The sequence below is a fragment of the Drosophila subpulchrella genome, unplaced genomic scaffold (assembly GCF_014743375.2).
Source record: "Drosophila subpulchrella strain 33 F10 #4 breed RU33 unplaced genomic scaffold, RU_Dsub_v1.1 Primary Assembly Seq39, whole genome shotgun sequence".
Classification (NCBI taxonomy): Eukaryota; Metazoa; Arthropoda; class Insecta; order Diptera; family Drosophilidae; genus Drosophila; species Drosophila subpulchrella.
In genome coordinates, this window is record NW_023665611.1 from 1205094 (window position 1) to 1277182 (window position 72089).

At 44.4% G+C, this 72089-nt stretch overlaps 1 protein-coding gene and 1 long non-coding RNA gene across 3 annotated transcripts; both read left to right on the forward strand.

Moving 5' to 3' along the window:
- Positions 1-14678: 14678 nt before the first annotated feature.
- On the forward strand, positions 14679-53058 carry LOC119561994 (troponin C). Of its 2 annotated transcripts, none has more exons than XM_037875385.1 (4): positions 14679-14705; positions 52343-52370; positions 52428-52823; positions 52886-53058. In XM_037875385.1, the coding sequence occupies exons 1-4, from the start codon at positions 14694-14696 to the stop codon at positions 52918-52920; spliced, it is 471 nt and encodes a 156-aa protein (XP_037731313.1). In that variant the 5' UTR covers positions 14679-14693; the 3' UTR covers positions 52921-53058. The 2 variants fall into 2 exon arrangements, with proteins under 2 accessions (XP_037731313.1, XP_037731314.1); XM_037875386.1 differs by lacking the exon at positions 14679-14705 and adding an exon at positions 15922-16198.
- Positions 24388-43659, forward strand: LOC119561995. The gene is made up of 3 exons (XR_005221591.1): positions 24388-41043; positions 41100-41250; positions 41302-43659. It is a non-coding gene; the product is annotated as an uncharacterized LOC119561995 (long non-coding RNA).
- Positions 53059-72089: the final 19031 nt, after the last annotated feature.

Consider the following 72089-nt stretch of genomic DNA (forward strand, 5'->3'; position numbering starts at 1 on the left):
TTAAAAGGAAGGTAAGTTCGTCGGAACGAGGCTTCCACTTTTTTTATGAATGTGTACAAGGGTGGTCAAAAGTATTTTCACAAAACAAAAGTTAAATATACTCATATTTTTTATGATTTTTTGGAGGTGACAATGTCGGAAAAAATTTGTATGAAAACGAGAAAAATATGGCTCAAATGCATGTTACTAAGCATTTTCAAAAAATCATAAAAGAAACTTTTTTGAAGAAACTTTTTGCATCAAAAAATTTAAGTTTTTAAGCCGAGGGAAAAAGTTTAAAAAGTAGATTTTCACAAATTCGTCCTTTTCAATAAGTACTCAATAGGTTAAGAAAAGTATTGTGTCATTCAAACGGCATTTAAATTACCTTTCCATTGATGCCAAAGTTAACAAGAAGTATTTTTAAATTATAAGTATATTTAACTTTTGTTTTGTGAAAATACTTTTGACCACCATATATATATCCGTGCAACATGATCAATACACAAGCATTAGCAAAAACGATAGAATATGATCCACAGTTCAACTTAAGAATTCAATATTTGTTATTAAAACCAATCCTATCAATAACTGTAAATGAATAAGAGAATTTATATATATTGACCCCTTCCGTCTAGATTTCTCACCACTTGTACACTGTAACAAGACCGAAAAGGCAATAATCATCTCTACCGTTCCAACAGTCATTGTTTTCTCTCGTTTAGATAAAAATGTACTTTTGGGCAATGTTAATACCTTCCTAGTTAAGATCAAGAATTAATAAATAATAACATAAATTTTAAATTTTTATATATAATAATTAAATGTTATTTTTTCAGCGGCGAGTATCAGCCTTGTAGTTGTATGTACAATTCCAAGTGCCCTCTGAGCGACGTTTGTAGTCGTGAATAGTCAGCGTTTTGCTGATTTGTGCACCTTGTGAGGAGTTGAAAAACTCCCCACAAATATCAGCAGCAGCAGCAACTGATGGCCGGCCGCTTTCCAGATAAGCGGCGAATACGCGTAGTAACGACACTGCGGGAAGAGAGAGTTTGGAGAATTCCGTTCAAGAGGGCTTGGAGAATTTAGTACGAGAGAGCTTGGAGAGTTCGGCTCAAGAGAGTTTGGAGATTACGAGGAGAGAGAGCTTGGAGAGAGAGAGCGGAGGGTTAACGGTAGATCGCCGCGCTTGGCGCCCTAGTGTGGAGCCGTGTGCAGAGGGCGAAAGGTCGAACGGTAAAACCGCGGACTTTGGACCCTGATGTGGTGCCGTGCGCAGATGCCAAGAATTAACGGTACCAGGAACCTTATATAAGTGGGTCCAGCGCTGGAAGCAGGATCAGTCGATCACGAGGAGTCAAACCATCAAGATCAGTCCAAATACCAAAGTGAACAATAAGTCAACCAAGTAATCTTCGAGGGAGCCACAACAAGGCGAGTCGTTGGAAGCAGTGCCGTAGGAAGCATACAAGGAGCAAGATCGCCACGTCGAGACGTTCGGGATTGGGAGATCAAGAATCTTCGAATTGAGACACAGGTGGCTGATGTCCGGAAGGCATCACACGGCTAAGCCAAGGCGTTTGGTTTCCAACTGTGTCACGACCACAACCTGGCGAATCGCCCGGCGGGTCTGTCAGAGTCAAGCGAAAGAGGCCTGCGACGAGGAACCGTTAGCTCGGGTAAGAAAGATGTTTAAGACCCTTTCCCGAACCTTGCCCGACCAAGAAGGACCTGGCGTGAAGGACGAGCGGTGGATCGATTTGTGGTTTCAAGAGGCGTTGGCCTGGAGAGCCCTGCGATTACCGTCGAAGTTCCCGAACAGCAACTGCCCAAAACCCCGAGTGCCAGAAACGCCAGGCTACTAGTCAGGAAAGGCGAGCGAATGACCCGTTGAGGCATTCAAGAGGCATTGTCTTGGAGAAGCTCAGCGGCAAGACAGTAAACAGCGCAGAGGCATCCGCAGCGATGCCAGCAGACATCACCGGCAGCCACGTTACCATCGCCGCGCGGAGCTCATTGGGGAGCGCAGGAGCGTAGCGGTCGTCAAGCATTAGGGTGAAGCTGGGTAGAATGATCGTCTGCGCTAGGCTTAAAGCAAAGTGAACTGCTAGGCAGCTTCCTGGCGTTAGCCTTGACTGTCAGCGCGCTCTGAGCAAGAACCTAGCGGGACCGTCCGGGACAGAGCAAGGGACAGGTATTGCCTCGAAAGGCGTTGGCCTGGAGAGCAAGGCTTGTTCACCCTAGTCTGAGAACGGTGACGCTTCCCTAAGCCCACAAGGCCGAACTCTCTGCGAGTCCAAGCCGCGACAAGCGACCCCGAGGCATCGCGTCGGCAAGCGAGCAGAGGCGGCCACTACGAGCATCCCGAGAATCCAGCGGTCGTCAACGCGTCGACAGGCCAGGATAAGGAACATCAGCAGCCTGTGGAACCAGAGCTAGGAGATACTGGAGTCAGCCCAGCCACTCCCCACTGTATTAATAACACGAGAATAAAACCCACTGTCATTACTCAAACCCTGTGCTTTCTCACTGATCTACGGGGCAGTCACGTCATATAAATTTGGTGGGCAAGCAGACAAAACAAAATTAGTTCGTTATATCTGGCGCCCAACGTGATTGTCCCAACAGTGAGACCAACACAATAAAAATGGGAAAGAAGTGTATTTACCGCCTTAGGAAGGAGGACTTCGCTCAAGTCGCGCAGGGGCTTAATGTCGCCGTGGAGGGTGGCTAGACGACATGAGGAAACCACTGTCGGAATACTACTCAGAAACGGAGAACGACCCACAACTCGTCGACATCTGGGCCGAGCTGGAAGCAACATACCACGACAAAGCCGGCCCAAGCATCACGTTAACGAATGCTGAAGGGGAGAACCTAGTGGCAAGCCTGAGCATTGACAACATGCAAAAAGAGGTCCACAGGAGAGAGTGAAGCCAAGATAGAAAAACAGCAGCTCTGACCCCGAGACCAAGCCAGTCGGACTATGCAAAGGTCGCTAAACAGGTCGCGAGTGGTCGTTCAGGTTCGAAGGGGCGGAAAAACCATTTGAACTCCTGGAGCAGTTTGAATGGTCCGCCAATACGTACGGTTTAGACTTAGATAGGATTCCCCGAGCAATGCCGGAATCGCTTAAGGGAAGGGCTTTGATATGGATCATCGCCAACAACAAGCAGGCTGGCGGACCAGGTCCGGCAATGGAAGCAGGGCCTCAGCGAGTCATTCAAGGATTACATGATCGACATGCAGACGATAGTGAGGCCACTTAGCTATTCGACAAAAGAGACATTAAGTATCATTAAAGAGAACTGCACCCCAAGTCTACGGATCTTCCTAATAGCGTACAAAGTCGGTCCTGGATACGCTAATGATCTTAGCCGATGAGTACAAACAACTCAAAAAAGAACGGGAAGCTTTCGCACAGGAGAACAAGTTCTCGAAGACCAAGTCGGCATCACCAACACAGGTCACATGCAGAAGATGCGAGGTGACAGACAACCATGAGACACGGGGAAATGACCAATGGTCACCACCACACCAAGCCAGACGACAGCAGGCAACAGACGCACCACGCGGAGGCCATTAGACACCACCCCACAGCAACAGAGACAGCCAAACAATACCTTGTGGAGGCCGCCAAGCAACACACACAGGCCACAAGATGCCACCCATATCACAGACCTGCCGGAGGCCTGTCGGAAATGCGGTGGGAACGGACACTGCGCTAGAGGATGTTGAAACCAGCGGCTGTTATTTTGCTGGATATGCGGCAAGGTGGGTGTCAGGAGTGTCGACTGCTGCCAACGATCGGGAAATGGCCAGCGATTTTAGCCGCAGAGAGGCGAGCGGGAATCGCACAATGCCACCTCTCCAAACTAACGGGCAAGCTAATCGAGGAGGAGCAGCAGTTGTCCGCAGCTGTGACGATTGGTGGGAACAGCTACAAAGCCACAATCGACACCGTAGCAACGACAAGCTTCATAAGCGAAGAATTGGCGGACAATATTGCTGCTCTAGGAAGGATTCAAGGACGAGACGGCAAGTTAGGTTGGCAGATGGAAGGTGCTTCGGAATTGATGCGCAGCTCGAGGTGGAGGTCAAATTCGGCAACAAACAAGTGACCATGAGTCTTTTGATTTTACCCGGAGTAGTGGATCCATTAGTGTTGGGATGAAACTTCCTGAAACAAGTCGGAACCGAGATAAAGTGTGCTGGACACAAGATAATAATACCAGCCAGGAACCGACACAACCTATGGCTCGAGGAGAAGCTATCGGTAGTAGTCGTTCAAGAAGTAAACGAGTTTGACGACGTTCCTGGAAGCAGAGCTGGCAGACTTCAGCACAAGGACGGGAACATCGAATATGGCAGAACACCAGATCAAAATGATAAGCCAATCAAGCAGAGATACTACCCCAAAAATCCAAGGGGAAATCAACGCTAGGGTGGACGAGCTTCTCCAAATGGGGTTCATAGAGCATTCAAAGAGCCCATACAGCTCCCCCATCGTGATGGTGAAAAAGAAGATAAGCAAGTGGAGACTGCGTGTCGACTTCAGACAGATCAACGCAAAGTCAGTGAAGGATGCCTACCCAATGCCCCGCATAAACTACACCCTGGATTAACTAAGGGAAGCGCGGAACATCAACAGTTTGGACCTGAAGGATGGATACTGACAGATCCCACTGGAAGAGAATAGCAGGCAATACACGGCGTTCACGGTACCAGGAAAAGGTCTATTTCAGTGGAGGGTAATGCCGTTCGCACTTCACTTGGCGTCGGCAACGTTTCAGCGGGTTTTTGACCAAGTAATTGGCCCCAGATGTCCCCTCACGCATTCGCTTACCAGGATGACATAATAGTGATCGGTCGCACGCTAGAAGAACAAAAGAGAAAGGAAAGCGAACCTGAGGCTGAATCCAGAAAAATGTCAATTCTTTAAAAAGAAATAGGAATAGATCCGGAAAAAGTAGCTGCCATCGCTAACCTGGAACCGCCATCGACCTTCAAAGAGCTCCGCAATACCTAGGAGTAGCGTCGTGGTACCGCCGGTTTGACGAAGACTTTTCCAGAATCGTCAAACCCCTGAATGACCTGCTGCGCAAAGGCAGCAAGTGGGAGTGGACACCAGAGCACCAGAGGGCGTTTAAGGAAGTAAAGGCAAGACTCGTGGCACACCCGGTGCTAGCATGCCCGGACTTAAGTAAGACTTTCACCCTGCGAACAGACGCCAGCGACTACGGCATCGGAGCAATACTGACCCAGGACACCGAAAAGGGCGAAAGAGTAATCTCCTATTCGAGCCGAACACTGAACGGCGCGGAAAAAAACTATTCAACAACGGAGAAGGAGTGCTTGGCGATCGTCTGGGCGATCCAGGGTACCACTTTAAGCTACTAACCGACCACATGGCCCTGAAGTGGCTCAACAGCATCGAAAGCCCTTCAGGAAGGATCGCCAGATGGGCCCTGAAGTTACAACAGTACGACTTTGAGATAGCGTACAAAAAGGGTCAGCTAAACGTGGTGGCCGACGCTTTATCAAGACAACCACTACCAGAGACGCTGCGAGGATTAAAAGAGTCATCGGCGAAAATACCTCCAGGAGGGTGCAGCTGGATCAAGGGCATGGACGAAAAGATAAGGATGGTGAGACACTGCACGGAAACATACCACACCGAGCAGGCAGTGAAGGCGTCGCATCATGGAAGATGTGCGTCCCAAAGTCGCTACGGGAAACAGTTTTGAGGGAAAACCACGACGCACCGTCTGCGGGACACGTAGGAAGCCGGAGGCCAATTGCACGGTTGGCCGCCCGATACTACTGGCCAGGCATGCTTAGAGACGCCCGAGCCCACGTAAGAAAATGCGAGACTTGTATGCGGTTTAAGCCCAATCAAATGCAGGCGGCCGGGAAGATGTTGACCCAAGTGCCGGAGGAACCATGGGCCACTGTATGTGCAGACTAAGTTGGACCCCTACCAAGATCTAAGCACGGCAACCAAATGCTGCTAGTCATGATAGACAGATTTTCGAAATGGACGGAGCTGGTGCCCCTGCGCAGTGCGACAGCAGAGTCGCTCAAGAAGGCGTTTAGAGAGCGCATAATCGCAAGGTACGGGGTCCCGAAGGTGGTGATAACGGACAACGGAGTACAGTTTTCAAGCCGTATCTTTATAAGTTCCCTGGCTGAGATGGGTATCAGTCAACAATTCACCGCACCATACACACCACAAGAGAATCCGACGGAACGAGCAAACAGAACAGTCAAGACCATGATTGCGCAATTCGCAGGGCTGGACCAGAGAAACTGGGATGAGAAGTGGCCGAAGATTATGCTAGCAGTGAACACGAGCACATCGGAATCCACCGGCCATACACCGGCGTTTCTTACCCAGGGCAGGGAACCACGTCTACCCAGCAGCCTATATGATAAGGAACCCCTAAACACTGGACGACCTACGGAGACCCCTGAGGAAAACGCCAACAAACTGAGGAAGGTATTAGAGATCGTACGGCGAAATATGGAAAAGGCATCCCAGGACCGAGCCAAACACTAAAATCTGAGAAGGAGGCAATGGTCACCAGCGGTGGGCGACATAGTGTGTGCCAAAGAACATCTCCTTTCCAAAGCGGCTGAAGGATTCGCTGCGAAACTAGCCCCGAGGTACGATGGCCCTTACCAGGTTGTAGATTTCGTTTCTCTTCTACACACCGTAGCATCCGGAGATTCTTTACGGAATTCGCCGGACGAGCTCGTCTAGTTGTTACCCGAGGAAAGGGGGAGGACGGTGCAAAATCAGATCTACACCGTAGCTAGCTGGTCACAAAAGACAGAGACTTGCATCGCACCAACAGTTAACTGAAAAAAATAATCAGTTAGTTATCAACGAGGCTCGGCAAAACCATGGTCTTTTAATACTGGTAGTAATTACAGCTTCAAGCGGCATTTGCTTACCCATAACCGTGAGACGAATTCGATGAAATGTTCCTACTGCAGTGAAGAATTCTGATCTGAATATATTCTTAAGGGGTATGAGCGTGGTCACTCCGGAGATTTTGTCCGCTGCGAATTTTGTTTTTTGGCATTGTTAGACATGGAGTGCGTGCGACGGCACAAGAGGGGGCATTCATGGTAACCGACAAGCATCGATCGAAGAGAAGTAAATGCCGGTTCAACCAAAAGTGCAAATCACCACGGGCAGAAAAGGAGCTGAGAAAATAAAATGGAAAAGAAAACTCACCCAGAAGCTGTGCGGACAGATCGAAAGTTGCAAAATCACCATGAGCCAGGGAAGGGGGCGATTCGATAGGCGATCGATTGGCACTGGACGATAGTGCGATCGATGGGTACGGGGAAGAAAGTTGTTTAAGACCCTTGCCCGTACCTTGCCCGATCAAGAAGGACCTGGCGTGAAGAGCGAGCGGTGGATCGATTTGTGGTTTCAAGAGGCGTTGGCCTGGAGAGCCCTGCGATTACCGGCGAAGTTCTCGAACAGCTACTGCCCACAACCCCGAGTGCCAGAAACGCCAGTCAGGAAAGGCGAGCGAACGACCCGTTGAGGCATTCAAGAGGCGTTGTCCTGGAGAAGCCCAGCGGCAGGATAGGAAACCGCGCAGAGGACATCGAAAGCAACGCCAGCAGACATCACCGGCAACCACGTTACCATCGCCGCGCGGAACTCATTGGGGGGTGCAGGAGCGTCGCGGATGTCAAGCATTAGGGTAAAGCCGGGTGGAACGTTCGTCTGCGCTAGGCGTAAAGCAAAGTAAACTGCTAGGCAGCTTCCTGGCGTTAGCCTTGACTGTCAGCGCGATCTGAGCAAGAACCTAGCGGGACCGTCCGGGACAGAGCAAGGGACAGGCATTGCCTCGAAAGGCGTTGGCCTGGAGAGCAAGGCTTGTTCACCCTAGTCTGAGAACGGTGACGCTTCCCTAAGCCCACAAGGCCGAACTCTCTGCGAGTCCAAGGCGCGACAAGCGACCCCGATGCAGCGCGTCGGCAAGCGAATCCAGCGGTCCAGCCACACACCCGCTGTATAAATAACTCGAGAATAAAACCCACTGTCATTACTCAAACCCAGTGCTTTCTCTCTTATCTATGGGCCAATCACGGCATATAAATTTGGTGGGACGAACACACAATTTTCTGAGCTAGCCGTTCGAATCTCGTAGCGAGCAGACAAAACAAAATCAGTTCGTTACAACCTTCCCAGGTGATGAATTCGATACTCTCCGCTAACCAAATAATTGTCAATTAATTAATTTCTAAATAAATTAGCCAACATTATGTTACTCAATCACGGCGCACGCCGATATATATGTTATTCAATAAATTTATAATGTAAAAATATATCAAAGCCATTAAGTGCTAGAACTTTATTAAGGGGGGTGTGCTGACGCGAGAAGTTGTGTAGGTCAAGTACAGTTCTTCGCAGCGAAAATCGAGAAACTTGATTATATCCCAAATCGGTCTCCATGCTGCGCTCAATCCACCTACGCCGTTTATCAGCGTCCAGTTTCTATAGGGTTAGATAGATAATCCAACAATTGCGTCCCGTCTGAAACCTTACGTGGAACTGTTGCACCGTTCATTGTAGCGGTTGGCAGGCTCATAAGCTGCTCCAAAACGAGATCATAATGTGACAAATAAAACTTATTATCTGAGCTATATTTACCGCTTGAAAAATAACAGTTATTCCCTGAGATTTATATAAAAATCGAATAATAAAACTGATTCTCCGAGTTTTATTATTTCGATCAAATATATAACTTTGAATCATATTGAGGTGGTTCTCTAGTTCATAGAAATGAAATTAAGAAGTTAGAACTAAAAAAACTGTTCGGTTAGCTATTTTTTAAGATTTTTCCAGTTACTGTTGACCACGGTAAGTATGAATATGTTATTAATTTATTTCGCACAAAGGGGGAATCAATGTGTGAATATTAGGTAGAAACACATTCCTAAATATAATATGATTACCATATTATTGGAATTAATTAGTATTTAAGTCATGTTAATTTATAAAGCATTAGTCTTTCGTCTGAGCCAAGCCGAAAATACACATCCTTTGTCACAATATCAGTTTTTAAAGGTACTTTTCGGACTTTCAAACTCTCCTGGCATGTTAACGCAATAACGATGACTTCATTACACCGCCTATGGATGAAGAAAGCGCATTGCTTAACCTGAGGGAGGCTATTGACACCTGTTATGAATATGGTCTCGCGTTGAATCTTAAAAAATTCTTCTTTTTTTTTAAACGCTCGTACAATTCCTCGGTCATATTATAGAAAAGCACTAAATTTATTCAACCCCTGTGAGGACTGATGCTGTGTCCAAATTCAAATCACCACAAAATTTTAAGCAACTGGAAAGTTTTTTTTTGGTTTTAACGGGATATTTCAGGAATTTCACTCAGAATTATGCCACTATTTCAAAGCCTCTCACTGATTTGGCTAGGAACAACACCAAATTTCTCATGGGCCCCAAAGAAGAAACGTCAGTATGCAATTTGAAGAAGATATTGACCGCAAATCCCGTTCTAAGCATTTACAATCAGAAGTGAGACAGAAGTGCACACAGAGGCTTCCATTGAGGGATTTGGTGCGGTCCTTTTGCAGAAGTCCTTAGACGGCGGTAAGATGCATCCGGTATACTTTATGAGTAAAAAGGCAAGCGACCCTCAACGAAAATACACAAGCTACGAGCTTGAGATTCTTGCAGTCATCGAAGCACTCACAAAGTTTGAACTATATCTGTTGTTTAGAGAAGCAAAATCTTTGCACACGAGTCGCTCGCTGGGTCCTTTTTTTACAGGAGTATGATTATAAGGTAGAGCATCGGTCCGGAACTCGTATGAAACATGTGGGCGCCCTCAGCCGTTACCCAATCATGACAATAGTTGACCAAAGTATTTCTATAGGCATACAAAAAGCGCAGGAGCAAGATGATCATCTCAGAGCGATTTGCGATGTCCTCAACGATGGAAAAGATTCCTAAAATGACTTGTTACACAATGGTGGCTTACTACACAAGCTTGTCAGCTGAGTTAGTTGTGCTGCCCAAGGATATGCAAAAGGCAAGTCATCACGAAAGCTCATAAGAAAGGTCATTTCGCATCAAAGAAGGTCAGGGATCTGATTTGCAAAGAGTATAACATTCCAAGCCTTGAGGGAAAAAACTCAGGAGGTCGTAGATTACTGCATCCAATGTATACTGAGCAATCGTAAAAAAGACAAACAGAAAGGACTACTGCGTTCTCTGGACAAAGGAGACTTCCCTCTGCATACCTTTCATGTGGACTTTTTAGGTCCCTCAGATTCCACCATTAAGGACTACAAACACAGCTTAGCCGTTGTGGATTCGTTTACCAAGTTTTGCTGGCTGTACCCAACTAAATCGACTTCCTTGAACGACGTAATCACAAAGCTGCGTAACCAAAACTCGGTATTTGGAAATCCTGATATCATCATCTTCGATAGAGCGTCAGCATTTACTTCGCAGGACTTCTCAAAGTATTGCGACGAGGAAAAAAACCCATCAAGGCGACCACAGGACTTCCACGCGAGAACGAGCAAATTTAGAGATTGAACGCCACTACAATATCAGTTCTCTCCAAACTAAGCATCGACGACCCAACCAAGTGGTATAAGCACATCGACAAAGTTCAACAGGCGATCAATTCTACTTTTGCTAGATTGATCGCCACAACTCCGTTCGAGCTTTTGATAGGCTTCAAAATGCGTACCAAAGAAGGCGTAAAACTTCAAGACTTGTTCAGCAAGGAGGCGATAACAGCGTACAGTGACAGCGAACCAATTTGAGAAGCAAAGCAAAGACTTAAATTTCTAAATTTCCTAACCAAATGTTAATTTATATATATTATATTTAACTTAATATAAGCAACAAATAAACTCGTATACTTACATTAAACATAAAAATCCCACATATATATGTATCGCTTTTCGTTGGTTAAGTACATAGAATAGAGATGGCATTATGCGCCTAAAGATAAGAGGTTAATAAAGACTGCAACCGTTCATGAACATCCCAACCCGCCCTGGAACACAGTTTCTGAATTGGGCAAAACTGTAACCTTCGTGATTGGTCTGATCATTACTCCTATTGATGTCTTCAATGTGACTGTTCGAACGAGGATGTCCTTCCCTGGACAGGTTTCCGTAACCCGTGTAATGTGTCAAGATGCCTATTGGACTCCTTAACAAGAACGAAATCACCGATCGAGAGGTTGGGTATTGAAATGGTCAATTTTGAACGTTGTTGCAGAGTGGATAGATACTCCTGATGCCATTTCTTCCAGAAGCCTTGAAGCAAAGTCTGGATGCTTTGCCAATACCCTCTTCCGCCAACAGGGATGTGGCTCAGCTTAGGATCTAGAACGGTGGCTTACAGTCACCCAAAAAAGAAGTGGGCGTGTGATAAGTAGTTGGTTTTGGTATCCAGTGCATAGCATAAAATGCGTGAATTTATCACTACGTTGATTTAAGCAAGAAAAATGATCGCCTTTGCACCCCAGACATATCCAAAAACTGAGTACAACGATATAGAGTGTGTTCTGCAGAACTACATTTAGTGCAGCAAATGCATTCAACCGCAACCATCGATTGTGTTGTTGTCTTGCTTCCAGTCACAACCGCCCTTTTGCTCAGCTCCAGTTCTGATATCCCAAATCTGTCTCCATGATGCGCTCAATCCACCTACGCTGTGTGTCAGCGTCCAGTTTCTATAGGGTTAGATAGATGATCCAACAGTTGCGTCCCGTTTAATTCACCGCATCCAACCCAACAGTTTCGTTTGCTCCGTCTCAGACCTTACGTAGAACTGTTGCATCGGTCTTTGTAGCTGTTGGCAGGCTCATAAACTGATCCAAAAACGATTTCACAATGTGCCTAAAACGATTGTATCTTTGCTTAAGACGTTCCCATGCAGTGTTGTACGCCATGTCCGTAAAGGTCAGGTGTCGTACCAAGTTGGCAGCCTCATCAACGAGAAGTGCTAACCAGTGTTGGAAACACCGGGTGTTGCAGCACCGGGTGTTGCCCAAATGCTTTTTGTTATTAATTGTGCTTTCATATATATCTTGAATTTTTTAGTCGAAGTTATCTTAATATTCTTCTTAATAATATTATTGTAAAACAAGAGAAAACGCTATGGGGGTGGCATCATGCTGAAATTTTATAATTTTCAAGATCTCAGCGTTCATACGAACGGACAGACAGATGGACAGACGGACATGGCTAGATCGAGTCGGCTAGTGGTCCTGATCAAAAATTAATATACTTTAGAGCGTCGGAAACACTTTCTTCTACCTCTTACATACTTTCCGTCGAATCTAGTATACTCTTTGATTCTACGGGTATAAGCATTGGCGGCACAATTAAGGAAAACGACTAACACTATTTGAAATTTTTGACGTAACGTCTCATTTGAAATTTGACGAGTTCGGCCCCTTACCCTACACTCCCCTATTATATATTTATAAAAAACAAGAAAGAACGCTATAGTCGAGTACTTCGTCTATCAGATAACCGTTACTCAGCTATAGGGACAAAAGGGAAATAAAGATATGCAATCAGAAAAGCGAGTGGGCGGTAGACAGATTTATGCGTTATGGGCGTTAGAGTGGGCGTGGCAAACTTTTTTTGGGTCAATCAACAGGTCTTGACGAGACTAATACATTTCAGCAAAAAAATTTTTCTAGCATGAAATATGTGGACGCCACAGGCTTATGCGGTTTGTAGGCGTTAGAGTAAGCGTGGCAAACTTTTTTAGATCAATCGATAGGTATTGACGAAACTACTACATTTCAGTTAAAATTTTTTACCAGCATTGAAAATTGTGGGCGCCACAGGCTTGGGCGGCTTGTGGGCGTTAGAGTGGGCGTGGCATATTCGCCTAACATACTAGCGCTGCGTACAAGGCTACGGAATCTAAGTCTGAAATCCCAATTATATATGCTTAATAGTCGAGATATCCACGTTCATATTTACGAATTTTTGAAGTTTGTGGGCGTTAAAGTGGGCGTGGTAATCTTTCGGTCAATCGATAGGTATTGATGAGAGCAATACATTTCAATTAAAATTTGTATTCTAGCATCAAAACTGTAGGAGCCACAGTTTTGGCGGTTTGAGGGCGTCAGAGTGGGCGTGGCACGCTGCTGAATCAAACTTGCGCTGCGTAAAAAGCTCAGGAATCTTAATAGCCTAGCTCTTAAAGTTTCCGAGATCTCAGCGTTCATCCGGACGGACAGACAGACGGACAGACGAACAAACGAACATGGCTAGATCGGCTCGGCTATTGATCCTGATCAAGAATATATATACTTTATGGGGTCGGAAACGCTTTCTTCTGCCTGTTACTTTCCGACGAATCTAGCATACCCTTTTACCCTACGAGTAACGGGTATAAAAACATTACTATACATGGTTATCCAAGGTAGCTGAGTACATTCGAAGCGGATGGCGTCCGCTATTAAATGCGTTGTTTTCGATTAAAATCGGATTTGTAAAGCTTTCATTTAGAATTACGTTTCCGTTATCTTTCCCTTCTCTCCTCTCATAAGGCTCTGCTTTGCGTTTTAGTAGAACAAATTGATCTCCACCTTTATTAAGTAACTTTTATTGCCCATTAAGTATATATTCTGGATCAGTATAACTAGACGAGTCGGTCTACCCATGTCCGTCCGTCTGTCCGCTTCTATGCGAACTAGTCATTTTTTAAAGCTATCGCGATGAAACTTTCCCAAAAGTCTTATTTGTATTGCATGTACGTCGGAACGATGCGTATCTGACAATTATGTAGCTTCCATAGGAATGATCAAAAAAATATTTTTTTAAATATTTACAAATTTATAACTTTGGTGTTGTTTGAGATATTTACTTCTACTCAGGGAAATATCATTATATCAATAACGCACAGTTTCGAAAAATACTGTCATTATTGGCCCGGTGACTAGCCGAGTCGATATAGCCATGAAAGTCTGTCTGTCTGTCTGACTACTTGTCCGTCTGTCTGTCTGTCCGTATGAACGCTGTGATTACGGAAACGATTAAAGTTAGCTAGTTGGGATTAGGTATGCAGATTTTGCCACGCCCACCCTAGCGCCCACAAGCCGCCCAAAACTGTTGCGTCTACAGGTTTAATTCTAGAACAACAATTTTAACAGATATGTATTGGGTTAATCAATACATATTGATTGACCTTCTCTCTCTCTCTGTTCTCTACCAAATAAACTTATTTTGGTTTTTTTGTGACAGTTTATGTTTAGAAAAAAAAGATTAATATAAATATTATTCGTATATTTTTACTTATTGCTCTCTTCATCTTGGCGCTGCGGGAAACATAAGCAGGTGAAGAAAAATTATAGCGAAAAACGCTGTCAATGCTAAGAGAAAGCAGAGTGCGCGGCTTACTTATTCTAATAAATAATGAATAACTTAAACTATTAGTTCTTTTTTCTCTCCCCAATATACCTAATACCAATTTTATTTACCTTACTCCGATTAGGTTAACGTATATTTAAAATGCTTAGTAGCAATGGCTTGGTCGCGGGAGGGGGTGGGGGCTTTTCGCTCTTTGCATTTTCTCTCTCCACACTGAACTGCAGAGCATTCACATGTTTTCAGTGTTGAATGGCACTAGAAGGCAGTGAAAGGACCGAAAGTCCTAGTACGTAAAATTTGCGGTTCAAAATGTACAGCGCTGTAAGTCTGTTTTTATGTATTTTAGCATAACTCTATTGGTGCCCAAAAAAACTTTGCCACGCCCACAAGCCGCCCAATAAGTTAAGTAAAGCAAAGATGTCAAAGCCAGACTATGACATATGTATTTATGTGATCTTTTGAACAAAGCCATGCAACCCAATATTTCATTGAACTACCAATGCAAGTATTTATATTAAAGTTAAAAAAATATCGAATGATAAAATTACCGCATATCCGCGCACGTAAAACAGTGCTGTGAATCTTTCTGTTATGTCTTTAGTCTACGATGCACCCAATGCTTTTTTGCGAATTTTTTATGATTTTTATAGTTTTAAAGCGGTCATCTTAACGTAAATTAGCTTGTGTCAAACTGCGAAGGAGAAAAGATATGCAAGCAGGAAAGCGACTTTTTCCCGTATTGCAAACTAGCTCAATTTAGCGGCTGTTACATTTATTGTCACTAACATTTTTAGCAACGGTCCGAATTGAAACGTTTTTGTCGAGATCTTGAATCTTTTCTTTTTGAGTGCGCGCCAGACAGGCGTTAGTATTAAGGGTGTTTGTGGGCGTTGGAGTGGTCGTGGCACTCGAGTAAAGAAAACATAGGACTTGAAAGCATTAGTATAAAATATTTACTTTATGGGCGTTTGTAGGCATGACACATTGTCATAATTGAGCTTAATCGGAAGCTAAGGAATCTGCATGTTAACTCTGAACTTAGCTCTTATAGTTTTTAAGGTCGCTGTGTTTACACGGACAAATTGACAGGTCGAGTAGATCGACTCGTCCTGATCACACTTTTCAACGATTACAATGTACCCTTAAACTCTATGCTACATATAAGCTTTGAAGTTTTTGCTCATATTATCTTTAATTCTAGATTATGGCTTCTATATAAGTTTTCTGTAACAGTGCTCACATCAACGCGATTTTAATGGATTTAGCTGCCATAGAATAGAAAGAACATACATATCTATATGCGGATCTTTATAATGCGTTCCAAGATTTCGTGTAATGTTTGGTTTATAAATATAGGGATATGTGTAAATTATTGTACATCTAAAAATAAATTGGTGAGTATTTTTTTGGCTTGTGAACAAAATTATCTTTGAGATGCATATCATACGAAATATTTATGGTTGCTTTTAAATTTTGTTTAGGTAGTGGTTTTTGTTTCAGCGAAAATAGTTGCAGCGCAAGCAGCGTGTATAGTTTTCGGAATATTTTTAATGCTAGGATACAACCAACTCAAATAATTTTTTTTTCTGTTAAGACAATGCCAATTTTTCGTTTTAATCGTGACAATAAGTTCTTATTTAACAAAGCGATCAGTTGACACCTAACAACATTTTTTAATTGCAAAGCAAGTTTACAAGTTGGGAACTACAATCATCAACTTTTTTTGCATCTGTTGCTAACCTACTGTTGGAAATATTTTCGAATTAAAACATATTAAGTTTAAAGCTTAAGCACTTACACCCGACAAAATGAGCGTAAGTTTAATATTATTTTTTTGGGCGAAGGGCAACACTTTTTCGTGATTATGTTTTTAACATGTCGAAAGATATTTTAAAAATAATTGTTTTGGTACCCTTAAGATAAATATTTAAATAGTAATTTAAAAAAAAGGTTCAAATATTATGGAAATTCTTAAAAATACAAAAAATGATATTCCCAATAGTATAAGATAATATGTCGAAAACACCGAAGGTATAAATTGTTTCATATTATTTTCCCCACCAATTTTCCGATCGTTCCTAAGGTAGCTGTAGTCGTCCGATTATGCTAAAATAAATTCGAAATTCAAAACTAATTAAAAAATGTTATTTCCAAGCGTAGGAGGTTATATGTTAAAAAACACCAAAGATATAATTTTTATACCCTTGCAGAGGGTATTATGATATCAGTCAAAAGTTTGCAACGCAGCGAAGGAGACTTTTCCGACCACATAAAGTATATACTCGTATATTCTTGATCAGCATCACTAGATGAGTCGATCTAGTCATGTCCGTCTGTCCGTTTCTACACAAACTAGTCTCTCACTTTTAAAGCTATCGGGCTGAAGCTTTCCCAAAAGCCTTATTTCTTTTGCAGGTAGTATATAAATCGGAACCAGTCGGACCGGACAACTATATCTTATAGCTCCAATAGAAATAGTCAAAAAAAATATATAAAAAAAATTATATCTTTAGCGTTTTTTAAAATATAACCTCCTACGCTTGGATATAACATATTTTAATTAGTTCTTGTTAGTTCATATTATCTTATACTATTGGGAACATCATTTTTTGTATATTTTAGGAATTTCGAGCTACATTTTATAAAGGTCGGACGTCTTTAACATATACAGCTATTGCTGTAGCTGTTAAAGAAACGGTCAAAGAAATAATGAATAATAAAAAATAAAAAAATTTTGCTTTGTTGATGTAGATCGTATTTTTTTTTACTCTGGTATATAGAATACTTTAACTTTTCAGCATTACAAATTTAATTTTACACAAATATCACCGAAGCTAGCGAAAATCCTTAAAAATTTAACATGGTGTTACTAACATTGATTGTTTTTATAACTGCAAGGGTATACAAACTTCGATTTGCCGAAGTAAAATTCCTTTCATGTTTTAAATTTTTTTCCGATTATTCCGATCCGGCTGGTTCCGACTTATATACTACCTGCAAAAGAAAGACTTTTGGGAAAGTTTCAGCCCAATAGCATTTGCTTCTCAACAAACAAATAAATATTTTTGAACTTGGCTGAGACCTTCAAATTTTAAACGCTCATAAATTCATGTGTTTCTTATATTAGGGGGCTAAGTCAAAAGCGACCATATAGATGAGACTTGTATCGAACTATATGTGTAATGAAGATAAAAGCAAATATTCGAACTTAAGATGTTATTTTCTCAACTAATCATACCGCATCTACCAGAGCTGTCGGAGTACAGGTGTTAAGGAAACGTTTGCTTTGGAAAGCCTTATATATCGATATAAAATGCTGTCGTGATTGGACAACCTAAATAAGTAAATTCTGATTGTTTTTTTATACCCGTTACTCGTAGAGTAAAAGGGTATACTAGATTCGTCGGAAAGTATGTAACAGGCAGAAGGAAGCGTTTCCGACCCCATAAAGTATATATATTCTTGATCAGGATCACTAGCCGAGTCGATCTAGCCATGTCCGTCTGTCCGTCTGTCCGTCTGTCCGTCTGTCTGTCCGGATGAACGCTGAGATCTCGGAAACTATGAGAGCTAGGCTATTGAGATTTGGCGTGCAGATTCCTGAACTTCTTACGCAGCGCAAGTTTGTTTCAGTAGAGTGCCACGCCCACTCTAACGCCCACAAACCGCCCAAAACTGTGGCTCCTACAGTTTTGATGCTAGAATAAAAATTTTAAATTAAATGTATTGATCTCATCAATACCTATCGATTGACTCAAAAAAAAAATTGCCACGCCTACTTGTACGCCCACAAACCGCCCACAAACTTTAAAAAATCGTAAATATGAACGTGGATATCTCGGAAACTATCAAGGATAGCTCTGTGCGCAGCGCAAGTTTGTTATGAAAATATGCCACGCCCTTTCTAACATGTCGAAAGATATTTTAAAAATAATTGTTTTGGTACCCTTAAGATAAATATTTAAATAGTAATTTAAAAAAAAGGTTCAAATATTATGGAAATTCTTAAAAATACAAAAAATGATATTCCCAATAGTATAAGATAATATGTCGAAAACACCGAAGGTATAAATTGTTTCATATTATTTTCCCCACCAATTTTCCGATCGTTCCTAAGGTAGCTGTAGTCGTCCGATTATGCTAAAATAAATTCGAAATTCAAAACTAATTAAAAAATGTTATTTCCAAGCGTAGGAGGTTATATGTTAAAAAACACCAAAGATATAATTTTTATACCCTTGCAGAGGGTATTATGATATCAGTCAAAAGTTTGCAACGCAGCGAAGGAGACTTTTCCGACCACATAAAGTATATACTCGTATATTCTTGATCAGCATCACTAGATGAGTCGATCTAGTCATGTCCGTCTGTCCGTTTCTACACAAACTAGTCTCTCACTTTTAAAGCTATCGGGCTGAAGCTTTCCCAAAAGCCTTATTTCTTTTGCAGGTAGTATATAAATCGGAACCAGTCGGACCGGACAACTATATCTTATAGCTCCAATAGAAATAGTCAAAAAAAATATATAAAAAAAATTATATCTTTAGCGTTTTTTAAAATATAACCTCCTACGCTTGGATATAACATATTTTAATTAGTTCTTGTTAGTTCATATTATCTTATACTATTGGGAACATCATTTTTTGTATATTTTAGGAATTTCGAGCTACATTTTATAAAGGTCGGACGTCTTTAACATATACAGCTATTGCTGTAGCTGTTAAAGAAACGGTCAAAGAAATAATGAATAATAAAAAATAAAAAAATTTTGCTTTGTTGATGTAGATCGTATTTTTTTTTACTCTGGTATATAGAATACTTTAACTTTTCAGCATTACAAATTTAATTTTACACAAATATCACCGAAGCTAGCGAAAATCCTTAAAAATTTAACATGGTGTTACTAACATTGATTGTTTTTATAACTGCAAGGGTATACAAACTTCGATTTGCCGAAGTAAAATTCCTTTCATGTTTTAAATTTTTTTCCGATTATTCCGATCCGGCTGGTTCCGACTTATATACTACCTGCAAAAGAAAGACTTTTGGGAAAGTTTCAGCCCAATAGCATTTGCTTCTCAACAAACAAATAAATATTTTTGAACTTGGCTGAGACCTTCAAATTTTAAACGCTCATAAATTCATGTGTTTCTTATATTAGGGGGCTAAGTCAAAAGCGACCATATAGATGAGACTTGTATCGAACTATATGTGTAATGAAGATAAAAGCAAATATTCGAACTTAAGATGTTATTTTCTCAACTAATCATACCGCATCTACCAGAGCTGTCGGAGTACAGGTGTTAAGGAAACGTTTGCTTTGGAAAGCCTTATATATCGATATAAAATGCTGTCGTGATTGGACAACCTAAATAAGTAAATTCTGATTGTTTTTTTATACCCGTTACTCGTAGAGTAAAAGGGTATACTAGATTCGTCGGAAAGTATGTAACAGGCAGAAGGAAGCGTTTCCGACCCCATAAAGTATATATATTCTTGATCAGGATCACTAGCCGAGTCGATCTAGCCATGTCCGTCTGTCCGTCTGTCCGTCTGTCCGTCTGTCTGTCCGGATGAACGCTGAGATCTCGGAAACTATGAGAGCTAGGCTATTGAGATTTGGCGTGCAGATTCCTGAACTTCTTACGCAGCGCAAGTTTGTTTCAGTAGAGTGCCACGCCCACTCTAACGCCCACAAACCGCCCAAAACTGTGGCTCCTACAGTTTTGATGCTAGAATAAAAATTTTAAATTAAATGTATTGATCTCATCAATACCTATCGATTGACTCAAAAAAAAAATTGCCACGCCTACTTGTACGCCCACAAACCGCCCACAAACTTTAAAAAATCGTAAATATGAACGTGGATATCTCGGAAACTATCAAGGATAGCTCTGTGCGCAGCGCAAGTTTGTTATGAAAATATGCCACGCCCTTTCTAACGCCCACAAACCGCCCAAGGCTGTGGCGCCCACAATTTTCATGCTAGATACAAAATTTTAACTGAACTGTATTGGTCTCGTCAATACCTATCGATTGACCCAAAAAAAAATTTGCCACGCCCACTCTAACGCCCATAACGCTTAAATCTGTCTACCGCCGATAGGTGGCGCATTTCAATCTCGCTTTGCTGCTTGCATATCTCCATTTCCCTTTGGTCCCTTTAGCTGAGTAACGGGTATCTAATAGTCGAGGTACTCGACTATAGCGTTCTTCCTTGTTTTTTTTATAATTTAAGATGTATTTGAAGCTTTCCAGAATCCTATCTTAATGCCCGAGTAAAACACACTTTAGCACCAGCATAACCCTCTTTTCTGCACCTGAACACAAACTTTGCCCTTAAAAACAGCACTTTTAATTTACTATTTAAAAAATAATAATGTGAAAAACAAGAGAGAGCCCTATAGCGGAGCCGCTCAATCATACCTATAGGAAAAAGTCGTCAGCTCCGGCTCGTCCTGACTTACATACTTCAAAAGAGTGAAGACTTTTATGAAAGTTTCATCCCGACAGCTTCTGAACTGAGAAACTGGGACGGTCATGGCAAGATCCACTCTTCTAGCGACGCTAATCAAGAATATATATACCTTATAGGGTCGACAAGTCTCATTCTGACTGAAATTAAAATACTCGTACCCTCTGCAAGGCTATACAAATTATATTTTCTGGTGTGTTGTACCTTGTAAGGTCCATAACCTCCTTGTTAGAACTCAATATTCTAAAAGCTGTGACTTTGCGTAAGGGCCTTACTCTTTGACCTAATATTTAATTTTAAATGGTATAACTTACACTGGAAAACTTACTTTTAACATTGTATATACTTAACATTTTTACACTTTTGTTCTTGCTAGATAAGATCTTAAAATCATTACTTATGAAGTTATGGTTAAATTTAAACTATTTTCTATTTAACTCTATTCCTGTACGAGTAACGGAACTGCAGTTTAGGGTTGTTAAAACGATCGATAACAGTATTAATACTATTGATGGTTTCAAATTTAGTAAACATCGATGGGTCGATATTTCTCAATCGCCGAGTCGATCTAATCATGTCTGTTTGTCTGTTTACTATTTGCTGTCTTTTTTAATTCCGATTAGGTTAACGTATAGTTTAATTGTTGGTATGGTTAGGGAAGCGGGATTTTCGCTCTTTGCATTTTTCCTCTCCACAGTGACCTGCAGTACATTCACATGTTTTTAGTGTTGAAAAGCACTAGAAGGCCCTAAAAAAAGTAAAGTAAAAACTTTACAGCGCTGTAGATCTTTCTGTTATGTCTTTGCTCTACAACTAACTCTAGCATTACGAAACTCTTGCCCGTGTGCACAATGCGGTTTTTGGCAATATTAAAGCGGTCTTCTTAAAGTAAATTAACTTTTATCAATTTTAAATTTAAGTCCTGAGTAACGGATATCTGATAGTCGAGACACTGGAATTTAGCGTTCTCTTTTGTTTTTCAATTAAATTTGTGGTTAAGTTTGTAACGAACACACTCTATAAGCGTTGTCCACCCTAACACCTCTGTCTATGCTTTGACCGACCTGATCAGGGAGATGGGTGTGGGTTTGTGTTAAGATGAAACAAGAGTTTCACAGAACTAATAATAGTGACGAGTGACAGTACCTATCGAAGACGGAGGCCCAGATGTTATTGGCCACCTTCAATAACCACCCTACCCACCTACCTTAAAACAACCGCTGCGCTCAGACAAGAATGAATATGTATATGTAGGAATGTAAATGATTTAGGCTATGCCGTACTTACGAACTCTCCAACGAAGTCAGCAGGCCTGATGACGATCGATGTCCGCTGTAATATAGTTTAATTTAGGTGTATATATGTCATACTATGTCGTAAGTACGCACGCACGTATAATGGCTAAATAGGAATCCTAAATTAAATTAAAAACTTGTACAAATATTTAGAATAAGAAAATTAAGCTACAATCGCTTTAGCGGTACAAAAACGAGTTGGCAGTCCCGGCCAAAATGAACTGGAGGCCAGAATTAGAAATCAAATTCCAATTGGGATGCGGCATCTGCCTCCGCTGTCTTGACCAAATTGCGCCGAATTGGCGCCGGTGCGATTTTCGCCCGAACTGCAACGTGATCCGACTTGTAGATCGTGGTGCGGGCTTGGCAAGGTCAAAACCTCACGCGGGCTGACGGCGGCGATCCTTGAAGCCGCTTATGGTTTGACGATGATGAAATTAATCCAGGTGTGGCAAGGATAAAAGATTCCTTCCACGCGGTGTGCGGTATGAAACGATTGTAGAAACGATTGGTTCCGCTAATAAACCGCTGCACGCGGCACCTGCTCCCTGCTGCAGAGGGAGGACTGTAAAACTTCCGACAATTCCGAGAATTCCCACGTGTCTCTGGTCACTGCTGTTTTCCGGGAATAATGATTAGATTCTCTCAATATATTGTCCCAATTATCTTACCACCAATATTGGGAGTGATAACAGGTCGTACTGGTCAACAAAATTCTAAGAATTTCACACGCGGATGTATGGATGCGGACGGGTTTGAAAATTGTAACACTTTACGCAGGGAACGAACCGATCTCGGGAGAAGCTTGCGACAAAGAGGAGGAAATCATGGCGTTTAGAGTGGATGTAGGATGCAAAAAATCCCCAAAATCCATCAAAATGGTATTTTTGGTATTCGGGCGAGGATCGGATCCTTGCTACCCTTCAGTAGGTTGCATCTGGGCTATTTATGTTAATTACCATGGGTAATGTCCTAACTCGGAATGCCAACTTAGCCGAATGTTCTGACTCCCACAAGTTTTTATTGGTTTTTGTATTTTTTCGGTCAGTAATATACAAAAAAGCTAGCATTAAAGAAAGATTATTTTTAAAATGAATGGCGCTCTTTTCTAAAAAACAGAAAAAATCTTGCAATCTATAAATCTTTTTTACACTCTAAAAAAAATGCAATGTTTTTACAAAGTCGCGTTACTTTTTAATAATAACAAGAAGAAAATACAAATCAAACTGCGAATCGGAGTTATTCTAGTTGCTTATAGATTATGTGAACCCTGGCGATGATGTACATGGTTCTTGTTGAATCTCCCATTTGTCAACTTTTTTTTTCTCCTGTACTTAAACACGTATATTATGTATGTAAACACACTTTTATTTCTAAATTGGAACTGAAATAATAACTGAAATCACTGTGGACGGCAGTACACGTAGTGGCGAAGCGCGCAAGAGAGCGTGCGAAGACAACTACTATATATAGCCGCAGAATGGAAAATCTGACATTATGGTCCGATCGCAACGAGTGATACACCAATCGAAAGGTAACGCAAAAACTAAGAAGATTGCATAGCAAGACTTTCGAAACATAGATTTGTTTGGGAGAAAAAGCGGTGAAAGTGTAAATGTAAAAATTTAGAAAATTGGAGCTGCTGGATACGGTGGGGATAAAAGCCCCCGGCTGTTTAGCTAGTTTTAGTCTTACTGAGAATACGCGTATGACACATCATTTGTTGAAATTCGATGTCCCGTTCAAAAGTAATTCAAAAAACAAGATTTTCTTCTTCTTCCCAAAATGAAAATGTTTGTCCCTTTGTTTGTGGGTTTATATGCATCCCATCTTAGTTTTAGGGTTTTGGAAACCCTATGGGTGTATAAAGTAGCTTAAAATAGAAAACGTTTGTTCTACGACTTTTGAAAAAATCCCCTAGTTTAGCGGTAAATCAAACAAATCATAAATTTAATATAGTTTATTTATTTTATCGAATGTAATATCATTTTTCGTCACAATTGTGATATCAGAAATTTTTGTTAAAGGCGCGTTCGGCACTACTTTCTACCTCGTTAAGAGGTGTTTTTGTTTGATATTTTATGTGGCTAACAATTTTTATAACAGTGATTTAAATTGAATGAAAATGTTTATCAAAATGAAGATATTAGGAAGTTAAGAAAAAAAAGAAGTGCTGATCCAACACTTGCGGCTATAAGCCTTCAAAACATACGTATAATGTGCAGAGAATAATAAAAAACAGAAAAACATTTCCGAAAAATATAATTTTGATTTGAATCTAATGGAGATTTTCAAAGAATATCGATTTGCGTTTGCGAGTGTTGTAAAAATGTCTAGATTGCAAAAATTGTTTTCTATTGCTTAGAGAAACAATATTGCTACAAGAGTAGAAGTAAAAGTCGGAAAGTATGTAACAGGTAGAAGGAAGCGTATTCCTATAAAGTGTATAAATTCTTGATCACGATCACAAGCGGAGTCGATCTAGCCATGACCATGACCGTCGGAAACTATTATAGTGAGAAAGATGGGACTTGGCATGTAGATTCTCGAGCTTCTTGTGCAGCGCAAGTTTATTTATATGATTTTCTAAAGTTAAGGGCGAATTTCACTCATTCATAAAAAAAGTCAGAATAGATAGGTTAGGTTAGGTAGGTATGGCTGGAGACTAGACAACTAGTCCCCCCACTTAGGCCACACTGGGCCCCTTGTGATACCATGTAATCTCTGTGCAGATCCTTTTCCCTAGCTCATGGGTTATTGGGTTTCTCGAACAAGTTTGTTCTTTTAAGGAAACATAGGAGTTTGGGAATGCTTACGCCCTGTATGGCCGCAAGGTTCGGAAGTGTGTAGCTCCCTAGGGCTTGAAAACGTTTGAGGTTATGCGCTGGGCAGAAGCATAGGAGGTGTTCAAGGCTCTCCTCTTCGTCTGCTTTCAGCTGCGGCAGTAGTCGTGGTTGCTGAGTAAGACTTATAAGACAATGGCCCGTGAGGGCAGTTATGAGAGTGGAAATGTCTTCCCTGTTGCATTGTAGGAGAGTTTTTGTTTTTTTCGGGTTGTAGTTTGGCCAAGTGAGCCTGGAATTGTGGCAAGTTGAGGTTGCGCTCCATCGGTTGTTGGAGAGGCTGTACAATCTCTGCCTAAGGAGGAGCTTACAGGTAGCCATGTGCACACCCACGGTGTCCTTATCGCGAAGGATATCGGCGTTTGTCCCTTGTCTTGCTAACTGGTCTGCTATGCAGTTGCCCTCAATATTACGGTGTCCAGGCATACAGATGAGGTTGATTCTCAGATGAGTGACCATGTCATACAGAGATTTGCGGCATTCAAAGATGGTTGCTGAGCTAGCTGTATAGGAGACGGGGGCCCTGAGGACTGCTTGACTATCCGAAACGATGTAAATGTCTGTGTCGTGATGTTCTGATGTATCCAGGAGGGACATGGCTTCCTGGATTGCCATGACTTCCTGTTGGAAAACACTACAGTGATGTGGTAGGCGAAATCAGACCTTAATGTCCAGTTCAGGCGAGAACACTCCCCCACCTGCTTGGAAATAAGCTTGGAGCCGTATGTTGACGTCGTTTTCGAATTGGTTTGGGAGGATGTCCCAGTCTGAACGGGTAGGTATGAAGATCTTGTATCTTCTTTCGAAGTTGACTATGGGTGAAACGTAGTCTTTATCTGATTTGCGATCAGGAAATTTTCCTTGCCGCAGGATAACCACGTCGTCCACGTAACCACTTTAGTGCCCGCTTTCTGTAGAAGTGACAGTAGTTTGTTGACCACTATTACCCATAGAAGAGGTGAGGGTACACCGCCTTGCCGGGTTCCTCTACTGAAAGTCCTGGTCGACTGTGCGGGTCCCATAGTAGAGTATGAGTCCCACTATAGGCCGCTCAATGCCAAGTGCAGTCAGAGCACCGTTGATAGCAGTTGGGGTGACGCTGTTGAAGGTGCCTTCTATGTCTAGAAAAGCTGCCAAAGAGTATTCCTTGTTGCGGAAACCCCTCTCTATACAAGATTCTAGGGAGTGGAAGGCGGTACCTGTTGATCTGCCTTTACGGTATAAATATTACTTTAACGGCCAGCCACCTGGATGGAATGTGCCTTAGTGCAAGGCAACCGTGGAAGATGGCTACCAGCCAAGGGAGTGATGTGTTTAGTGTTCGTTGTAGTGGGGCCGTGAAGAACCCATCAGAGCCGGGGGATTTGAAGGTCTTAAAAGAATTAATAGCCCACTTGATGCGGTCAGGGCTATGCTCTGATCGTCGAGGGTCCCCTCTATGTAGAGGTCCTCCACTGGTTGGGTGTTTTTAGGGAAATGGGTGTCTAGCAGAAGTTCAAGGGCTTGGCTGTTTTCCGTCCAGGTGTCATCATTGGTTTTAAGGTAGCCAATGTTTGCTGGAGGTTTTGCTAAGATTCTTCTGAATCTGGATGCCTCCGCAGTACATTCTATGCTACTGCAGAAGCCCATTTCCTTCGCTTCGATGTTCTTATTTCTTTTTTGTATGGGCTTAGATTTGTATGGTTTATGTTCCAGGAAGCTTCGCTGTTGTCATACTTAGCTCTATTGAAGTAGGTTCTGCACTCGCTTTAAAGGTTCGTCAGGGTTGTGTTCCACCAGGGCGGTTTGACTATTGTTTTGACCGTTCTGCTTGGGCAATACTTTTTTATGGCTTCACTGCAGATGTCAGTGAAAGTATTGACTAGGTTATCTAGTTCTTGACCGTTGAGTACGTGCGTAGGTGGAGCATGTAAGTTTCTGTTGAGTAGTTTTTTGTAATAATCCCAGTTGGTTAGTCTTAGATTTGTAATGTTCTCGGCCTGAGGAATGTCTAGAGTTATTGAAAATTCTATGTACCGGTGGTCTTAGAATGAGTGTTCGAACCCCACTTTCCACGATTCAAGCTGGTTAAGCAGGTGATCAGTTATTACTGTAATGTCTAAGAGCAGCAGATGCTGTGGTGCAGATAAATCTGCAGAAACAGCGCCATCCACTATGTCCTGGAGTACAGTGCGCGCCGGTCGGGTCGTGCCCTGTGTGCACAGCTGCTTCAGGCTTTCGGTGAGCTCTGGGTCAGTTGGCGCGTACCCTGTATGGTTGGCCTCCTCGTGTTCCAACTCGTCGTCACTCGGGGGTTCGAAGGACGCGCAGGCAGCGTCCGCTAGTTTATTCGTGTCGTAGATGCGGAGTTGCACCTTGTCGAACCCATAGTTCGGCCGGTTCTGCTGCGTTGCGAGGGGCTCTAAGCATGCCTGGTTAAAAAGGATCACCATGTTCATGGTGACGCGATCGGTTTTCTCCACCTTAACCACTTTCCAACCATCTGTCGGAAGCCTCGCAAACCTTGGTGATGACTGGTTGCGCTATATCCATCGACCTCTATCTTGTTGCTTTGGCTTGTGGTCAGAGCGATATTAAAGTCTGGGATAACCGTCTTTGCCCAGGCTATGTCCTCTAGGAATTTTCTGTAATCCTCCTTAGACGTTTTGTCCTCTCTTATGGGGTTGGTGGGCAGCCGTTTGAGGATGCGGAACGCCTTCTTCCATTCAAGAGGCCCTGCCTGGTTAGGTGGTGTCCTTTTGAACTTATTGGCCCTGGTGCTTACCACAAGATCAGCCTTGGCACGCCCTTCAGGTTGGACTGGCTGGTTTGCCGCTCCTACGCTGGTGGGAGGTTTGGGCTGATCATTGTGGGGTTTCGGGGCTTGTCGACTGCGTTGTTCGCTGGCCTTGGCAGGTGTATAAGTCGTGTGGACTTGGGCTATCGGAGCACCACTCTTGGTCTTCTGATCTCAATAGATTCCACGAGCTGCGGAGAAAGAACTGGTCCACCCGGGCAGAGATCCGCTGGGCCCGGGTAAGGCAAACTTAGAACAGGCGGTCGCCACATGCCTGAGCCCATCGTTTGATACTGAGTTATTTTTTTACTCGGGCTCTTAGCCAGATTGACTTTTGGCACGGTACGAGTTACACCTTAGTCCAGGCCGGGGTAAGATGAGTGGGGGGGATAGGGAAGAGGTAGGTTTAGCATGTGGGGAGGGGTTTTTTAAAATTTATTTTTTATATTCATTTATTACCTACACGTATATACAGACTAAAAGATAAGTACAAGCAACAGGAGTAGGGGGCCGTGATTGCGCGGTATCACCGCAAGGTCTTGCTTCGCGCAATGGTATCCACCTAGGCTGTAGCTCCTCTCCTCTCGTTATCGATGCGACGCAGCGTTCGCAGTACACTCGCTACGTAGGCTGCCGTCGCTCCCCAATTCACCTCATTCAGCAGCATGAGGGGCAAAAAAGTTTCTAGCCGAACACTTGCCCCGGTGGTCTCCATCAGTATTTGGCAGTCGTATCCAAAGCGGCGACATTCAAAGAGGACATGCTGAGCTTCCTCAACAATTCCACTGCCGCACTCTGGGCAGCCGTCCTCCGTGTCGTGTTCGAAGCGCATAAGGAAGCTTCGGAAGCAACCATGTCCACTTAGCGCCTGCGTGAGGTAAAAATCTACCTGGCCGTGCTTCCTGTTTACCCAAGGCTCTATGCTGGGCATGAGCTGGTGCGTCCAGCGTCCCTCGCTGGAGTTGTCCCAAGCTGCCTGCCAGTTGTCGACGCTCTGCATCCTGGCACTGCTCTTCACCTCGGTCTTGGCTCTGTGGTCCGCCTGATCGCCTGCTAGAGCCTCGCGAATCTCCTTGGCCTCCCGCACCAGTTCACATAGGGGAACTTGGCCTGCAATGACAAGCGCTGCGTCGTCCGAGAATCTCCTTGGCCTCCCGCACCAGTTCACATAGGGGAACTTGGCCTGCAATGACAAGCGCTGCGTCGTCCGAGATCGTCCTAAAGGCACTCGATATTCTGACGGCACAAAGGCGGTACGTCGAGTTAACCCCTCGCATGTAGCTGCTCACAGCCGTGGCCTCGGTCCACACCGGAGCAGCGTACAGCAAGTGGGATTTGACAACGGTCGCGAGGAGCTTACGTCTGTCCTGCTTCGGTCCCCTGGTGTTCAGCAGGATCCTGCAGAGCGATCCCGTGATCTCACTTGCTTTTTTATTTACGTACTCTAAGTGTTCGCGGTAGGAGAGGCGGGTGTCCAGCATGACTCCCAGCTACCTTATGGCACGCTAAGATACTATCGTTGTCCCTCCGATCTGGATATGCGCTGACTCCACTGCTTTCCTGCTTGATATCAGCACCGCTTATTTTTTGTGTGATGCCAGCTCTAGGCCCGCCAATGAGAGCCACTCCTCCACTGCTCGAAATGCGCAGTTTGCAGCTGCTTCCACGGCACCAACTTCCTTGGCCACCACAACCAGCGCGACATCATCTGCAAAGGCAACTAATTTGGTGCTGCTCGGCAGTGGGAGCTTCAGAACTCCGTCATACATCGTGACTCACCTCGTAAGTCCTGGGGCCCATAGAGGTTTCTAGGACCAGCTCCCTTTTGCTGAGGTAGCTGTGCACTACATTCAGCAGGTATTCCGGGATGTTGAAGGACCGTAGTGCCTCCAGTGTTATCGCCCAATCGGCTGAGTTGAAAGCATTCAGTATGTCCAGCGTGACCACTAGAAAATACTTTTTCGTCCCATCTGGTACCAGCGATGGCTTTAGCAGCAATATTGGTGACCCTCTCTATCGCGTCCAGTGTCGATTTCCCTTTCCGGAAACCGTATTGGTTGGAAGAAAGTCCGACGGCATCCTCCATAGCAGCATTAAGCCTTGTTGCAATGACCCTTTCGAAGACCTTGCCTATAGTGTCCAGCAGGCAGATGGGTCTATAAGAAGAGGCTCCACCCGTTGGTTTCCCTGGCTTTGGCAGGAGCAAGAGTTTTTGGCGCTTCCACCTGTCGGGGAAGGTCCCTTCCAGCAGGCTAGTGTAGAGCGATGCTACCGCACCCGGATGGAGGAATCGCAGGGTCTTCACTGCACTGTTCGGGATCAGATCCGGCCCAGGTGCCTTCCTGTACTTCAAGATTCTTGCCACAGATAATATTTCCGTCTCCGTGACCGGACATATCGGGCTCCCAATTTGTCGCGTCCATCGGGGGATGCAATGGGGGCGGCCTTCTGGGAACAGCACTTGGACAATACCTTCTAGGACCGCTGGGTCAGTAGGCGACCTAATGCCGGCATTCACACGCTTGACCACCGTCTTGGGTCGTTTTCCAGCTCGTCACAGAGCTTGAGGTAGCTTTCCCTCTTGCTGTCCCGCATCGATAGTTTGAGTGCCTTCTTTGCACTCCAAAAGCTCGAGTTGCAGCTAGCGATTTCCTCACTCCACCAGTACACTGGCGCGTGGCGCTTCCAATCCTTCCAGTGCACTGGCAAAGGTCTGTGGCCTAAAGGTGTCTTGGCGGTAGGCTTTTCTTGGCCCAGTCGTCGGCTGACTTTGACACGGAGGACCGCCAACTGTCAGCAGGATGGCCTCATGGTTGCTGGCCGTGAACACCTCGCCTATCCTCCAGCGTTTGCTGCGGGATAAAGAGCTGAGAGAGAGAGAGATGATTGAACCGGCCCCAGTTCTTTTGAAGGTGTGCTGGGTGCCCTCGTTCAACAGGACTATGACCAGCGACACAATAGCTTCGAGGATGGTGCGCCCCCTGGCGTTGGTATAGAGGGAGCCCCATTCCTCGGCCCAGGCGTTAAAGTCGCCTCCGATCACCACGTTGCTCCGTCCTCTCAGGTCGCTGCTCAACTCGTCCAGGATCCTGCTTAAGGACGTCAGTGACAGACTGGGGCCAGATAACAGCTGTAGAGCCACGTGCCGCCTACGTTCGCTCGGACGAACCCCTCTACTGCCCTCATGTCCCGCACGGGTGGTGCACCCACTCCGCAGAGCCACAGTGCCGCTTTGCCTGTGCGATCCGTGACCCAATCGCTACTGCTTACCACTCTGTAGGGCTCACTGAGTATCGCCACCTCAGAACCCAGCTCGCGCACCATCTGCTTCAGGAGGTCCTGCGCGGCCTCCTGTGGTTCAGGTTTAGCCGAATCAACTTCATGTCGGTCCAGGTCTCCCTGTCCCGCTGGTTGTGGCTGAGCAGAATCTGCTTCCTTTTCCCTAGCTCATGGGTTATTGGGTTTCTCGAACAAGTTTGTTCTTTTAAGGAAACATAGGAGTTTGGGAATGCTTACGCCCTGTATGGCCGCAAGGTTCGGAAGTGTGTAGCTCCCTAGGGCTTGAAAACGTTTGAGGTTATGCGCTGGGCAGAAGCATAGGAGGTGTTCAAGGCTCTCCTCTTCGTCTGCTTTCAGCTGCGGCAGTAGTCGTGGTTGCTGAGTAAGACTTATAAGACAATGGCCCGTGAGGGCAGTTATGAGAGTGGAAATGTCTTCCCTGTTGCATTGTAGGAGAGTTTTTGTTTTTTTCGGGTTGTAGTTTGGCCAAGTGAGCCTGGAATTGTGGCAAGTTGAGGTTGCGCTCCATCGGTTGTTGGAGAGGCTGTACAATCTCTGCCTAAGGAGGAGCTTACAGGTAGCCATGTGCACACCCACGGTGTCCTTATCGCGAAGGATATCGGCGTTTGTCCCTTGTCTTGCTAACTGGTCTGCTATGCAGTTGCCCTCAATATTACGGTGTCCAGGCATACAGATGAGGTTGATTCTCAGATGAGTGACCATGTCATACAGAGATTTGCGGCATTCAAAGATGGTTGCTGAGCTAGCTGTATAGGAGACGGGGGCCCTGAGGACTGCTTGACTATCCGAAACGATGTAAATGTCTGTGTCGTGATGTTCTGATGTATCCAGGAGGGACATGGCTTCCTGGATTGCCATGACTTCCTTTTGGAAAACACTACAGTGATGTGGTAGGCGAAATCAGACCTTAATGTCCAGTTCAGGCGAGAACACTCCCCCACCTGCTTGGAAATAAGCTTGGAGCCGTATGTTGACGTCGTTTTCGAATTGGTTTGGGAGGATGTCCCAGTCTGAACGGGTAGGTATGAAGATCTTGTATCTTCTTTCGAAGTTGACTATGGGTGAAACGTAGTCTTTATCTGATTTGCGATCAGGAAATTTTCCTTGCCGCAGGATAACCACGTCGTCCACGTAACCACTTTAGTGCCCGCTTTCTGTAGAAGTGACAGTAGTTTGTTGACCACTATTACCCATAGAAGAGGTGAGGGTACACCGCCTTGCCGGGTTCCTCTACTGAAAGTCCTGGTCGACTGTGCGGGTCCCATAGTAGAGTATGAGTCCCACTATAGGCCGCTCAATGCCAAGTGCAGTCAGAGCACCGTTGATAGCAGTTGGGGTGACGCTGTTGAAGGTGCCTTCTATGTCTAGAAAAGCTGCCAAAGAGTATTCCTTGTTGCGGAAACCCCTCTCTATACAAGATTCTAGGGAGTGGAAGGCGGTACCTGTTGATCTGCCTTTACGGTATAAATATTACTTTAACGGCCAGCCACCTGGATGGAATGTGCCTTAGTGCAAGGCAACCGTGGAAGATGGCTACCAGCCAAGGGAGTGATGTGTTTAGTGTCCGTTGTAGTGGGGCCGTGAAGAACCCATCAGAGCCGGGGGATTTGAAGGTCTTAAAAGAATTAATAGCCCACTTGATGCGGTCAGGGCTGTGCTCTGATCGTCGAGGGTCCCCTCTATGTAGAGGTCCTCCACTGGTTGGGTGTTTTTAGGGAAATGGGTGTCTAGCAGAAGTTCAAGGGCTTGGCTGTTTTCCGTCCAGGTGTCATCATTGGTTTTAAGGTAGCCAATGTTTGCTGGAGGTTTTGCTAAGATTCTTCTGAATCTGGATGCCTCCGCAGTACATTCTATGCTACTGCAGAAGCCCATTTCCTTCGCTTCGATGTTCTTATTTCTTTTTTGTATGGGCTTAGATTTGTATGGTTTATGTTCCAGGAAGCTTCGCTGTTGTCATACTTAGCTCTATTGAAGTAGGTTCTGCACTCGCTTTAAAGGTTCGTCAGGGTTGTGTTCCACCAGGGCGGTTTGACTATTGTTTTGACCGTTCTGCTTGGGCAATACTTTTTTATGGCTTCACTGCAGATGTCAGTGAAAGTATTGACTAGGTTATCTAGTTCTTGACCGTTGAGTACGTGCGTAGGTGGAGCATGTAAGTTTCTGTTGAGTAGTTTTTTGTAATAATCCCAGTTGGTTAGTCTTAGATTTGTAATGTTCTCGGCCTGAGGAATGTCTAGAGTTATTGAAAATTCTATGTACCGGTGGTCTTAGAATGAGTGTTCGAACCCCACTTTCCACGATTCAAGCTGGTTAAGCAGGTGATCAGTTATTACTGTAATGTCTAAGAGCAGCAGATGCTGTGGTGCAGATAAATCTGCAGAAACAGCGCCATCCACTATGTCCTGGAGTACAGTGCGCGCCGGTCGGGTCGTGCCCTGTGTGCACAGCTGCTTCAGGCTTTCGGTGAGCTCTGGGTCAGTTGGCGCGTACCCTGTATGGTTGGCCTCCTCGTGTTCCAACTCGTCGTCACTCGGGGGTTCGAAGGACGCGCAGGCAGCGTCCGCTAGTTTATTCGTGTCGTAGATGCGGAGTTGCACCTTGTCGAACCCATAGTTCGGCCGGTTCTGCTGCGTTGCGAGGGGCTCTAAGCATGCCTGGTTAAAAAGGATCACCATGTTCATGGTGACGCGATCGGTTTTCTCCACCTTAACCACTTTCCAACCATCTGTCGGAAGCCTCGCAAACCTTGGTGATGACTGGTTGCGCTATATCCATCGACCTCTATCTTGTTGCTTTGGCTTGTGGTCAGAGCGATATTAAAGTCTGGGATAACCGTCTTTGCCCAGGCTATGTCCTCTAGGAATTTTCTGTAATCCTCCTTAGACGTTTTGTCCTCTCTTATGGGGTTGGTGGGCAGCCGTTTGAGGATGCGGAACGCCTTCTTCCATTCAAGAGGCCCTGCCTGGTTAGGTGGTGTCCTTTTGAACTTATTGGCCCTGGTGCTTACCACAAGATCAGCCTTGGCACGCCCTTCAGGTTGGACTGGCTGGTTTGCCGCTCCTACGCTGGTGGGAGGTTTGGGCTGATCATTGTGGGGTTTCGGGGCTTGTCGACTGCGTTGTTCGCTGGCCTTGGCAGGTGTATAAGTCGTGTGGACTTGGGCTATCGGAGCACCACTCTTGGTCTTCTGATCTCAATAGATTCCACGAGCTGCGGAGAAAGAACTGGTCCACCCGGGCAGAGATCCGCTGGGCCCGGGTAAGGCAAACTTAGAACAGGCGGTCGCCACATGCCTGAGCCCATCGTTTGATACTGAGTTATTTTTTTACTCGGGCTCTTAGCCAGATTGACTTTTGGCACGGTACGAGTTACACCTTAGTCCAGGCCGGGGTAAGATGAGTGGGGGGGATAGGGAAGAGGTAGGTTTAGCATGTGGGGAGGGGTTTTTTAAAATTTATTTTTTATATTCATTTATTACCTACACGTATATACAGACTAAAAGATAAGTACAAGCAACAGGAGTAGGGGGCCGTGATTGCGCGGTATCACCGCAAGGTCTTGCTTCGCGCAATGGTATCCACCTAGGCTGTAGCTCCTCTCCTCTCGTTATCGATGCGACGCAGCGTTCGCAGTACACTCGCTACGTAGGCTGCCGTCGCTCCCCAATTCACCTCATTCAGCAGCATGAGGGGCACAAAAGTTTCTAGCCGAACACTTGCCCCGGTGGTCTCCATCAGTATTTGGCAGTCGTATCCAAAGCGGCGACATTCAAAGAGGACATGCTGAGCTTCCTCAACAATTCCACTGCCGCACTCTGGGCAGCCGTCCTCCGTGTCGTGTTCGAAGCGCATAAGGAAGCTTCGGAAGCAACCATGTCCACTTAGCGCCTGCGTGAGGTAAAAATCTACCTGGCCGTGCTTCCTGTTTACCCAAGGCTCTATGCTGGGCATGAGCTGGTGCGTCCAGCGTCCCTCGCTGGAGTTGTCCCAAGCTGCCTGCCAGTTGTCGACGCTCTGCATCCTGGCACTGCTCTTCACCTCGGTCTTGGCTCTGTGGTCCGCCTGATCGCCTGCTAGAGCCTCGCGAATCTCCTTGGCCTCCCGCACCAGTTCACATAGGGGAACTTGGCCTGCAATGACAAGCGCTGCGTCGTCCGAGAATCTCCTTGGCCTCCCGCACCAGTTCACATAGGGGAACTTGGCCTGCAATGACAAGCGCTGCGTCGTCCGAGATCGTCCTAAAGGCACTCGATATTCTGACGGCACAAAGGCGGTACGTCGAGTTAACCCCTCGCATGTAGCTGCTCACAGCCGTGGCCTCGGTCCACACCGGAGCAGCGTACAGCAAGTGGGATTTGACAACGGTCGCGAGGAGCTTACGTCTGTCCTGCTTCGGTCCCCTGGTGTTCAGCAGGATCCTGCAGAGCGATCCCGTGATCTCACTTGCTTTTTTATTTACGTACTCTAAGTGTTCGCGGTAGGAGAGGCGGGTGTCCAGCATGACTCCCAGCTACCTTATGGCACGCTAAGATACTATCGTTGTCCCTCCGATCTGGATATGCGCTGACTCCACTGCTTTCCTGCTTGATATCAGCACCGCTTATTTTTTGTGTGATGCCAGCTCTAGGCCCGCCAATGAGAGCCACTCCTCCACTGCTCGAAATGCGCAGTTTGCAGCTGCTTCCACGGCACCAACTTCCTTGGCCACCACAACCAGCGCGACATCATCTGCAAAGGCAACTAATTTGGTGCTGCTCGGCAGTGGGAGCTTCAGAACTCCGTCATACATCGTGACTCACCTCGTAAGTCCTGGGGCCCATAGAGGTTTCTAGGACCAGCTCCCTTTTGCTGAGGTAGCTGTGCACTACATTCAGCAGGTATTCCGGGATGTTGAAGGACCGTAGTGCCTCCAGTGTTATCGCCCAATCGGCTGAGTTGAAAGCATTCAGTATGTCCAGCGTGACCACTAGAAAATACTTTTTCGTCCCATCTGGTACCAGCGATGGCTTTAGCAGCAATGTTGGTGACCCTCTCTATCGCGTCCAGTGTCGATTTCCCTTTCCGGAAACCGTATTGGTTGGAAGAAAGTCCGACGGCATCCTCCATAGCAGCATTAAGCCTTGTTGCAATGACCCTTTCGAAGACCTTGCCTATAGTGTCCAGCAGGCAGATGGGTCTATAAGAAGAGGCTCCACCCGTTGGTTTCCCTGGCTTTGGCAGGAGCAAGAGTTTTTGGCGCTTCCACCTGTCGGGGAAGGTCCCTTCCAGCAGGCTAGTGTAGAGCGATGCTACCGCACCCGGATGGAGGAATCGCAGGGTCTTCACTGCACTGTTCGGGATCAGATCCGGCCCAGGTGCCTTCCTGTACTTCAAGATTCTTGCCACAGATAATATTTCCGTCTCCGTGACCGGACATATCGGGCTCCCAATTTGTCGCGTCCATCGGGGGATGCAATGGGGGCGGCCTTCTGGGAACAGCACTTGGACAATACCTTCTAGGACCGCTGGGTCAGTAGGCGACCTAATGCCGGCATTCACACGCTTGACCACCGTCTTGGGTCGTTTTCCAGCTCGTCACAGAGCTTGAGGTAGCTTTCCCTCTTGCTGTCCCGCATCGATAGTTTGAGTGCCTTCTTTGCACTCCAAAAGCTCGAGTTGCAGCTAGCGATTTCCTCACTCCACCAGTACACTGGCGCGTGGCGCTTCCAATCCTTCCAGTGCACTGGCAAAGGTCTGTGGCCTAAAGGTGTCTTGGCGGTAGGCTTTTCTTGGCCCAGTCGTCGGCTGACTTTGACACGGAGGACCGCCAACTGTCAGCAGGATGGCCTCATGGTTGCTGGCCGTGAACACCTCGCCTATCCTCCAGCGTTTGCTGCGGGATAAAGAGCTGAGAGAGAGAGAGATGATTGAACCGGCCCCAGTTCTTTTGAAGGTGTGCTGGGTGCCCTCGTTCAACAGGACTATGACCAGCGACACAATAGCTTCGAGGATGGTGCGCCCCCTGGCGTTGGTATAGAGGGAGCCCCATTCCTCGGCCCAGGCGTTAAAGTCGCCTCCGATCACCACGTTGCTCCGTCCTCTCAGGTCGCTGCTCAACTCGTCCAGGATCCTGCTTAAGGACGTCAGTGACAGACTGGGGCCAGATAACAGCTGTAGAGCCACGTGCCGCCTACGTTCGCTCGGACGAACCCCTCTACTGCCCTCATGTCCCGCACGGGTGGTGCACCCACTCCGCAGAGCCACAGTGCCGCTTTGCCTGTGCGATCCGTGACCCAATCGCTACTGCTTACCACTCTGTAGGGCTCACTGAGTATCGCCACCTCAGAACCCAGCTCGCGCACCATCTGCTTCAGGAGGTCCTGCGCGGCCTCCTGTGGTTCAGGTTTAGCCGAATCAACTTCATGTCGGTCCAGGTCTCCCTGTCCCGCTGGTTGTGGCTGAGCAGAATCTGCTTCCTGCCTGGTCTCCTTCTTTCCTGCCGCAGAGCAGATGAAGCATGAAGGCTACTTGCTGCACTTGGCTGCCTTGTGCCCTTGTTCACCACATCTTATGCAGCAATCGCTCCTATCCACTAGGCTCTTGCAGTTAACTGCAATATGCCCGGGTTCCAAGCATTTGAAGCATCTTGGGAGGCCTGTTCTTTCCCGGATCCTGCAGTTGGTCCATCCAATCCTCACCTCGCCACGATGAGTTGAGGGAGTTGGGCAATCTGATGACTGCCGACTGCGACTCCGCGTAGCCTCGGCGCAGACTCCGAACTCTGATGCGCTCCGCATCGATGTCATACTGGCTCGTAATCGCAGCGCAGGTTTCCTGCTCCGTCGCGATGGAGTGGATGTCTCGTATCTCCAAATCGAGCAGTTTAGTCTCGTCCGACATGGCTCGCACTGACGCTGCGTCGCCTAGCACCCTCGCGATGCTCTCCTTCATGGTTTCTGCGCTTTCTGCGCTGCCTTTGGCCACCTCGAGCAGTAGGTTGCCGTTAATGATGCGGCGTACCTTGGATACACAGCTTCCCAAGTCCAACAACTGTTTGTCTTCCCTTAGAGTCACCATTGCTTACACCTCGCTGTAAGATTTCCCGCTCGCCTGGACAACGACAGCGTCGGGTCTGGCGCGACGCGTGGCCTTCGGCTCTTTCTTGACCAGCTCCCACCCGGCGACCTGAATTGCGGGGCCCACGGTCTTACTGGCGCCAGCGTGCGCCGCCTCTCTTTTTTGTGGCCCTTTTGGAGGGTTCATTCGGGTACTCCTGGGAGCTATGGCTCTTTTCTGCTGCGTTGGGCGCGATGATGGTGGGGCCAGTTGAGCTGCGGGTCCTCCGTTTGCGCTGCAGCATTTCTCTTCCAGACAGGCGTTGTCTGCTGTTCATTGTCGAGCATTTCGAGCACACGATTGCAGCATCCTGGCTATTCTCCCTGATGCTGTCTTCCTTGCCGCCCTCTCTGTTCACCTCTAGGATGCTCGTGTGAAGCGCCTTCATGCGCACAAACGTCTCCCTCGTGGCGACAGTTATATGGCGCGCCGTCTTGTCCACCATCTTGGTGGATATCTCCTGCAGAAGCTTCCCCAGTTCCAAGAGATCCTCAAGGCAGGTTGCCTCGTGGAAGGCCTTGCTCCTTTTGGGCGGCGTTGTCCTCTGCGAGTTTTCTGGGCTTGCAGGATCACGCGTTCTCTTAGGGGTTTCCTTAACTTACTTAGTATCTGCGATCAGCTCATAAACTTGGGTTGACGAAGGTGGCGTCGAGCGGGCGATCTTTCTGCCCCTCCTAAATGCCGCTGCAACTCCATCGGTCCCCTCTTCCCTCGGATGGCGGGGAGATCTTACCTCCACTGGTCTGCCCACGAAAGGGTTTTCAGCCTCCTCCATCTCAGGCTTCCCGGTTTGCTCGAGGGAGGCTCCAGCGCTGGCCACAGATTTCCCCTTGGCTTACGATAGGGGATATACCGCCCCTTTTCGGTCCCCAGTCCTACAGTTCAGTAAATCTTTTCTATATAAATCCAATCGTTGCATTTGCCAGAGAGCCCGCCTAGTATTCTTTCCAGCTCAACAACCAAATCGTCTGGCTTCCTTGTCAGCTCCCACGAAGTTCTTGCCGTTACCCAGCGCAGCATGCCTTCGACTGCAGACAAAATTTCTGATCGGAATTATGCAGGAATCTGCCGACGGGTACGTGAACAGTGCTACCCATCGCTTCTCATGGTATCGAGTCACAGTCACCAGCAATGGCCCAAAATATTCCAGTACACTGTTCCTTAACGGCCATACATTGGCCTTCAAGCGAAGGCGCTAAAAATTCCTTAATAGCTGACTGTAGCTCGAGAATCTGAAATGAAATACAAAAGTCGCTTGCTGCAACAAACGGAATCCACTTCGATCTTACTCGTCGTCGGTTATATCCGGACCTCGTTTAACTTCGGATTCAGCTTGTGACCAGCTGCCCTCTGACTGCCTCAAAGCCGACTGTCCGCCTAGCCATTGTGACTTCTGACTGAGGTCCACGTGGCACTGCAAGCGGGTTGCATCATCCGCCACACTCTATTGGGATACCTTTGTCGACTCCAAGAGTTCGGCCACACAATTGCCGATAAACTGTTTGTAATTGCTATGTGCGCTGCCGATTAAACAAAGCCTTAGAGTCGGTCCACAGCACGATTTTATTGATGGCCACACTGTGGCCCTCATGACAGCGTCCATCAGTCTCGTTCCAAGAATACTGCCTGCAGTTTAAGCCGTGGGACTGACATTGTTCGCATCGGGGCGCGCTTTGTTTTGGCACATACAGAGCTTACTAGCACGTCGTCACCCTCGTGAGTGACCATCAAGTAGGCCATTGCCGCAAAGGCTGATTGACTTGCATCCATGAAAGCGGGAAAATCTATTTCCCGTAAAAATCCGCGCCAAAAAAAATGGTGTGGACATCTTAACTGTTCAGTTCACAAAGGCTCTGTTGATTTCACACTGCAGTGCACTTTCTGCCTCCAGATATCTCGCTACAGCAACTTAGCTGTTATCTTGAGACAGCAGAGAAATCACAGAGGATCGACCGTAGACATAACCAAGCTCTAAAATTCCATCTTTGTAGGGACTCGTTCACCGTTCAATACGCCAATACATTCCCAAAATCTTCTGTTTAGACTCACCCATCCGACGCACAACACGTGTCCTGGTTGACCAATGCTTTCTCTACAACGGGCAAACTGGATAAAAACTAGCATACCTCAAATTCAGCGTTTGCATGTATCTTCTTCACTCGGGTATATACAATGATGGCTTCGCTCCCGGTAGCAAAACTGTCACATAGTCATCCACAGAATGAAAATCGATGACTGCTTTCGGATCTGAATGCTCAAACTGTTTGGCATTCACAGTATTCACGTAATGCGCGGCACTTGGCGAGCCGGCTGCTCCGAGGGTCTTTACGTTCATCTCGAAGACATCAGGATCCCTGTTATCGTCGCCATCTCTCCCCAGGAAGCGTTGGCAAAACCAATCCTCGGGTTGGATCAGAGCTTGCCCCTCCATAAATCTAATGTTGCTGTCTTTTGTTTAGGGCCTTCAGCTTTGGCATCAAGAAGCAACCGAATCTTTTCTGACCAATTAGTGTTTTCGACGACAAAATCAATTAAGTACAATAGCCAGTCGTCTTCCGTCGCGACTTTGTTGGGTTTCAGTCGTTGCGTATCATCTTCTTCTCGACATTGATTAATTACTTGTACGCCATAGTAAGCATGTCTGGTAACTTAGCCCAATCTCACCGTCGTGTCTTCGAGTATTCTTTGTGCCAGCAGAGCTTCACACCAAAGTTTTCATTATAAAAATAGTCTTCTACCATCCTCTTAACAGTTCATCCGTAGGCACAGTTAAAAGGCAAGATGGTGAAACATATTTTCCACTTACAGGCCCAAAGGAACCCCTCCCAGCTCGGTTGCGGTCGCATGTTGTCCCAGTCTGCCAAAACGTCGTGATGGTAGTGGAAATGCCAAGTGTCCTTGAGCAAGTTTAATGAGTACCTCGTTCCTCTAGGGACTCATCGGTAGAGGCAAATTCTAACGCACGCCTTGAATATCTCGTCGTTGTAGGGCCTGCATTGACAGGCTCAGGTGCGGAAGTGAATACACGTTTCGCAACGCGCGATTGCTTACCTAATCCACTGATTTGCAGACTCACGACATCGGTAGGTTGTCTCACCCTGAATCCCCATGTCTCTTATACCAGTTACTTGTAGAGTAAAAGGCGGAAAGTATGTAATAGGAAGAAGGAAGCGTTTCCCACCCTATAAAGAATATATATACTAGTCAATCTAGACATGTCCGCCTGTTCGTATGAACGCTGAGATCATGGAAACTACAGGAGCCAGATTCTTCTTCAAGTTTATTTCATCGAAGGGTCACGCTAACTACGACGCCTATGACTCTGAAACCTGTCTAGCACCCACATTTTGGAAAACTTTTGGAAAGTTGTGATTGGGATTTTATTCTGACTAGAAAATTAATTTTCGCATGTAGATAAATATTGATATTTATCTACATGCGAAAATTAATGTTCTATTATTGTTCAAATTCACCATTCACTAAAATGTTATATCCAAATAATAACCAAACGCCCATAGAACCTGTCTAGCATCCACATTTTTGAAAAAATTTGAAAAAGTGTTATTGCTATTTCGTTCTTACTATCATTACCCATCTACATGCCAAATCTCTTGCTTTGTTATTATTCGAGTCCACTATTCACTAAAAAGTTATAAGTTATATAATAATAATCAGTAGTCTCGATTGAATAAGCTACAGTGTAACAGGGATGGACCATGCAGTTAGCATGACATTGCAAATTTACTAACACGCCACTCAGAGTAAGTCCATATAAAATTTAGCTTCCCTTTTTTGCCCTATCTTCGCATGGGAACTATATGATACAGTTGTCCGATGTGGTACGTTCAGACTTACATACTACATGCAATAAAAATAAGTCTTTTGGAATAGTTTTATCCCGATAGCTTTATATATGGGAAACTAGTTTCTATAAATCGACACTTCTAGTGACGCCGATTAATAATATGTTTGTCTTTTAGGGTCGGAAACGTCTTCTAATCTGCAATACAAACACGTGACTAAAATTCTAATACCCACTGCAAGGGAATACAAATAATTTCCCTCATGTTTTTGGGTATTTTTGAGGAATACAAAATTCTTTTTCAGTATATTTCTTCCTAAATGTGGGTGTTTTAAGCATTGAACATCGTTTCACTTAGATTGCGTAAGACTTAGATAGTTTTTTCTGTGTTATGATCCACGCATAAATTTTCAATTAAATGTGTAGTTTAGTTTTTTTTTTGTATTTTGTCGTTAATTTTGGAAAGTATTGACAATATCGATGATAATTACTATCATAGATTTACCAACATTACTGGACATGATGGCTTGAAGCACATTGTACTGAAGTTTTAGTTAAATAGTATTTTTTTATGTTTTATGAGTTATGCATCAATTCTCAATATAATTTATTGTTTAGTTTTCTATTGTTTTTCCATTTTGTCGTTAGTAATAGCCAAGTCTATCGATGATGTCCATTATAATATTATTACTATTATTATATATTACTTTTGCGAAACCTTAGCCCGCATTTGTTTTTTTTTCAATTTTTGGATATTTAACATTCTACAAAAGCCATTTACGGTTTGGATATCACAAGTGGAGTTTTCCGCCGAAAATAATAAAAATTAACCAACATTTTTGTTTTTCACTATTTTCATTTAAAGATAAAGTCGAAAAGTTAAGTACCCATGCACAGTTTTTATTGGCGTGGCACTTAAATCCTAGGAACACTAAAAGCGATCATACAAAAATCGTAGTTTTGAAACACATTGCAAACCCGAAACATTTTGCTTCTTTATACCCGTATAGAGGCTACAAAAATTTTGGTCTAAAGTTTGTAACGCAGTGAATAAGCCGTTTCCGACCTTATGAAGTTTATATAGTCTAGATCAGCATCACTAGACGAGTCTATATAGCAGCGGTCGGCAGCACGTCATTAAGCGGGCATACAGCATAAGAGCTCTGTTCGTTTTCTGCCACCACACGTTAAGTGTACAACATCGGTCGGCACTCACACAACGATAAGCTGAACCGCGCAAATTACTCACACTAATGAAAAGCAAAATTTATGTTATTATCAGGGCTCTCACAGAAACCTTCGATGGCTTATGTTGGTTGGATTCCAAAGCAACCGTTGGTTTTACAGACTCTATAGAGTTTCAGAGAAAACTTGTTCTGATTTTGACTTGGCGAGAGTTGCCATGGTACGCAGACAAAAGGAGTTTCCTGGATTCAATTTGTAACATACTCTATTGTGTTTGTTTTACGTAAGAAAAATTGCACAGGCTAACAGAAATTGTATATGCCTGTTACCATTTTATTTCGATAAAATAGGCGTTTACAACATAAATTGCAACTTTTACTATATTCGGTACTTGCGCTATTTATAAATCTTTCTTTCATATACATGCAAATTAAAACAAGGAAGAACGCTATAGTCGAGTACCTCGACTATCAGATACCCGTTACTCAGCTAAAGGGACCAAAGGGAAATGGAGATATGCAAGCAGCAAAGCGAGATTTAAGTGCGCCACCTAACGGCGGAAGACAGATTTAAGCATTGTGGGCGTTAGGGTAGGCGTGGCAAATTTTTTTTTGGATCAATCGATAGGTATTGACGAGACCAATACATTTCAGTTAAAATTTGTTATCTAGCATAAAAATTGTGGGCGCCACAGGCTTGGGCGGTTTGTGGGCGTTAGAGTGGGCGTGGCATATTCGCATAATAAACCTGCGCTGCGTACAAGGCTACGGAATCTAAATCTGAAATCCCAATACTCTATCTTTGATAGTTTCCGCGATATCCGCGTTCATATTTACGGTTTTTTGAAGTTTGTGGGCGGTTTGTGGGCGTTAAAGTGGGCGTGGCAAACTTTTTTTTTGGGTCAATCGATAGGTATTGATGAAAACAATTCATTTCAGTTTAAATTTTTACTCTAGCATCAAAACTGTAAAAGCCACAGTTTTGGGCGGTTTGTGGGCGTTAGAGTGGGCGTGGCACTCTACTGAAACAAACTTGCGCTGCGTAAGAAGCTCAGGAATCTGCTCGCCAAATCTCAATAGCCTAGCTCTCATAGTTTCCAAGATCTCAGCGTTCATCCGGACAGACAGACGGACAGACGGACAAACGGACAGACGGACAGACGGACAGACGGACATGGCTAGATCGACTCGGCTAGTGATCCTGATCAAGAATATATATACTTTATGGGGTCGGAAACGCTTCCTTCTGCCTGTTACATACTTTCCGACGAATCTAGTATACCCTTTTACTCTACGAGTAACGGGTATAATTAATCATTGTTTATTCATTAAAAAGACATAAAATCAGACTCTTTGCTACTTGTATATCTCCATCTATCCGCACTCCCCTTAGCAGACTACCGGGAATCTGATAGCCGATGGCATCGACTATAAAGTTCTCTTGCTTCAAGCATTCTTCTCCCGCTGCTATTCCTGAAGACTTATGCATTTAAGTCACCTGCGATGACCACATTTTGCATTTCTATTGCCACTTTGAAGAAGAAAGCGACCAGCGCTTGTTGTGGCTGGGTTGACCAGACCGTCAAGATCGCTGCACTCTTCGTCACATCCATAGTCCGGTCATATAGTCTTTTTATTCGGCTCGCTAATTATCGCCATGTCGGCTTGAATTTCGCGCAGGGTATGGCCTAGGAGATTATGCGCGGCTTTGCATGATGTAGCTGATTTTCACTTATGTTTTTTGCTCATAGTAAATATCCTGCTGCCCGTTATGTGCTTCACGTCTGTTTTTTTAAGAGTATCGCATAGAAAGCATTTTTATACCCTTGCAGAGGGTTTATGATTTCAGTCAGAAGTTTGCAGTTAAGGAGACGTTTCCGACCTCATAAAGTACATATATTCTTGATCAGCATCACTAGACGAGTCGATCTAGCCATGTCCGTCTGTCCGTCCGTTTCTACGCAAACTAGTTTCTTAGTTTTACAGCTATCGGGCTGAAACTTTCCTAAAAGTCATCTTTCTTTTGCAGGTAGTATATAAGTCGGAACCAGCAGGATCGGACAACTATATTTGATAGCTCCCAAAGGAATAATCGGAAAAAAATTTTTTTTTTTAATGATATTTTTGGTGTTTTTTATACCCGTTACTCGTAGAGTAAAAGTACTAGATTCATCGGAAAGTATGTAACAGGCAGAAGGAAGCGTTTCCGACCCAATAAAGTATATATATTCTTGATCAGGATCACTAGCCGAGTCGATCTAGCCATGTCCGTCTGTCCGTCTGTTCGCCTGTCCGTATGAACGCTGAGATCTCGGAAACTATAAGAGCCACAATACTGGGATTAGGCATGCAGATTCCTGAGATTCCTGCGCAGCGCAAGTTTGTTTCAGCAGAGTGTCACGCCCACTTTAACGTCCACAAACCGCCCACAAACTTCAAAAAATCGTAAGTTTGAACGCGAATATCTCGGAAACTATCTAAGGTAGAGAATTGGAATCTCAGATTTAGATTCCGAAGCCTTGTACGCAGCGCAAGTTTGTTACGCGAATGTGTCACGCCGACTTTAACGCCCACAAGCCGCCCAAACCTGTGGCGTGCACATTTTTAGAGCTAGATGAAAAATTTCAACTGAAGTGTATTAGTCTTGTCAATACCTATCGATTGATCCAAAAAAAATATTGCCACGCCCACTCTAACGCCCACAAACCGACCAAGCTTGTGGCGCCCACAATTTTCATGCTAGATTCAAAATTTTAACTGAAATGTATTGGTCTCGTCAATACCTATCGATTGATCCAAAAAAAATTGCACGCCCACTCTAACGCGCATGACTCTTACATCTGTCTACCGCCCATGAGATCACGGGTAGGTGGCGCATTTCAATCTCGCTTGCCTTAATTTTATCAAGACTTTATTATATAGCTGCCATAGGAACGATAGGAAAATTGGTAGTAAAATAACATTAATAATAACATTATACTATTTAGAATGTAGTTTTTTGTATTTTTTAGAATTTCGAATTGAATTTAATAATTATAACTGCAAGGGTATACAAAATTTGGCTTGCCGAATTTAACTGACTTTCTTGTTTTTATTTCTCTTTGTTATCGTACTTTATCATGGAGTTTTACAAACTCCAGATTGAGAACTACTCGACCGATATTCACTCGGCACCTCAGGCTACCTGTAAGATTTATCTCACAACGAATAGAACACTGCTAATCTAGATTTTGGCGTCCACGATTTCACTCATTATTTCTTGTATATATTTTTCCTGCACATTTCTTTCCGGCTTTTACTTTTCTCAACTCTCATTCTTTGATAATTCGTTTTTTTTTTAAACCACGCACATTTATTTTCCACTTTGCCACTAATGTACTCACATATTTAATACAATAGCTCCTTGGAGGTTCTTCATCGTCGGCCCTTTTTCCTGTCCAACTGTGAGTCCGGCTGTGCCAGTTACCAGTGGTGAATGATGATGGTAACACAGAAGAGTATTTTTAGTAGATATTCTCTTTATTTTGTAGATAAGACATGAAGAAGTGAATGGTTTTATTTTTGATGATCCTGTCGGGGTCCTCTATCGGCAATTTCTCTTTCGCTGGGTCCAAGTAGTCATCTCTTGTCTAAAATGCTTGTTGGGTAGCTTTCTTAATAATTCTTTGGGAACAAGCCTATAGGTAAAGGGGTGTGGGTGTTATTTGTAACATCGGCTCCTTATTATTACTTATTAGTTTTCAACGGAGTGTTGGATAAATTTCCGTCACCATAAAGTATATATATCTATATATATATTCTTGATCAGCATCTCTGGACGAGTCTATATATCCATGTTTGTCTGTCCGTCAGTCTCTTCATTTCTACGCGACTGGTCTCTCAGGTTTAAAGCTATCGGGATGAAACCTTCCCAAAAGTCGTATTACTATTGCAGGCTGTATTATAGGTCGGTACAAGCCGGATCGGACAACTATGTCCTAAAGCTTCTATAGGAATAGGAAAATAATGAGCTGCACTAAAGACAAAAACGTATATGCAACAGTCGGCAGCTATTCTAAGCAGCGCTGGGCTTACAAAGATAATAGATAAACAAGGTAACAAGAGAGGCACGGAATCTCTGGCATTTAAAAGCTTTAAGTACTGTGGGCTTCTTTCGCATAATTCAATACTAACATATTTATGGCAAAATAAACATTAGCCACTGGCATTTAAATTTATCAATTTATCTTTGGTTCTGTTGGAAGGGATCCGCTTTCAACCAACTCAGTTTCAAAGGGCAGAACAGCTAGTTTGTCAACGGCCCTAGCAACTCTGATGATGCCATCCTGGACAGATATAGCCTCTTCGACGCGTCCCATATACCGTCCCATATAACGTCACCCACTCATATGTTGGCTTGTCCAGATTTCCACTTGCTCCTCTCTTGCAACAAGGACAAATACTCTGTGATTCGAACTTTGCAGCCTTCCTCCAACTCTTAAAAGCCCATCGTTTCCAAGCCTGGGACTTAGAGACATCAGCTGGCTTCTTTTTGGTAGGGGCTTATTGACGTGGAGTGCGGAGATCTCGTCAGGAAAATGACACCGATGAATTCCCATTATAAGAATACGCGAGCCATCAATTAAACCTTGTACGGTGAGGGGACCACCTCGTCGAGGACAATCTTTGTTCCGAAGAGAGATGAAACACTTTATATAAGCGATGAAGTTATCCAAAGGAATTTTGGTAATTGCTGTTAATTGAAATACCCATCGCAGCCGAGCTAATCAAGGTGACGTGTCTTTGTTCGGGAAGATCGCGAAGAGGTTCCACACTTGCCGGCCAGGCTGTCGAACATAGTAGATGAGACGTTACTGATTCGAATGCTTCTGCTCTCAAATAGATACAGGCTCCGTAAGCTGTAGTGCTGGCATCAGAAAAGGCGTGAGCTTGCACGGAAGCATTTGGCATCATGGCAAATCTGGGCATCATGGCTCTATCCAAACTGAAGACAGCGTTTCGGGTAATGGGTCATCCCAGCTTAGATTTTCCTTCCACAATACCTGCAAGAATATTTTGGCTTTGACTAGAATCGGAGCTGTAAAGCCAAGGCGGTCATAACATCTTGCGTTTACCGATATAACGCTTCTTTTGGATGGTGTAGTATCTGGAAGCATTGGTAAGAAGTTGAATAATAAATTGTCTGAACTTGGCTCCCAAATTAGTCCAATGGCAATGTCGGTTCCGTCATAAAACTTAAGAAGCTTCTCCTTTTCTTCTTCCGACTCCCCCTCAAGAATTCTCGGCTCGTTGGAGCAGCATTTGCGAATAGGAAAGGAGTCCCTGAATAGCAAAGCTTTGACTTGCCTTTGAATTTCCTGTACTTCTTCAATTGTATTTCCACCAGACATTAGATCGTCGACGTAGAAGTCCCTTCTTACGGTTTTAGCCCCAATGGAAAACGAAGATTCCTCATCATCAGCTAACTGGTGCATGGCGCAGCAGGCTTTGTTTCATATGTGACAGTCTCTAGCTTATAAACGTCTATTTCCTCCTCAGGTCTATTCCTCCAGAGAATACACTGCAGATATTCATCTGGATGCGAGATTCGCACACAGCGGTACATTTTGCATATATCCCCGCAGAGTGCAAACCTGTATAGGCGAAAACAAATAAGTGTGTGGAAGATTTTTGGCTAAATTGTAGGGGCAGCAGATTGTTGAGCGATTGACCTGAAGTACTTTTTGCCGACCCGTCGAACACGACACGAAGTTTTGTGCTACTGCTATCCAGCTTCTAAACGCAATAATGGGGCAAAAAGAATTGCTTGTGGTGATCCTGCTGGGGTGCCAACGACATATGGCCGAGATCGATATATTCTTTTAGAAACGCGCTATTCTGAGACTTAAGGACGGGATTTCTTGACAATTTTGCTTCTAAACTCTTGAAACGCCTTAGCGCGAAACCAAAGGAATCACCCAGGGAATCGAATCCAGTGCCCGAGTATTGCCCGCTCTCTTACCGATTAACTTTTCCTGAAAAAAAGGGCTCACAAAGAATATCCTCATTGGTCACAGAAATATCGGACAGGTAACAATTTTCTATCACCCAAAATCGTTTTACAGCTTCAGTGAGGCACTTATCTTCCGTTTTTGATATATTCGGCTTGACTGACGTGGCTATGGCACATACTTTCTAACCTTCGTTTGCCAGACCCCCATTATCTCACGTAGAAGAATTTAGATCAAACTGCGGCTAATAATCTGTAATGGTTTTTGTGACAACAGCAGTAAAAGAGGCATGATAGCACAAATCCTGAGACAACGATAATATCAAGTGCCTTATCAGAGTTGAGTGAAGATTCTCCTATTCTAGATACTAATACATGCGACGGTCTTGACTCGAGCTGCAGCTGGCCAGCAAAACAAGACGAAAGAAAATTGAGTTGCGTTGCTGAATCGAGTATAGCACGACATGGAATGAAGAAGCCAGCGCGATTTTTGACAAAGACAACAGCCGTTGCAAGCAACACGTATTGGTCGTGATATTGGGTGCTATTTATGATGGGTGGAGGTTATGATGATGTGGATGAACATGCAATTAATGTTTGAGAAGATGGGTCGAGGCCGCCGGATGAAGATGATGGTAATGGCGCAGTGGGCTAGGGGTCAAATGAAGAAGTGGGTGGTGCTTGATATGACAGTTTTTGCAATTGCCAGAATTGCATTGCTGTAAGCCATGACCCTTCCGCAAGCAATTATGGCACATATGCAATTTCTTTGCCTCTTTACAGCGCAAGCTAGGGGAAAGATTTAAAAACCTTGTGCATTTTGGCAGATAAAGATCCCTTCCCTCGCAATAATTACATAAAGGTTTATTGGAGTTATTAGATGCCCCAATGAGTGTGCTTTGGTTATGTTTATGCGATTGTCTTCCCACCTGATGGCCTGGTGTTTGTGTTACCAAGGCGTTATCCGAATTTTCCATTAACCTGCATTGTTTTTCCAAAAATGCAGCCATAGAGGTCCACGTAGACAGGATGTGGGATGATAATTCCCCTTTCCAGCGTTCCAGAGTTCTAGAATCTAACTTAGAAGACACGATGTTCATCAGAAATTCATCCGGAATTTGGTATTAGTAGTAGCAAGCCGATTAATCAATAATTCCACAGCCTTATCATAGTTCGCATCTGATGGCTCTAGCGAACGTATGGTTTCCAACGCTACGCCCTCAAGGCTAGCACGGAGATAAAGGAATTTTTCAATTTTACTTAGCTCTTGATCATTGTTCACCACAGTTGACAACATAGCGTAGAAGTCCAGCCAGTCTCCATAATTTCCACAAAAACGAGTAAGTTCCAGGTGCGGAAGCTTTGATCTCCTACTTGAGTTCAGGCTGCCATCTCCTATAAAATGGATTTGCAAGGCGGTTGAAATTGCATTGCTGTTGCGCCTTTGTTGCACAAGTAATTCTCGAGAGAGTTTTGACTCGATGTCAAAGCAAATATTTGCAAAATTAGGCCGCGCATCACTCGATAATTCCGCCAAATTCAATTTTCCCAACAGATTTCAACTTGGCTCTGTAAAACTCGATTTCACTTGGACCGTCCATTATTTTATTTAAAATAAAGAGCGAAGACAGATATAAAAGTCACCCTGTAGTTGCGTAACCTCCAATTTAGACGTCAAAAATATCAAAGGGGTTTTCCTTTTCAGTTTCTATTTCCTTTTCGAAAGGTCTTTGCACCGCGAATATGTCACCAACACAGTTACAAGGCGCCGATTAAGATTATGCCGTTTATATGCGGTGTTATATAATTAAGTGGAAGACAACTAATTTGCCACCCTTAATGTCGATATAATATTTAAAACGCACAATAGGTTTAAATTGCGAAAAGCCGTGTTTTATTATTATTTAAGATCGGAGCTGCTCTAAAGACAAAAACGTATATGCAACAGTCGGCAGCTATTCTAAGCAGCGCTCGGCTTACAAAGATAATATAAAAACGAGATAACGAAAGAGGCATGAAATCTCTGGCATGTAAAGGCCTTAAGTACTGTGGGCTTCTTTCGCATAATTCAATATTAACATATTTATGGCAAAACAAACATTAGCCAATGGCATTTACATTTAAGCAATTAAGCTTTGGTTCTGCTCCGAACAAGCTGTTTAACATCATCTTAAATTTCCAGGGCCTTCAAATAGAGTTTGGATACGCACAAAAAAAGGTTAATGCTCAGGCTGTGTAAGATATTCTGAACTGGAAAATGTAGTTCACAAGTTACGGGTGTACAAAATTTAGCTACTTATAGCTGTTTTCTCGCCAAGCTGGCTAGTTTTTCCAAAAGTGGTGAAACTAATGTTTCTAGTATTCAACATCGTCTAGAATTTTTAGGACTCTAAAGCAGCGATCGGCACACACATACCATCACAAGTTTGCCTTGCATTAGTGTGAGTGTAAAAAACACGAAGTTGGCGCGCAGCGCGCTGAAGCCTGACGTTTCTCTGTTTTGCACTGAGAATCTCTGCCGCAGCAGCAAAAAAGCGCGCCGAAGCTGAGAAAAAAGAGACCCGAAGACCCAAGCCGAAGTCACACGAACATCTACGTTATACGTGACCGAGCAGAGGATGGGCAGAACACTTCCCTATGCTCACTTAATAGACAGCTGCTCTAAAGAAACGTTTTGTGACAAACTGACAAACAAAATAAAATTTTCATTTTGAGAAGTCCACCAAAATCTTGTTTTGCGTATTTATTTTAAACAGAGCATCCGATTTTGACAGTTAAGGTGTCACTTGTCGTTTAATTTAAGTGAGTATTTATCCCCACCGGCCCCAACAGATCAAATTTTCAAAATTTTCACGTTTACACTTTCTCCGCCCTTTCTCCCAAACCAGTTGATTTTTCAAAGTCTTGGTATGCAATCCTTTTAGTTTTTGCAATACCTTTTGATTGATGTATCACTCGAAACAGACGATTACAGTAGATTTTAATTTTTTCGTTTATATATGTATGGTAGCCGCCTTTGCACACCCTCCTGGTGCGCTTCGTCACAACGTGGGCTGCCGTCCACAGTGATAAAAGTGGGAAGGCTCTGTATGTACATTGCTCCCACTCAAACGACCTGGAAGGGTATATAAACTTCACATTGCCGAATTAAACTTTCTTTCTTGTTATTATTAATATTATATGATTTTTCATGTTTATAGGATGAATTGACTAAGGAGCAAACTGCTTGTAAGTTACTAAATACTTTTATTACTTATCAAACTACTAACTTACAATTTTTTATAGTATTACGCAATGCATTTAATGCTTTCGATCCAGAAAAAAATGGATACATCAATACTGCCATGGTTGGTACGATTCTTAGTATGTTGGGTCATCAACTTGACGATGCTACTCTGGCTGACATTATTGCTGAAGTCGATGAAGATGGATCGGGTCAAATTGAATTTGAAGAATTCACCACTCTGGCCGCCCGGTTTCTTGTTGAAGAGGACGCCGAAGCTATGATGGCTGAATTAAAAGAAGCTTTTCGCCTTTACGACAAAGAAGGAAATGGCTATATAACAACTGGTGTTCTGCGAGAAATTCTGCGAGAACTAGATGATAAATTGACTAATGACGATCTAGACATGATGATTGAGGAAATCGATTCCGACGGATCAGGAACTGTTGATTTCGATGGTAAACAAATTAAAATGCATTAATGTGGTCATAATTATTTAACAAGATATTGTATATTTTAGAATTCATGGAAGTAATGACTGGTGGCGATGATTGAGCATAGTCTGCTATAGTTCAATCAAAATGAAATTTTTAATAATAATGAATCATTTTAGTTTAAAGTATTTAATATTTGCAAATTTGTACTAAAATGCCATTTTAAAATGAAATTAAAAAATATATGGCCTCAAAATAAGTGATTGGCCAAATTTACTTTTCTGTGCCTGCGTACACCGATCAACCAAAAACCTAGCTAAAAACAAATACCGTGTTAAAAGATTTTTTAATCTGTTAATAACAGTTCACAAAGAGGCGCTTACCAGACGAGCTGCCAAGCAGTTGCCAGAGTTGCGGAGTACAATTTATGAATATAAGAAAAACAAGGAAGAACGCTATAGTCGAGTACCTCGACTATCAGATACCCGTTACTCAGCTAAAGGGACCAAAGGGAAATGGAGATATGCAAGCAGCAAAGCGAGATTTAAGTGCGCCACCTACCGGCGGAAGACAGATTTAAACATTGTGGGCGTTAGGGTAGGCGTGGCAAATTTTTTTTTGGATCAATCGATAGGTATTGACGAGACCAATACATTTCAGTTAAAATTTGTTATCTAGCATAAAAATTGTGGGCGCCACAGGCTTGGGCGGTTTGTGGGCGTTAGAGTGGGCGTGGCATATTCGCATAACAAACCTGCGCTGCGTACAAAGCTACGGAATCTAAATCTGAAATCCCAATACTCTATCTTTGATAGTTTCCGAGATATCCGCGTTCATATTTACGGTTTTTTGAAGTTTGTGGGCGGTTTGTGGGCGTTAAAGTGGGCGTGGCAAACTTTTTTTTGGGTCAATCGATAGGTATTGATGAGAACAATTAATTTCAGTTTAAATTTTTACTCTAGCATCAAAACTGTAGAAGCCACAGTTTTGGGCGGTTTGTGGGCGTTAGAGTGGGCGTGGCACTCTACTGAAACAAACTTGCGCTGCGTAAGAAGCTCAGGAATCTGCTCGCCAAATCTCAATAGCCTAGCTCTCATAGTTTCCAAGATCTCAGCGTTCATCCGGACAGACGGACAGACGGACAGACGGACAGACGGACAGACGGACAGACGGACAGACGGACAGACGGACATGGCTAGATCGACTCGGCTAGTGATCCTGATCAAGAATATATATACTTTATGGGGTCGGAAACGCTTCCTTCTGCCTGTTACATACTTTCCGACGAATCTAGTATACCCTTTTACTCTACGAGTAACGGGTATAATTATTTTATATCACGTAGGTGAAAGTTTTAAACCCATTTTTATACCCCTTACTCGTAGAGTAAAAGGGTATACTAGATTCGTCGGAAAGTATGTAACAGGCAGAAGGCAGCGTTTCCGACCCCATAAAGTATATATATTCTTAATCAGGATCACTAGCCGAGTCGATCTAGCCATGTCCGTCTGTCTGTCCATCCAGATGAACGCTGAGATCTCGGAAACTTTAAGAACAAGGCTATTGAGAATTGGCATGCAGATTCCTGAGCTACTTACGCAGTGCAAGTTTGTTTCAACAGCGTGCCACGCCCACTCTAACGCCCACAAACCGCCCAAAACTGTGGCTCCTACAGTTTTGATGCTAGAATACAAATGTTAACTGAAATGTATTGTTCTCATCAATACCTATCGATTGACTCAAAAAAAGTTTGCCACGCCCACCTTAACGCCCACAAACTTCAAAAAATCGTAAATATGAACGAGGATATCTCGGAAACTTTTAAAGATAGAGAATTGGGATTTCAGATTTAGATTCCGTAGCCTTGAGCGCAGCGCAAGTTTGCTACGCGAATATGCCACGCCAATCTAGCGCCCACAAGCCGCCCAAACCTGTGGCGCCCACAATTTTTATGATAGATAAACAACTTTAACTGAAATATATTAGTCTCGTCAATACCCATCGATTGATCTAAGAAAAAGTTTGCCACGCCCACTTTAACGCCCACAAACCGCCCAAACCTGTGGCGCCCACAATTTTCATGCTAGAAAAACATTTTAACTGAAATTGGTCTAAACTATAAGAGCTATGCTATTGAGATTTGGCATGCAGATTTCTGAGCTTTTTACGCAGCGCAAATTTGTTTCAGCAGCGTGCCACGCCTACTCTAACGCCCACAAACCGCCCAAAATTGTGGCTCCTACAGTTTTAATGCTAGAATAAAAATTTAAACTGAAATGTATTATTCTCATCAATACCTATCGATTGACCTAAAAAAGTTTGCCTCGCCCACTTTAACGCCCACAAACTTCAAAAAATCGTAAATATGAACGAGGATATCTCGGAAACTTTTAAAGATAGAGAAGCGCAAGTTTGCTACGCGAATATGCCACGCCCAATCTAGCGCCCACAAGCCGCCCAAACCTGTGACGCCCACAATTTTTATGATAGATAAAAAACTTTAACTGAAATATATTAGTCTCGTCAATACCCATCGATTGCTCTAAGAAAAAGTTTGCCACGCCCACTTTAACGCCCACAAACTTTAAAAAATCGTAAGTATGAACGAGGATAATTGATTTTTCAGATTCAGATTTTGTAGCCTTGAGCGCAGCGCAAGTTTGTTACGCGAATATGCCACGCCCATTCTAACGCCCTTAAGCCGCCTAAGCCTGTGGCGGCAACAATTTTTATGATAGATAAAAAACTTTAACTGAAATGTATTAGCCTCGTCAATACCTATCGATTGACCTGAAAAAAAGTTTGCCACGCCCACAAACCGCCCAAACCTGTGGCGCCCACAAATTTTATGCTAAATACAAAATTTTAACTGAAATGTATAAATCTCGTCAACACCTATCGATTGACCCAAAAAAAGTTTGCCACGCCCACTCTAACGTCCATAACGCTTAAATCTGTCTACCGCCCACATAACCATATATTGTGATCAGGGGTAGGTGGCGCATTTCAGTCTCGCTTTGCTGCTTGCATATCTCCATTTCCCTTTTGTCCCTTTAGCTGAGTAACGGGTATCTGATAGTCGAGGTACTCGACTATAGCGTTCTTCCTTGTTTATTTATGTCCAGTTCCTGGGGAGCTTTTACAGCCCATTTTGCACTTCTCCTCCAGTGCTAGATAAACATAAGCACGGAAACGCTGATGTCATCACTACTCGCCGGTAATTAACTAGAGCTCCTCGAAGCCGGCGTTCTCCTGGTGGAAATGATGTGATCTCGGTGCCCTCGTCAGCCTTCTCGGCGAAGGCATTGGCTCCGACCGGTTGGATATCATTGGCCTGGCTGGTGATCAGCTTGCCGTAAGCCTCGTAGACCTGCAGTGACTTTAGTATTATTTATTTATTTTCAATATCTAAGTAAACCTACTGTACCTAAAATTCAAGTGTACATTTTATTTTTCGTAGTCGAAGGCCTCGTATCTAGCACTACATCCCCTATGTTAGTATTAATTTTGTAAACTTTACTATCATCTTAAATAAATAAATAAATAAATGTGTACATTTTACATACCCTGCAGCAATTCAGTATTGGCACAAAATCATCATGCAGGCGACAGCGACGCCGGCAGAGCCGAACGTAACGGCAAAGCATCTTTTTAGCGCTAAAAGAATGGTTAAAGGGTGATGAATTTTTTCCACTTTTTGAGCAATGATAAGTCGTTGGAAATGCCTACATATGTGAAAATCATCACCATTTTCATACAAGGTCAGATCTTATCAAGCGCTCGGTGATGATATTTTCCGTGATTCAGTGCCTAAAAAGCGTTGAATGGTTCTCCAGGGTACATATTTATGTCTACCGCCCAGATTTTTTCATATTTTTAATAATTTAAATGCGATTTCGTTCACCTTATCAATTTCAATATACATGCCAAAAATTATTTAAATAGGACCATTAAAAATTTTTAGCCAAAAAAGTTGTAAATATTTAGCAAATTCAATAGTTTTCAAGAGGTATGAATATATAAATTAACTTTAGTATTCCCTTATTGGTGCTGACGTGATCCCGCGCAGCAGTCTAAGGTTAAGGCTGGCCTACTAATCGCGTCCAGTGAGCTTGTTGGCGCGGGGAGGCCCGGAGCAGCAGCAGTGAATTGTGGACGGCCGGGTGGCTGGCCGGTACACGTATGTGGGCGCGGGGGGTAGTCCCGCTGCAGTCACAATATTGATGGGCGGGCTGGCCGTTGGTAATCCAATGCAGTGTTGTTGTACTAGTAGAGAAATACGTTAACACGACGGGCCGGTTGGCCGTGTATCATCTATTACTGAATAATAAAGATTATGATAGAAGGAAATTATCCTCCTTTTCTTGCTGGCCTGGAGACTCAGTCAAGATCAAATCAATACAAATTTAACGGCTGAGGAACTTGTGAGATGGTTCCAAAGTCGCCTAGCTGGGGCAACCGAGCGGGTCGCGGGTTGCGGATAGCAGACGACCTTTCTCGAGGTCAACTGTGAATAAGCTGGTGGGATAAGTCAAGCACTGTACCGTGGACGGAAACCCCAGTAAATAAACAGTCCCGGACAGCCAGCGGGTATTTTGCAACGAAGCAATACCGACGATGCGAGTTGTTCAGCCGCATCTAAATAGTTGCTTTACACAAACCCACTCCCAACACAACACCTACCCAACTCCCCTCCCAAACAACATCTCACTCCGGGCCGGACTACGGTGTAATACGGACCGCGCCAAGAGTCAGCCTGGCTGGGGGCCCGGATCAAAAATAGCCCAGTCTCAAACGGTGTGCTCAGGGACATGGCGACCCCCTATTCTAACTATCGCCTTACCCGGGCATCGCGGATCTCTGCCCGGGCGGACTTTTCCCCTTCTCCGCAACTCGTGGGACCAAATTATGGATCATAAAACAGAAGACAAAAAAACAAAAAACATAGAGACGGGTACTCTTAAAAAACCCATGGATAAGACGAACACTGGTTCCACCTTCCATACCAGCACGGCCCAGAAAGGGCCGCATCCCAAACTGATGATGGATGGCAGAAAGCCAACCGCAAACGCCTCCGCTACGTGCGCATCTGCGCCGAAAGCAACGGTAGGCACTGCCAAGGCGCTCGGGCCGCCCAGACTCTGCGCTCACACACCAGGAGCACCGTTGCCACGCCTTCGCCTGAATGGCTAAAGAAGGTAGAGTGGGCAAGGAAGGTGCTCCCAAACTACGGGCAGGAAAAGCCCACTCAAGAGGCGACTCAGGCGAAAAGGCAGCGATCCCTCGAACTACCCGGGCCATCGGCGAAGAGATCTAAGATCCAGCCATCGGTCTCTTTCGCCGAAATCACGAAAAATCGTGTATTACTTGGCCTGATTGACAGGGGAAATCCGGAGGGCAGGATCCCCAGAAACAAGTTGAAGGCAGTGGAGTCCCACCTTTCCCTCATTTGCCTGCGCATGGTACGAGAGAAGCCAGGCACCTCGCCCTGCTGCATGGACGCGGGCTGGTACCAGGGCAGCGTCAAGGTGGTAGCATGCGACAGTCAGCGGTCGGCTGATATGTACAAAGAGGCGACAAGCAAGCTCGGCGAGGTTTACGAAGGGGCGAACATCGTTGCGCTTAACTGGTGCGATGTCCCCAGTAGACCCCGAGCCAGGATCTGGCTTCCAGCAGCGATCAAGACGCCGGAGGACATCCTCTTCATGTTGCAAGAATGCAACCCGCACCTCCCCACGAAGGACTGGAAAGTCGTCAAGGTGGAGGAGCGTGAAGGGGATGTCAACCAGGCGGTTTGGGTCCTGAACAAGGAGTCAGTAGCTCCGATCGAGACTGCTCGTGGAGTGCAGAACTTCGGGTTCAGTGCGATACACATCAAAGTGTATAAGGGCGACTCCAACGCCGCTAGCAGCTCTGCCGGCAACCCAGCCGAGCAGGTGCTTGCTGAGGAGTTGGAGGCACCTGGTGGGCCGGAGGACGGCTACTCTACCGATTCGTCGCTAAGCAGAGAGATGCGTGCGCTCGGACCGGCAATCGAGGACGTGGACCTCAGCGACACAGAGGAGGCCGACGTCACTGTGGTGGAGGTTGAAGCTGTAGATGTCATTAAGACTTCTACAAATAAACCTTCACCACAGTAAAGCAGCGTCTGCTGCACTTCTGCTTCGCCTGACAGAAGGCGGAGCCGACCTAGTCCTCGTACAGGAACCTTGGGTTGTAGGAGGCAAGGTTGCTGGACTAGGAACAAAGGAATACAAGCTTATGCTTGGTCCCAAAGAAGGTAAAATTCGAACCTGCATATTAGCCAAAAGGCATCTTAGTATATTTCTACTTCGCAATTACAGCAACGGAGACAACACCGCAGTAAGCCTGGAGCTGCAGAGTGGCTCTATAAGGTTTCTATCGGCCTAATTGGCCTTTGAGAAGGAAAACCCCCCAGATGCGCTGGTCAGAGGACTAGCAGAGGAATGCGAAAAGCTCAAGAACGGATTGGTAATAGGCTGTGACGCCAACGCCCATCACACCCAGTGGGGTTGCCCAAACAACAACGACAGAGGTGAGTCTCTTTTTGATTTTATTCTAAATTCGAACCTATTCTTATGCAATAGGGGCAATGGCCCTACTTTCATAACTAAAGCTTGCCAAACGATCATAGATCTAACTTTGGTATCAGATTCACTCGTAGGCGGAGTCAAAAACTGGGCAGTCTCTGACGAGCACTCCTTTTCGGACCATAGATTCATAGAAACCGTATTGTCCCTTGATTCGCCCTTGCCGGTCAGCTTCGCCAACCCCAGACGAGCGGACTGGCACAGGTACAAAGAAGTTCTGACAAATATCCTCCCTATGGAACCGTCAGAAAGCATCACAAACCCACATGAGCTGGACGAAACAGTATACAAATTCACAGAGGCATGCAACACTGCCTTCAAAGTGGCATGCCCCACAGAGAAACCAAGAGGAAGGAAAAAACCCCCCTGGTGGACCCAACAACTATCTATCCTCAGAACCAACTGCAGATGCCTGTTTAACAGAGCAAAGGCGGGAAATGAGGACACCAACTGGCTGAACTACAAGTTTGAACTAGCCTCCTACAACAAGGCCATTAGAAGAGCAAAACGAACGGCATGGCAGACCTTCTGCTCTGGCATAGAAAAAACAACTGATGCCGCAAGGCTCAGGAAAATACTCTCTAAGATAGCCGCGCCTTTGGGCTATCTTCAAAAAGCAGATGGATCATGGTCAGACTCCAGTAAAGAGTCCTTGGACCTGCTCCTAGACGCTCACTTCCCGGGGAGCCAACAAGCAGGTCATCCACCTGAAAGAGGAGCAGGAGAGGGAATCGAAATAGATCCACTCCTATCAGACCGCAACATGAAATGGTCCATTCATAGTTTCAAACCATACAAATCACCGGGACCGGACGGAATAACACCGGCTCACATCCAGCAAGCAGGACAAATAGCCATTAACTGGTTGAAAAAAATCTTCCAATCCATCATGGCGGTAGGAGAACTACCAACAGCATGGCAAGAAACAAAGGTGGTTTTCATTCCCAAGGCAGGGAAGGCCACTCACACCACAGCAAAGGATTCTAGGTCAATAAGCCTAACATCATTCCTGCTTAAGAGCTTTGAAAGAATGATAAGCCTAAGGGCCACCGTAAACCCGACACAAATATCAGAAGCACAACACGCTTACACCAAAGGTAAGTCAACCGAATCGGCGCTACACTTGGTGGTAAACAGCATCGAGAAATCACTCAACATCAAGGAATACACACTGATCGCCTTCCTGGATATAGAGGGAGCCTTTAATAACGTGCTTCTCACCGCTATAACAGAATCTCTCACAGAACTAGGGGTTGAGCCGCCAATGGTGAGGCTAATCCATAAATTGCTGATAAGCAGAATGGTCACAGCCACACTAGGGACCTCAACCCAGACTAGACTAGTGAACAGAGGCACCCCGCAAGGAGGTGTACTATCACCCCTCTTGTGGAATATCGCTTAAACAACCAAGAGAGAACTAAAAAAGCGACCATTGCACTTTACTCCTGTAAAAAAGCAATCGGGCTAAGATGGGGCATGTCCCCAAGAATAGTTAACTGGATATACACAGCGGTAGTCAAGCCAATCCTACTGTACGGAGGGGCTCTGTGGTGGACCGCCTTACACAAACAATGCATACTGACCCCTCTAAACAAAGTACAGTGAATGGCGGCTTTGTGCATTAGTGGAGCCCTTCGAACCACCCCGAATGAAGCGCTGAATGCGATCTTGAACCTCCCTAGCCTGGACTTAGCAGGCATGGAAAGGGCCAAATCGGCAGCTATTCGACTGAGGGACACAGAGCAATGGAAAGCCCAATTATATGGCCATGCTAAAATTCTCCAGCATGATAAATCGATTCCGAAAATCACGGATCTATGCAAATCTATTGAATATAGTCACACACCATTTGAGGCCCTGATTCCGAATAGAGAGGAATGGGAACAGGGCCGACCGGGCACGATAGACGCAATCTGTTTCTATACAGATGGCTCCAAATTAGAAGGACACGTCGGCGGAGGTGTATACTCCGAACAATTAGATATCAGGAAGTCATTCAGGCTCCCGGACCACTGTAGCGTCTTTCAGGCGGAGGTCCATGCTATAAAAGAAGCACTAACCTGTTTAAGGAACCTTAGCCTCCAGAGAGGACACCTAAACATATATAGTGACAGCCAAGCGGCTATAAAGTCGATCTACTCGACAAACACCAACTCTCGTACAATAGCAGACTGTCGCAGATCTCTCCACGAGATGGCAAATCAGTTTACTATCAGCCTAATATGGGTTCCGGGTCATCGGGACATCGTAGGCAACTGCATAGCGGACGAATTAGCCAGGCAAGGCACCACCAAGCCTCTCCTACCAGGAGAGGAAAATGTCGGTATGCCCATGGCTACTTGCAAGCTAAACATAAAAAACCACTTCAACACACTGGCCAACATCCATTGGCAAAACGCACCACAGTGTCGCATCTCTCACCAGACATGGCCTGTGATAAACAACAAAAAAACCTCGGAGTTACTCAAGCTCAGCCGCACAGAGTGTGGCATGTTGATCCGAGCTCTTACAGGCCACTGGCTTGTTGGCGCGCATGCCGGCAGGTTAAAAGCCCCGCAAAATGATTTCTGCAGAAGCTGTAGGGATGAGGAAGAAGTGGAAACGGTAGAACACCTTCTCTGCTTCTGCCCAGCCCTATGCAGACTCAGACTGAAACACTTAGGAAGCCCCTTCATCGTCGATCTTACCGAAATATCGAAGATTAATCTCAAAAGCATAAGTGCCTTTATTAAATCTTCCGGGTGGAAGACATGCTGATCAGCTTAACACAAGCTGAAACTACTAGAAACGGGAGCCTAGAGAAGGAAGAAACGAGATCATGCGGTATCACAACGGACCCATTGAGGTCTAAGTGTGTCGGACTATAGTCCGACAGCCGCCCTAACCTAACCTAATTTAACCTAATTTAACGGCAATTGCCGGAGTTATTTTGCAGAGAACTTCTGTTCTTTATTAAATGAATGCTAAAAGGAATTGCCAAATAAAAAAAAGAGAACTTGATAGCGGCCACGCAAATATTCTGTGTTTGCCGGCTATGCACGATCGTCCGGTCAAATGCATTGTCAGCAATTTGGTCAGCGATCAGTCTTCGGACATTGACTCTCAGTCCGGTTGACATTAGTTAACTACTCCCCCCTCGAGATTTAGGCCGCCCTCGGCCGACCCTATTTGGGCGATCACCTCCCTCAGCTGGACCGCAGATCTTCTAGTCCTGGTGAATCGCTAATAGGAGAGACTGACGCAAATCAACGCGCAAATTACTGCTTCTGAAATTTGCGCCACTTGATGTGTCCGGTTGGTCTTGATTTCTGCTCCGAACTGTTGAATGTATTCCAGGTTACGCTCACTCAGACGGTAAAGGTAATGAAGACTTAAGACATCCTGAGTGATGGCGATGTTTAGTGAGGGCGAGCTTGCCACTCCAGGAGCCCTCTTCTGGGCGGAATTATGGGTAACGAGCAGGGTTTTTATTGATGGTTGGATTAAAGGTGATAAGATGAGTGCCGTGTAACCAGACGCTGCTCCCGTTGTCCACTTGTACCAGAGCTGTTCGATCATTGATAATAATGATTCCCTCGTGGACATACGTGATTGGGTGTAGCTCGCTTGGCTGGGACTCGCAGTGTGCCTTTCCACCAGCATGAAGTTCTCGGGCACACGAACTATCTGTCGCCAGTTGGCAGAAAGTGGTCCCTGCATGGACTTCTCCATTACATTCAGCCACGACGTTATCCACTATCCTTAACATTATATTGTTATGCGCCCCGGGGTATATTGTTATCTTTCTACATGCTAGCTTAACTTTGGGAAATTTTATTATAAAATGCAAGACGTTAATAGATTGTAAAATTTTTACGGACGTCACGGACAATATATATTTAATGGGGGTATCGGTGGGCTCCTCCATCCAAACATTTACCAAGTCTGCGTGATCTAATATGTTTGGGCTGACTACGTTAATTTTAGTGAGTGCAATGGCGAGCATCAAATTTTGCATCTCCATCATAATCATCCTATTTCGAACGAGTAATGTTTCATATAGGTGACCTGTATCAATTTGGGAGTTCTTCGTTGTTTTTAGAATTTTGCCCTGGATTCTATTATTGAGTTCTATCTGTCTGTTATTTGAGTCTATAAGTTTCATTTCTGTAAACCTGATATTTTCTATGTCTCCTGCATCTGGAGTTCCTGCTACGACTTTTTCTTGGAAGTAGTCTGTGATGTACGCCAACGCCATGCCCAGAGAGGAGAAAAGGCCGATGATTTTGAACGTCTGGAACTGAGTTTTAGCTATTTTTTGTTCAATGAGAGGTATCCCACCACCAAAAGAAGTTGACTTAAAATAAATATATTTTGCCAGTGGCAATTTCACTTATGTTTATTAAGAACTTGCGCCAAGTGGAGAAAAAATGAATAAAAAACAAGAAAGAACGGTATAGTCGAGTACGTCGACTATCAGATACCCGTTACTCAGCTAATGCGACCAAAGGGAAAGGGAGAAATGCAAGCAGCAAAGCGAGATTGAAATGCGACACCTACCCGTCATCTCAATATATGGTTATGTGGGCGGTAGACAGATTTAAGCGTTATGCGCGTTAGAGTGGGCGTGGCAAACTTTTTTTTGGATCAATCGATAGGTATTGACGCGACCAAAACATTTCAGTTAAAATTTTGTATCTAACATGAAAATTGTAGGCGCCACAGGATTGATCGGTTTGTGGGCGTAAGAGTGGGCGTGGCAATATATTTTTTTGATCAATCGATAGGTGTTCAGTTAAAATTTTTTATCTAGCATGAAATTTGTGGACGCCACAAGATTGGGCGGCTTGTGGGCGTTAGAGTGGGCGCGGCACCCTGCTGAAACAAACTTGCGCTGCGCAGGAATCTCAGGAATCTGCATGCACAATCCCAGTAGTGTAGCTTAAGAGAAATTATAAGAGTTTCCGAGATCTCAGCGTTCATACGGACAGACGGTCAGATGGACAGAAGGACAGACGGTCAGACGGACAAACGGACATGGCTAGATCGACTCGGTTAGTGATCCTGATCAAGATCATATATACTTTATGGGGTCGGAAACGCTTCCTTTTGCCTGTTACTTACTTTCCGACGAATCTAGTATACCCATTTACTTTACGAGTAACGGGTATGACAAGGAAGAACGCTATAGTCGAGTACCTCGACTATCAGAAACCCGTTACTCAGCTAAAGGGACCAAAGGGAAATGGAGATATGCAAGCAGCAAAGGGAGATTGAAATGCGCCACCTACCCGTGATCTCAATATATGGTAATGTGGCGGTAGACAGATGTAAGAGTTATGCGCGTTAGAGTGGGCGTGCAATTTTTTTTGGATCAATCGATAGGTATCGACGAGACCAATAAATTTCAGTTACAATTATTATTCTAGCATCAAAACTGTAGAAGCCACAGTTTTGGACGGTTTGTGGGCGTTAGAGTGGGCATGGCACCCTGCTGAACAAACTTGCGCTGCGCAGGAATCTCAGGAATCTGCATGCCTAAGCCAGTATTGTAGTCGGAAACGCTTCCTTCTGCCTGTTACATACTATCCGACGAATCCAGTACACGCTTTTACTCTGCGAGTAACGGGTGTAAATGGTCATTACCAACTGAAAAAAGGATGCCAGTGGCAACGGAACTTGTTAAGAAGAAATACTGTTCCCTATCTAATATTGTCTTTGTGGACCACCCTCCCTTAAATTAGGACTGCGGTCCCCAGCTACGCTTCGACAGTTCTCTTCTCACTCAAAGGCGTGAGCTTATTTCATAGTCTTTGGTTAGATTTACCAAGAACTTTTTCACCGACTTCAAATGTTCTGTCTGTTCTGTCGGGAAGACTTTTCTCTGGTCCTGAGTGTGGCTTGCGCACTTTTGATTTTGTCTTGAACGTCTGTCTTGAACGTCATCCGGGTGCGATAGCACAACATCGGTTGGTCGCTTACCAATTACTGAATGAATTGACTTGTTTTATTTTATTACAGCTAATAGGACTATTTTTACGGTGTTGGTTACTCCACTGTCGATTTTTAAGCACCGACTGAGTTCCGATAGGGTACTGTAGAACCGTAGTAGAAACACTATTGTTTACGTCAAAAGAGCGTTTAATTTCAAGGGGGGCAGTGTCGAGCGGCAGTTTTATCCAGATGTCTCCATCTCGCGAGCTCGCACTGCCGTCCGCTCTCCCTCCCCATCTCTCCCCTATGTCTTCGCTCCGCACTGGAGCACTTAAGTTAAGTTAGGCTTAACGAGTTCTTATTTCCAAGTGTACGAATAAACACCTATGCCCGTCGCGCGAAAAACCCCAAACTACCCCCGTGTTTTTTACGTACCCTTCGTTCTTGGGACTTCATATATTTCAGCGATCAAGACAGATTTCAAAATCTTTGGATTTTCCTCTCCTGGAGGAGCTCCAGATAAGATCCACTTACTAAAATTTGCCGGTCATACAGCCAGTTTCTCGAACCCTATTTCGACTAACTTTCTGTATGATAAATTGTCTAAATCCAAAAGTGATTAATCTGACGCAACGGCAATAAATATATGTATTTCAAATCCGTTATTTGTGCCCGACAATATTCCAGTTTCCTTTACCCACAATTGTACACTTGAAACAATTCCAGTAGATATTTCAATGCTACTATTCAAATAAAATAATTCTCAAATATATTTTAAATTCCAATTGTGTGTAAAATATAACTTAGCCACAGTACAAAATTCCAGATCTTAAAATTTTTGCCTTAGATTTGCACTCCTTCTTTTTTACTGTGTTTACTGTGTTATGTATATTTACATAAATATTGTAATACAGTCCACTCTAACTACTCTTTCTAATACAGTCCAATCCAACTACTTTTCGCGATCTACAAATACGGCTAAATTATTTCTAAAATTAAAAACAAAGTTACAATATCCACAAATTTACTCCAGCAATTCGTCTGAAATTTAGTTATGCAGATGACAAACAAACGCACCGACAAACAAACATCAGCGAAGTCTTTACAATTCCCGCAGCGTTATTCCGCTATTCGCACCCCACATATTTACTTATGTACAGTGTACGTATGTATGTATATCGATATTTTCGCCAATGCACAGTGGGTTAAGAGCTCACAATAAATGTTCCTTCCAAACAAACAAAATTAAAGTCCGTAATTCTTTACATAATTCCGACCATCCGATATAAGAAATATTAATTGACTCTGCCTATCCGACAGTGTGACCGTATATACTTACAAATTTGATTGGTTCCTAAATTCCAATTGGATTTTAGCCCGTTTCCTTACTTCTGAATTAAAATTCTAAATTATTTTACGTTATGGCAACATCACTAAAATCCGCTTTAACCCGATTTATGGCCACAGCTGACTGTCTGATCCACTTTGAGGCCACTGTGAACGCTACAGGTGCTCCCACCCCACATGATCCGCCTGTAAAATCCGACGCGATCACTTCAAGTCCTTGAGGCAAACGGTAAGGGCAGCATACGCATATGCTCCGACTGTATTATAGCTACAGGCGAGGGCGCCGCAGACACAAAATCCATACTAAAATCCAAGTATTACCAGACGTACTCCACTTATGAAATGTTTGCAGCGCAGCTCATGGAACAAATCCAAAAAGGCTCCTCCCAAATACCTCAAACTCCTGTAACTCCGACCCAAAATTCCACGTCTTATGGCTGTCGGCTCCCTCCGATCGATACACAGGTTTTCTCTGGCGATTATCTTCGCTGGCCGACTTTGCGGGACCTTTTCACGGCAATATATATAGACAATCCGAGTCTAACGCCCGTTGAAAAATTATTCCACTTAAAGTCAAAAACAAGTGGCGAGGCTCATTCCATAGTTTCGAGATCCCCACTCACCAGATGGCTTCATCTATTTCAGCGATCAAGCCACCCCACCCCAACATCTATGAAGGGGCGGAGCATTTGCAATGCTAACGCCAAAATTGTTATTGAGCAGGGTTGATATTGTGTGCGAGTTCAATGATGGTTCATTGTATGTTCAATAGACAACCATAGCCTTCGGGAAATAATTCATTAGCTGAAGCAAGGCTGGTTTAAGATCCTTAATGGTCCTCGAGTGGACATGCTGCAGGACGGCAAATTTCGAGAATATGCCAATGCAAGTGAGAAAATATTTCCTGTCTGTGGGGTAAATATCTATGAGGAGTATTTCTCCTATATGAGAGGGGACTGTCGTGTCGCCTATCTCCTGTTTTTTCGGATACCTGCCATGTTTGGCTCTCGCGCATGTCTTACAGTTTGCGACAATTTCGCTGGCCAATTTTCCCATTTTTGGGAAATAGTACTCGGAGAGTACTTGCTTCACATTTTCCTGGGCCGATCTGTGGGCCCTGTTATGTTCAGCTGTGAGAATTTCCCACCTCTCAGTGACTTCAAAAATGTCTGCTACTTGATGTTTACAGTGCCAAAATTTGGTGGCTGGAAACTGTCGAACTAGTTCGTCTTGTATCATGGCCAATGTGTGTAGGTCGCAATGGATGGCGTTTACACCTTTAGGAACGATAATGTCCGAAATGTCTTTAAGTAATGATTCTTTGCTCGAGAAGCTAATTGAGTGACGCCTCTTGTTCCCAAACAGTATGAAACTGCGTTTCAATGGGAAGAGCTTCTCGTCAAGAACTAGTTGGTTCTGAAAGCAATTCAGTGGCATGTCCGTGGAATTAATGGTGTGGGTCAGGGAGAGCTCACTGGGTACCGTGGCTGCGCACGATTCTGAGTCTTGGTTTGGCGGTAGACAGATTTAAGCGTTATGCGCGTTAGAGTGGGCGTGGCAAACTTTTTTTTGGATCAATCGATAGGTATTGACGCGAGCAAAACATTTCAGTTAAAATTTTGTATCTAACATGAAAATTGTAGGTGCCACAGGATTGATCGGTTTGTGGGCGTAAGAGTGGGCGTGGCAATATATTTTTTTGATCAATCGATAGGTGTTCAGTTAAAATTTTGTATCTAGCATGAAATTTGTGGACGCCACAAGATTGGGCGGCTTGTGGGCGTTAGAGTGGGCGCGGCACCCTGCTGAAACAAACTTGCGCTGCGCAGGAATCTCAGGAATCTGCATGCACAATCCCAGTAGTGTAGCTTAAGAGAAATTATAAGAGTTTCCGAGATCTCAGCGTTCATACGGACAGACGGTCAGATGGACAGAAGGACAGACGGTCAGACGGACAAACGGACATGGCTAGATCGACTCGGTTAGTGATCCTGATCAAGATCATATATACTTTATGGGGTCGGAAACGCTTCCTTCTGCCTGTTACATACTTTCCGTCGAATCTAGTATACCCTTTTACTTTACGAGTAACGGGTATGACAAGGAAGAACGCTATAGTCGAGTACCTCGACTATCAGAAACCCGTTACTCAGCTAAAGGGACCAAAGGGAAATGGAGATATGCAAGCAGCAAAGGGAGATTGAAATGCGCCACCTACCCGTGATCTCAATATATGGTAATGTGGCGGTAGACAGATGTAAGAGTTATGCGCGTTAGAGTGGGCGTGCAATTTTTTTTGGATCAATCGATAGGTATCGACGAGACCAATAAATTTCAGTTACAATTATTATTCTAGCATCAAAACTGTAGAAGCCACAGTTTTGGACGGTTTGTGGGCGTTAGAGTGGGCATGGCACCCTGCTGAACAAACTTGCGCTGCGCAGGAATCTCAGGAATCTGCATGCCTAAGCCAGTATTGTAGTCGGAAACGCTTCCTTCTGCCTGTTACATACTATCCGACGAATCCAGTACACGCTTTTACTCTGCGAGTAACGGGTGTAAATGGTCATTACCAACTGAAAAAAGGATGCCAGTGGCAACGGAACTTGTTAAGAAGAAATACTGTTCCCTATCTAATATTGTCTTTGTGGACCACCCTCCCTTAAATTAGGACTGCGGTACCCAGCTACGCTTCGACAGTTCTCTTCTCACTCAAAGGCGTGAGCTTATTTCATAGTCTTTGGTTAGATTTTACAAGAACTTTTTCACCGACTTCAAATGTTCTGTCTGTTCTGTCGGGAAGACTTTTCTCTGGTCCTGAGTGTGGCTTGCGCACTTTTGATTTTGTCTTGAACGTCTGTCTTGAACGTCATCCGGGTGCGATAGCACAACATCGGTTGGTCGCTTACCAATTACTGAATGAATTGACTTGTTTTATTTTATTACAGCTAATAGGACTATTTTTACGGTGTTGGTTACTCCACTGTCGATTTTTAAGCACCGACTGAGTTCCGATAGGGTACTGTAGAACCGTAGTAGAAACACTATTGTTTACGTCAAAAGAGCGTTTAATTTCAAGGGGGGCAGTGTCGAGCGGCAGTTTTATCCAGATGTCTCCATCTCGCGAGCTCGCACTGCCGTCCGCTCTCCCTCCCCATCTCTCCCCTAAGTCTTCGCTCCGCACTGGAGCACTTAAGTTAAGTTAGGCTTAACGAGTTCTTATTTCCAAGTGTACGAATAAACACCTATGCCCGTCGCGCGAAAAACCCCAAACTACCCCCGTGTTTTTTACGTACCCTTCGTTCTTGGGACTTCATATATTTCAGCGATCAAGACAGATTTCAAAATCTTTGGATTTTCCTCTCCTGGAGGAGCTCCAGATAAGATCCACTTACTAAAATTTGCCGGTCATACAGCCAGTTTCTCGAACCCTATTTCGACTAACTTTCTGTATGATAAATTGTCTAAATCCAAAAGTGATTAATCTGACGCAACGGCAATAAATATATGTATTTCAAATCCGTTATTTGTGCCCGACAATATTCCAGTTTCCTTTACCCACAATTGTACACTTGAAACAATTCCAGTAGATATTTCAATGCTACTATTCAAATAAAATAATTCTGAAATATATTTTAAATTCCAATTGTGTGTAAAATATAACTTAGCCACAGTACAAAATTCCAGATCTTAAAATGTTTGCCTTAGATTTGCACTCCTTCTTTTTTACTGTGTTTACTGTGTTATGTATATTTACATAAATATTGTAATACAGTCCACTCTAACTACTCTTTCTAATACAGTCCAATCCAACTACTTTTCGCGATCTACAAATACGGCTAAATTATTTCTAAAATTAAAAACAATGTTACAATATCCACAAATTTACTCCAGCAATTCGTCTGAAATTTAGTTATGCAGGTGACAAACAAACGCACCGACAAACAAACATCAGCGAAGTCTTTACAATTCCCGCAGCGTTATTCCGCTATTCGCACCCCACATATTTACTTATGTACAGTGTACATACATACGTATATCGATATTTTCGCCAGTGCACAGTGGGTTAAGAGCTCACAATAAATGTTCCTTCCAAACAAACAAAATTAAAGTTCTTAATTCTTTACATAATTCCGACCATCCGATATAAGAAATATTAATTGACTCTGCCTATCCGACAGTGTGACCGTATATATTTACAAATTTGATTGGTTCCTAAATTCCAATTGGATTTTAGCCCGTTTCCTTACTTCTGAATTAAAATTCTAAATTATTTTACGTTATGGCAACATCACTAAAATCCGCTTTAACCCGATTTATGGCCACAGCTGACTGTCTGATCCACTTTGAGGCCACTGTGAACGCTACAGGTGCTCCCACCCCACATGATCCGCCTGTAAAATCCGACGCGATCACTTCAATTCCTTGAGGCAAACGGTAAGGGCAGCATACGCATATGCTCCGACTGTATTATAGCTACAGGCGAGGGCGCCGCAGACACAAAATCCATACTAAAATCCAAGTATTACCAGACGTACTCCACTTATGAAATGTTTGCAGCGCAGCTCATGGAACAAATCCAAAAAGGCTCCTCCCAAATACCTCAAGCTCCTGTAACTCCGACCCAAAATTCCACGTCTTATGGCTGTCGGCTCCCTCCGATCGATACACAGGTTTTCTCTGGCGATTATCTTCGCTGGCCGACTTTGCGGGACCTTTTCACGGCAATATATATAGACAATCCGAGTCTAACGCCCGTTGAAAAATTATTCCACTTAAAGTCAAAAACAAGTGGCGAGGCTCATTCCATAGTTTCGAGATCCCCACTCACCAGATGGCTTCATCTATTTCAGCGATCAAGCCACCCCACCCCAACATCTATGAAGGGGCGGAGCATTTGCAATGCTAACGCCAAAATTGTTATTGAGCAGGGTTGATATTGTGTGCGAGTTCAATGATGGTTCATTGTATGTTCAATAGACAACCATAGCCTTCGGGAAATAATTCATTAGCTGAAGCAAGGCTGGTTTAAGATCCTTAATGGTCCTCGAGTGGACATGCTGCAGGACGGCAAATTTCGAGAATATGCCAATGCAAGTGAGAAAATATTTCCTGTCTGTGGGGTAAATATCTATGAGGAGTATTTCTCCTATATGAGAGGGGACTGTCGTGTCGCCTATCTCCTGTTTTTTCGGATACCTGCCATATTTGGCTCTCGCGCATGTCTTACAGTTTGCGACAATTTCGCTGGCCAATTTTCCCATTTTTGGGAAATAGTACTCGGAGAGTACTTGCTTCACATTTTCCTGGGCCGATCTGTGGGCCCTGTTATGTTCAGCTGTGAGAATTTCCCACCTCTCAGTGACTTCAAAAATGTCTGCTACTTGATGTTTACAGTGCCAAAATTTGGTGGCTGGAA

Bases quoted from the DNA above. Each gene is read 5' to 3' on its own strand.
- LOC119561994 (XM_037875385.1), top strand. The intron at 52,371-52,427 runs GTAAGTTACTAA...AATTTTTTATAG, and splicing joins GACTAAGGAGCAAACTGCTT to TATTACGCAATGCATTTAAT. The intron at 52,824-52,885 runs GTAAACAAATTA...TGTATATTTTAG, and splicing joins AGGAACTGTTGATTTCGATG to AATTCATGGAAGTAATGACT.